Source organism: Galendromus occidentalis, unplaced genomic scaffold, assembly GCF_000255335.2.
Source record: "Galendromus occidentalis unplaced genomic scaffold, Mocc_1.1 scf7180000077508, whole genome shotgun sequence".
Taxonomy (NCBI): Eukaryota; Metazoa; Arthropoda; class Arachnida; order Mesostigmata; family Phytoseiidae; genus Galendromus; species Galendromus occidentalis.
Genome location: NW_003805496.1, coordinates 343,696 through 404,643, shown reverse-complemented (window position 1 = coordinate 404,643; position 60,948 = coordinate 343,696). Strand labels below are relative to the sequence as shown.

Genomic DNA, 60,948 nt, shown 5'->3' with positions numbered 1-60,948 from the left:
GTGTCTCAATAATTTCGGACATTGTTTGCCGGATGATTGACGATCAGCGACACATAGCGGAGGCTTTGCATGGAGCGTACGTGGACGTCCCCGACGTGATTGCGAAGAAATGGGATCTGCGGAAACGAATAAGGGCCACGAACTTTGTTTTCGCCCATGTTCTGTCATTGATCTATGTCCTGATTCTTTTCATGATTCTTTATATTCCCACCAAACTACACACAGAAGGAAAGTATCCGCTGCGGAGTCATCTCCCCATGGTGGGTTTCATACTGCAGGTCGCTCAGCTCTTCGTCTTGGCTGGGCGATGCACGGCTTTCAGGAATTTGTGCGTGGAAACCGACCGATTGATTCTGTTGAAAAACGGATACTTTTCCAGAGAATCTCATTCCGATGTGCCCGCCGTGCTCCGATTCAATGACGGATGGGACGCCCTGAAAATCGGCTACTTCACTCACTGTGTTGAGAATTTCGTCAAGTTTCTAGCCTCGTGCCTAACGTACGCTGCTGTCGCTCTTCAGTTCGATTACAGGATCCTCCGCACGTTATCAGCCTTGAGCAGAGTCGAAACGCTCTCACCGTGATTCTATCGGTTCAAGGAGTCCTCTGAGGGGATCTGAGCTGAGCCTGACGGTGGACGCTGTGCTTCATATTCAATACCGAGTATCCATCGGGTACGGAGCGCGCTCACTCAAAAAGCTCATGAATCGAAAACAACTCACTCAGGCGCCCGTGTGCTAACGGTTCCCTGGCCGGTTTTCTGTGCGGAGCTCCGAACCCCCGAAATACAACGCCAACAAAACGAGTCAATGAAGGATGAGTAGGACCCCGCGGCGGAAGACCCGCCCGTGCGAGAAGATGAAACTCGTTCAGGAGCTTCCGGCGAATATGAGTCATAATCGGTCGAAATCAAAGAATTTCGTGGGACGGAACGAATTTCCCGCGAAACTTGGAGAGAATTACTACTGTTCCGAAATGACGGTTTCGAGCTGACCAATGAGAACTCGCGGAGTTTCGACTTCAATATTATATTTATTGGATTTTATCAATGATTTCACGGTGATTTGCCTTCGTACAAAAAAGGAAAATGAGATGACGCGCTCGTGGCACGATGGAGATCAAACTTTGACCACTCAATTCGCCTTAAATATTCAATCATTCAGGGGTGCCCACTCGTCAGCACCTGAACATACGTCCAGCGACTCGCGATACTGATCCATTCATTCATGCGTGTTCACGATCTATTGATTTTGATTGGCACGGGAGTTTTGGCCTTGTTCTCCAGGGGTTTCGGCTTCAATAGCGGAGCTGACAGCATCACCTTCCCGTTCGGGCCCATTTCGGCGTGGAGTTTCTCGATTTCAGCAGTTTCGGGAACCGGAACAACTCGACGGACTTCCCTGATCGTGTAGCTGTGGCCATCCTCAGACTTTTCCTCTCGTCGGGCCTTGAATTCTAGGTTGCGATCTTTCAAGTTGAGCTCGATGTCTTCTGGTCTGAAGAAGTTCCCGCAACCGGTACTCAGCTGACATTCGACCTGGTTCTTGTTGGGGTTTTCGTGGAACTTCATTTCTGTGTCGATGGCGTCGTTGGAGAACAGCGCATCGAACAGACGCGATCTCCTTCGAGGACCGAAGTCGATGCGACCCACCTCAGGGCAATCGAAGAATCTGTTCTGGATTAGATCTCCTTGCATGCGGGACAGCTGATCGTCGAACCAACTCATGAGTGTCAGTGAGGGCTGCAGCTCACTGCTCGAAGGCGCCCACATGGCAAGCGGATGATCACGCTGACAGCACGACATGTTTGCTACTAGAGTACACGAAGTTTGAAGCTTGAAACGCTGAGACGAACACGACTCGCATTCGGCGCAAGCTAAGTCTCGAATGTGACGGTCCGGCTCGCGCGCCTCGTTTAAATACCCTCTCCCATTGAGTGTCTGGATCATTCTAGACAGTCCCTGCATCGCTGGGAAGCTTCCTGAATGAACTGGCCTTTTCCGCAACAAAGATTATCGGAATCCATTTTTACCGGCATTGATTAGCTTGTGCTTTGGTCCGAGATAATTTTCCAGAGAAGCTCGAGGTCAGAGTTGAGCGAATCGAGACTCGAGATCCGACTTGCTAGCCTGGCAAGGGAGTCGATCATCGGATGGATCGGGGTGTCCGAATATGGTCGCTACCTGCTCGTTCGTGAGTAAGATTGCGACACGGGCCGGAACGACGTTGAGTTTCTCACCTGGATTGAGGATGCTCTCACAGGACGGAGGCCGACGAAATTCAATCTATTGCTGATTCTCCAACCCACTTGAATGTCCGATTGGGCTTGAGTTCCGATCCCCAACGGGGCTGAGGTCTAAGGTAGTGCGATAAGGGGTCAAGTTTCCACATCCAGTGCATGCTCCGTGCTTGCCGACTGCCGAACTGACTACAGCATGCGGACGTCAATCGTCAGCCGGAAGGGTATTGCGATAAGCCATGCTAAACAGGGAGGTGAATTTTCGCGGCGATCACGATTTTTCCGGGAACCGCAATTTCTGACAACATCTAGCAGTGCCCGCTAGCTTGATCTTGGATTGACTTCAATTCCATCGGAGTTTATTTGAACAACCCAGGAGAAAGTCCCGCCTGGTCAAGAAATCAGGCTCTGAGGATCGACCGTGATTCGAGCCGCGAAAGGGCTCAGCGGAACCCCGGTATTGCTCGAGTTAGGCCTCGAGCTCGAAAGTCCGATCGGACCTGGATTCCCCGAGAGACACAAATTCGTGCAGCGGAGTTCTTGGCATTCGCTCTTGCCGCGAATTCGGGTCGATTCTTAGGAGATTTCGAGGTTTTCCGCGAGATTCCAGATTCCAGACCGCGACACGCCGCGTTATCGGCGATGTTTTGCTGCGAAAAATTCACATCCCTGATGATGAGCGCAGGCTGTCGATTTTTTGAGGGATCGCGTGCGCTTCCTGAAATTGAGGAAATGCTCCCCTATCCGATGACTGGAGTAACGCAGGAATGCGAAGTAACATAGAGCGATTGGCCATCGTAGCCGGTATGATAGTCCTGCGATCAAGGACTATTTCTTCGCGGACCCAGTCATTCAGCGACTTCCACTTCTGCGTCCATGTCGACTCGACGACTTCCGCGATGGAATTGGTCGTTTGATACTCAACACCTTTCTTGGGCAATCGCCGTCTTGTTTTTGATCTCGGAGCGCTCCACCCCTCTGACAGGTTCTGACCCCTGTCCCGAGATTCTGTGCTGTGATCGAGCTTCAGTCAAGAAATGAAAACACGAGGACTCAGGGATGGATGAATTATTCAGTTTTATTAATGTATGACAAAATATTCAATCCCGTTTATTTGTACAGTGATATGCAGAGCTCTTTGTTTACAGGCGAGATCATCGAGTCGCACTTGGGACTCATCCAAGAGGAAGGGATTCTCGAGGAACATTCAGGATCACGAATCACATTCGTTCATTCATACAAGCTACGTCCTATTGATCTTGATCGGCACAGATCCTTTCACTTTGGGCTCGATTGGTTTAGGCTTCAATAGCGGAGCAGAGAGCATCACCTTACCATTCGGACCCATTTCCGCATGAAGTTTGTCGATTTCAGCGTTCTCGGGGAGAGTCATGATGCGACGAACTTCTCTAACGGTGTAGTTGTTCCCATCCTCGGATTTTTGTTCGCGGCGGGCTTTGAACTCGATGTTACGGTCTTTGACATTTAGCTCGATGTCCTCGGGCCTGAAGAAGTCTCCGCAGCCGGTGCTAAGTTGACACTCGATCTGATTCTTGTTGGGGTTTTCGTGGAACTTCATCTCGGTCTGCAACGCGTCGTCAGAGAAGAGTGCGTCGAATAGCCGTGACCTCCTCCAGGGATCGAAGTCAATACGGCCCACCTCGGGTATATCAGACATTCCGTGTTGCATCAATTCGTCTTCCATCCGAGTCATTTGATCGCCAAACCAGTTAACTAGGGACAGCGCGGGCTCCGGTTCGCGCTCTGCTGGCGCCCAAATGATGAGCGGGTGCCTTCTGCGCGGACCGCTGGACAAATGGTTGAAAGCCATGTCGGGTCTCGCTACTGAGGAAGTAGTGTGGAATAAGTTGCTGTTGTACGCTCAACAGTGCTGAGTTGACGCTTCGACGAGCGTTTAGCGGTTCTGCGAGTCGTCCAGCGTAGACTATGACCGCGACTCAAGCTGACATCGCTTATATACCCTCTCCATCGGAGGTCGCAGCCCTCTCGACTTTTCTACAGTACCCTGGTAGCGTCGGTGGGAGGCTCGAGAATTTTCGCGAAAGATCCAGAGCGGAAGTTGCATGCTCCAGTCGAGCTAACAGCTCCCAGCTACAATGACGGATACTCTGACTCTCATCTCTCATACCTCGGAGGGAGAGGACTCCGAGGTCGGGAGAGCTTTCGGGATGCCGGTGCCTAACCCCCTAGCCGAAGACGAACCTCTCTGCTTCTCCACCTCGAGTTTTTCGTTATCCTTGAAGTTCGGAGGGGGGAACAGGTTTTCTTACCTGAAGTTCGGGCCGGTGACTTATCACTTTCCCCGCTCTTCTGGAGATCTCGGGTGATCATCACGATGATAACGACTGATGACATCGCATGTCGAAGCTACCTGTCGGTAATCCCCTGTGGGAGTCGCTGAAAAAAACCAAACGAAACAAGATACCCATGGAGCCTCGTCGGAACTTTTCCGTAGAGAGTCTTCTATGTCCCCAGCTCACGCTCGAGTTTCAATCGATCAAATTCCAAGCATAGATATCTCAGGAGGGAGCTAGCGATGTTTGCTCGACCGGTCGGAGATGTTGTGATGCCCAGACTTCTTGATCCTCGATGGCGTAAGGATTTCCTAGAACTCGAGAAGTTCGGGGGCGGGGTTTGCAAGGATCAAGCCACGGTGGGCCGGGAATGGGTACTCTCGAACAACTCCACCCTCTACCGAAGTACTGACGGCAGACGACGGCTGAACCTCCGCTCTCGAATATCGTTAAGATCGGATCCCCAAAACCTGCTCCAGATTCAGGGACGTGCTCGAGATTGATTCCCATTATCGTTGCATTGGGAAGAGAAAATCACAGGTTTGTTTTCGATAATTTTCGAGAGTCTCGGCTCGATTATTGGATCCGACACGACAACCTGAAAGCTTGGGATTAGCGGTTTTAAGCTCGGATAAGTCTCTCAGACGAGAGATGCATCGCCGAGAAGCGTCAGCTCCGTTTCGCAGAACTTTTCATTTGAGCGCTGTTTGTGCGTCCGTGTCCATCTATTGGAAGCTTGAGACAAAAAGACGTTGCTGCTCCTTGATAGGGATTATCTCTCGGAACGGGATTGCTCTCTCTGCTCTTTCACGTGTCAATTATCATCTTGCATGAGTAACCTTCCAACTGTCTGGGAGAAGCGAATCTCGTCGTCGAGACACCAAGTATCATCCGTACAGTCGAGCAAGTTGACGGCGGATAGCTACCGGAGTGGACTCCAGTGGATCATGTGAGTTTCGTCCAAAGCCGCGGAACAGCCAACGATTGCACAACCTTGACGGATGTCTGACTGAGATTTTTGCTGCTCCCTCGAGTCCGTCCGGATAGACCCTTAATCGAGCTCATCGACTGATGAATATCTCGGAGAAGACGTCTTGAATGCTTCGACAATCCTGCTGAACAGAATCAGCTTTCAAAGGACCTACTAATGTTTCCTCATCTAGTTTTGGCCAACCACTCCTGAAACGCGTGCCTTGGGATCGAGATGGCCGAGCGAATGCAGACGGATAGTATCGAGCAAATCCTGAGAGATAATCTGTCCCCGGAACAACACGATGAGGTGCGCAGAATACTCTTCGGCAGCGGGTTCCGGTGAGTGGGTGGGTGTGGCTTCTCACGCTCGGCTCCGTCTCGCTTCCATCGATTCGAACGAGGGAATGGAAGAATCTCTGACTGGATGACCAACTGGGGGCATGGCCTTAGACTCGGTGCATTGATCCTAGTTTTCGGTTCAGAGGTAAATCGTCCAAATATGACTGAAGCGTCGACGGAGGCGAAATATTCCAGAAAACTGGAACTTCCGGAAGTGATCAGTGATTTGGCGGAAGAAGGAGATTTCGAGCTCGCTGCTTATAGCATCGATGCCAAAGCGGAAAATTCTCGGGCACCAAACAAAGTTCGGATCGCGGTCGTACAAAACAAAATTCAGGCTCCGACGACGGATCCTGTGGGTCAACAGAGGGACGCTATCCTGGAGCGAATCGGAAAACTCACTCATGCGGCAGCGCAATGCGGATCGAACGTGATCTGCTACCAGGAGGCATTCTGTAAGATTCTGCGGATGTCATCAGTTCGAAATTTTTAAGTCCCCACCGACACCCCAAAACAAAAATCTGCCCCGGATGGTAATCTATCAAATTGTTTTCCAGCGATGCCATTTGCCTTTTGTACTCGGGAGAAGCAGCCCTGGTGTGAGTTCGCAGAATCGGCCGAGGATGGCCCGAGCATCAAATTTTGCCAGAATTTGGCGAAAAAGTGAGTCAGTTGAAACTTTCTCCGGGCGCATTCTATCATTATCTACTCTCATCCAGCTATCATGTAATCTGGACCTCATCTCCGCACAGTCATCGTTGACCAGTTCTGGGAGCCCCACTTATCTGGATGCTGTCCGTTTTCCAGGTACAATATAGTGATTCTCGCGCCCATACTCGAGAGAGACGAGCACGACGTCATCTGGAACACTTGTGTGGTCGTATCGAATTCAGGAGTTGTCTTGGGCAAGACTCGTAAAAACCACATCCCAAGAGTCGGTGATTTCAATGAGGTATCCTAAGTCTATCGAGAAGAGCTCAGAAGGGTCAGGATCGACTCCAATCGATCAATCGGATCGATCTCCCCTTAGCCCAGAGGTGGAAAGAATGACCGTTTTGATTGAATCCCTTGACTCCAGTCCACCTACTACATGGAATCGAATCTCGGTCACCCCGTATTCCATACTCAGTTTGGTCGAATCGCCATCAACATTTGTTATGGGCGTCATCACCCTCTGAACTGGTTGGCTTTTGCTCTAAATGGAGCCGATATCGTGTTCAATCCCTCGGCAACGGTGGATGGACTCAGTGAGCCCATTTGGCCGATCGAGGCCCGCTGTGCCGCTGTCGCGAACTCTTATTTCACTGCAGCGATCAACAGGGTTGGCACGGTGAGTGGGCTAAGATTGCTCTCGTCGAAAATCTCGGCGGTTTCCAACAGAGCTCAATGATGGCTCATTTTCTCCTTTCCAGGAAACTTTCCCGAACGAGTTCACGTCTGGTGATGGAAGAGCTGCGCACAGAAGTTTCGGTCATTTCTACGGGTCCAGTTACGTAGCCGCGCCGGACGGCTCACGCACAGAGGTGAGCATGCCAGTCCCGAGCGCGGTTTCCCTCGGAATATCCGCAAAACTTCTCTCTCACGGGGAAACATCTTCGATAATGAATGCAAAAAAATTCCAGGGCTTGAGCAGAACTCGGGACGGTGTTCTTGTAGCGGAGATTGACCTAAACTTAAACCGACAAGTGCGCGATCTGTGGGGTTTCCGCGTAAGTAACATTTTTCAATATAACTCGCACGCGAATCGGCGTGAATGATCCCAGAGCTCATGTGACGAGCAGTAACGAACGAATGATGCCAGAGCTCATGTGACGGGTTACAACGAACAAATGATCTTCGCAGATGACGGCACGGCTGGACATGTATGCCGACATACTGCAGCGAGTGTCACAAGAAAGTGGTCGACGAGTTATCGTCGACAAAACACTCGAAGGGAAATTCCAATGAACTCGGCTCAATGGGGTTGGAAGTAAAACCCGAGGGCCAGACTCGTGACATGTCCAGGCGTCTCGATCCTGTGGAAAGCAGCGACAGTAAACCGAAGAGGGCTCCGTCGACAGCCTCTCATCCATGAGAGATTCATATCTGGATTTGGTAATTTCTCAATAAAGATCATACGAACATAAGGTTTCCGTCTTCCGATTTTCCTCTCTCGAATATATTCCTGAACTCCGTATAATTCGTCTTTGCTCAGGCCGTTGAGACCACGCTTGGAAGCCCGCGATCGTCAATAGCAAGAAGACCCTTGAGCGGAGGTGTAGAATCTTTGCAGAACGTGATTCTCCCGCCCATTTCTCCGGAGACTCCTGGCAAATCTCCTCCGAGGCTCACCGAATGTCCTGAAATGCCGAGAATCCCGCCGTGGATTACCGCAGAAAATTTCGAGCCCTCCCCGCTAGGGGAAAAGATTCGAGACCATTGTTGCGCTGCTCAAAGGGATGCTGAGGAATACGATTCGAGATCATTGTTTAGCTCTGCTATGGTATTTCGAACTCTCCTGTATGATGTAGGAGCACCCTTCCGGGCGCCGTGTACTCCAGGAGCGCAACCGATGCGATTCCTGATATTCCTCCTCGGATCTGAGGCAAAGCTCTCGTCGGTAAGGATAGAAATATCCACCGAGAAGTCTCCGATCCCGGAGGCATTACACGGGTCGCGGTCGAGATTTGCCTTCACGATCCTTTTGATGGAGGCACACTCAATGAGAACGATCCTCATCGAAGTACTCAGTCTGTTTAGATGCAAAAAGATCCGATTGCTCCCTCCAACGCTCTCTAACAACGTTCTATGTACGAAAGATTGTCTTCCTGCCGCCTCTGGTATCGGACCGCATTTCCCCGGAGAGACAAGGTGTGACGACACAATGATTATTGTATGATATGATGGGCTCGGGATCAGTTCATGGTTTCAACGCTCGAGTTGTCGATTATGACTGTTGTGCAAAGCCACTCCGCAAGCTCAAGCGTAAGCCAGTCGAAGCGAGGAGACAGATGCCAAGCGGGTATGTATGAGGATTGAGAGCCATGTCAACCAGCGGGATTAGAGGACATTCGGAGCCTAGACCCTGACACTTCCCCTCCTGCCGGAATGTTAGAACGTATGCTCAGTCTCCGTATGCTCATTTTTATTCGTTCGTGAAGCGGTTAGGGAATGACACGTTGATCGACCAGCGTACGGACAACTTCATGTTCCGCATGAAGCCAGGAAGGCTCAAACATGGAAGCGTGAGGTCGCACCAACGCCGATTCGTTGCTCGAATGACTTGGAAGAAATCACTCGGGCGGAGCACGACATCGACAAAATATTGTCATAGCTCGGGCCGGATGTTCAGTTTGCGGTGTTCAGTTCATTGGATTGATTCAATTATTATCATTGGATTCGATCTCGATTCTCGTCATTCGCTCGAGGGACTCGAGAACGAAATGCTCTCGACGAACCCTGACGAGAGTGGGATCGGGTACCTTATACTCTGTAGCCCGGGTGATTTCACTATCGATCTTGCTTTGGATTCCCGAGAATAAATGAATAAGTTCAGCGACTGCATCCGCAGCATGAGAATGCTCAGTGGGCGAACAGCGAGCCATGTACCGGTTGGGAAGGTACGAGTCAGCTCTTGGATCATCGCGAATTTTCGAGAACATTCTTCAAGATCACAGCTCAATCGGGAAAAGCGAGAGCATCGATTCGACTTCGAAGTTAGTAGTACGAGCTCGTCGTATTGCCAACCGTTTCGGCACTTCCGGGAGACTCAGAGAGAATCGCGTCGCCGCCATCAAGCCAATTGGAGCTTCGAAACAGAAGCTGATAGTAAAGAAGAGTGTCCTTGTTGGATGGCAATTCACTCTGTAGGCGCAACGCATTGCAAGTGGAGGCATCATAAGGGATTCACCTCTAGCGAGAGAATTACCGAATAAAGAGGGAGGAGCTGTTTGGCGCCTCGGTGTGGAACCTTCGCGATCTTTCCGAGGGTAGCGGACAGAAGTCCGCCCGCCGAGTATCAAGGAGAGCAATTACTGTCGTGGAATTCTCTACGAGCGAGAGCTCCCGCTCCGAATCGCATTTCAATGTGCGGAAATCCACCTAGGCGCTCGGGGGAAAATCAGACTCCCCCGTCGGGAAACCCATCGCTATGCCACCGCCGCGGTGGCAGCTCCCGTGAAGAGCATTGGAAACTTGGGGAACAATCTCGTAAGTCGATAAGTAAACCCGACCCGATTCTGAATCTAAAGAAGGAGAGCTATCTGAGGAGCTTCACTGGCTTCACTTTATTACTTAAGTAAAATGTTTAACGAGATCTTACATCGGAGAGAATCCGCGGAATGATCCCACAACTCAGTTGCGATTGATCTTAATTGGTACTGGCTTGTCGGATTTCTTTTCGATGGGTTTCGGGTTCAACAGAGGTGCCGTCAGCATGACCTTGCCGTTCGGACGCATTTCGGCGTGGAGTTTCTCGATGTCCGCATTCTTGGGGACGTGGAACACGCGCCGAACTTCGCGTACCGAATAGTTGTGGCCGTCGTCGGATTTCTGCTCCCGGCGCGCAGTGAACTCCACACGGCGATCCTTCACGTTCACTTGGATGTCTTCCGGCCTGAAGAAGTCTCCACACCCGGTGCTGAGTTGGCATTCGACTTGATTCTTGTTGGGGTTCTCGTGGAAAGTCAGTTCCATGTTCGCCGGCTCATCGTCCGAGAAGAGAGCGTCGAAGAGGCGCGATCTCCTATGCGGGTCGAAGGCGATGCGTCCAATATGAGGGACGTCAAAGAAGCGATTCACAGCGAGATCGTCTTGAATCCGTGCCATCTGGTTGTCGAACCAGTCCATCAGCGGCAGGGAACTCCCCATTTCGCCTCCAGCTCCAGTCCATGGGGAGACTTGGTGAGCGCGTTGACAGCAGTGCGAGTTATTCTGAGATGACATGGCGTTTCCGTTAGTCGCAACCACACGAAGCCTAACGAACGAGGTTCACAGTTAGCGCTTGCTTCGATGTAAGCACACAGACAACTTGTGTTACACAAGTACACGATCAGCCAGCCTTTTAAAGCTCCTCACTTGAGGTTCTCGAACGTTCGCGCAGGAGAGTGAAACTCGGGATCAGAAGCGCCACCACTGTGACGAACCCGAGGAAACACCGAGAAACTTCCGGATTCACACTGTCAGACTCATCCCGTGAACTGACGCGTTTTTTGTTAACATGGGAAATTAATCCTATATCCATTTATTCGCCATCCAGTTCCGAAAGTGGAGCGAACATTTCGGGAAGCTCGCGGGGATCCATCTTGCTCGCCGAGATCACGGCCGAGCTCGGTGGGTCCGTCGGGCGGTGGCTGAAGCAAAACCAAGCTGGAGATGAAGTTCCCGGAGATGTTCCCCGAGGGAACGGAATGATTAGCGAAAGATTTAGTTTCCTCATCGTGGATTTCCCATCGAAGGATCGTCCCTCTTTCCAAGAGGTCTTCCAGTGAGATGACTGTCCTCGGGAGAACAGCAGCGGAGCTTCGGGGGAAAGTCGTGCCCCAAACGACTCAGATACTCCCGAGTTTCCGCGATGGCGGGAAAATCAGCCTTCACTCTTATCGCGTAATTGTCAATCGTGAGTCATGTAGCGCGTCCCAACAACTCGCCCTCAGAGAAAAACAGCTGACCGGCCACTCTCGACTGTTCGCTCCTTCCCTGAACGAGGAAGAGGTCACTCATTGATGTCCCCGATCCTCGCTAATCGTGGCGTATCGACGTCCACCAAATAGATGAACTCAAGCGAAGCCACTCCTTGTTCCGGAAATATGTCTTCTCGGGGTGGGCGCTCCGCCTCGCCGTCGGCCGCCGGTCGTTTGTTCCCGATTCGAAAATTACCGCCCTGACGCGACCGAGTTTCGAAACCCCTACAGTCATATGTTTCATTCGAGAGCGCGCACTCGAATCGCTTCGCACATGGATGGCAGGTCACTTATGGGAGTTTTTCTCAGGTTACCGGCGCTTGAAGCAGGACCAAGAGTGTCTAATCCGACCCCTGGGTGAGTTGAGAAGGTATTAGCGTGAGGTCCGTGAGGTGTTCTTCTGTTTGTCCCGTAAACACCGTGACGTTCGCTGATGCAGAAGATCAACTGGCTGAAGCGGCGAATGAAACGCTGGTGACTAGAGAGAGTTTCCCGCGCCATTCAGGCTCAATGCGGAATTCGCGAGTCGCGGATGCTTGTTCCGGAGGAGGAGGGGGTCAAGGGACCCCCGGAACAGGGGGTCAGTTGCTATGGAGATCTCGGAGCATCGGGGAGTCTCTTGCCAAACCGAATTCGAACTCTCCGAGACTCGAGAGCCTCGGTCGATTTTCGCGGTTGTCCGTGCTTGCGCTCCCGAAAGGGGCCGAAAGCGTAGGCGGACGACTCACCAGTCACGCCAGTGCCAACAACAGCGATGTGACAAGCAGAATGGGGAACAAGAACTCATCGGAGGCCGCCGTGGGAACTCCGCGGGCAGCCCGCGGCTCCGTAGTGAAGGGCGTGACGGCTGTGCCTTCGACTCCTCAGACTCCGTCACGTCAGACGAAGTTCAAGTTCGGCAGCAAAGGCAAACCGAAGACCACACCAACCCAATCCCGTAAGGTGAACGCAACTGTGACGGACCTCGGTGAGTGCTCCTACAGTGACAGACCGACTGACTGATTGAGAGAGAACGCTCTTCTGGTCGCTTTCTGTTACTGCTGTCATTGCCGTCCACAACAATAACGATGAAGCTTTGCGGCTCGTGCAACAGAATAACATGAGCTCGACCGCCGTGAAGTCGTTTGCTCATTGAATCAGACCCAGCGACCGGGCGAGCGACCGACCGACCGACAAGCGATCCGATTCAGCAAAGCAAGCAGCGACCGTCGAACGCCAGTCACTCATCTTTTTACCTCTGGCGAAACTTCATTCCGTCCCGTGTTCTTCTTCTGTGTTATGGAACTCAACATCACGTCCTGTTTGTGTGCTTTGTTCGAATCAGACAAGTTGCTATTTTTCCCTGGAAACAGTGTCCGCATGCATGAAAAACCCCTGAACGATTAGTGCGCTCAATTCGCGCGAAGTGAATATCGAGTCAATACCCACACCCATTCCGTGTTCTCAGACTCCAAACCCCAAGAAGCTCGTAGCAAGCGACGTTCTTTCGACGGAATTTTCGGACGAGAAGATTATTTAGCACTCGTTCTGCGGCAGGGAAATTCCCTCGGGAGCTCGGGAAATCCCATCTTCCATCTTGCCTGTCCGCACGTAGCTTTTTTCATTGTTTCGATCTTGTGCTTGCAGGCAGAAAAGCCTCCTGCTCTCCACCGAAGTGTGACTTGCCGAGTCCGTCGCCGTCGGATCCAACGTCAGAATACCATGAGGCTTTGTCGCACATAACAAAAACCCCCGACGAGGTTCCTGCCATCGAAAATGCATCGGATCGCCGTACTCCCCGTGGCACCCCGAGTCCGTCGGCAAGTCCGAAGAGACGGCCCTCGACGCTCAGCATATCGGGCTCGTCGCCATTCAGCATCGCGGCCCATAAACCTACCGTTCTGCCAAAAGTCTCCACCGATACCGAGGACACGCCACGTTTGGACAAAACACCGACGACTGTAAGTTATATTCCTATTGAACGCGAACGACTCCCAGTTTCTGTGAAATATGGCTGCTCCATTCATTATGAACGACCAGGCTGTATCACTGCCGGCTAGCAATCTCATTCAGAAGGTTGGTTACCGCAGGCCAGAAATGTGTCCAAATACGCAGTCCCGTCGAAGTTTCGCTCACTGACTAGAAGTCCTGTTACAGGGTAATGTGTTACGCAAAGTCGCCTCAATCACTCTGGACCGGAGTTCAGTCGACAGTTTGAGAACGCCGCCAAAAACGCCTCGGACCCCGGACGCGAGTCCGCTCTCGCTCGGCGAAAAATTCGAGGGTCATATGCTCGTCAATTGGCTTCTGGTCGGCTGCGGAGAGAGCCAAAAAGCTGAATTGAGGGCATTGATCATGAAGTTCTGCAGCAAACTGATCGATGCCGGTGTGATGATATGCTGCGATGGGGAATCCGAAGCTTTCAGGCTGAGCCAAATCTACGAGTTCAGTAAGAGCACCGCACCTGTACAGAACAAGAGAGCTTCTGTAGAAAGCATAGTCTTACCGAAAATCAGCGAGGACGTATCGCATGCCAAAGAACGAGTCGATGCCGAAGTACAGTGCGTGGGCTCAGAGTCCGTTGGGGATCGAGTGCGCTCATACGAGAAAGTTTCTCAAGCTTGCCAAACAGAGGTCTGTCCTCTCGAGTCACGGGAGCAGATCACAGCGGTTGAGCAATCGTGCCAACATGTGCCTCATGTCACGTGTACTTCGACGCAAACTGACGCTCCTCTCACTCCTTCGGAAAATTCGTCCGATGCGGTTCTTGCAGAGCCGCCCCCACCTCCTGCATCTGATCATCCGGTGGGGAATCCGATCCCCCCTCCACCGCCCCCTCCTCCTCCGCCTCCCATGCCGGGTGATGCTCTCTCGAGCTCAGTGCCACCGCCCCCTCCTCCTCCGCCTCCAATGCCGGGGAGTGATCCCATCTGCCCTCCTCCTCCACCCCCGCCGCCCCCGATGCCAGGAGCCAACTGCATTCCTCCTCCTCCCCCTCCACCGCCGATGCCTGGGGGAATCCCCGCACCTCCTCCGCCTCCGATGCCCGGTGCACCTCCACCTCCGCCACCGATGCCGGGGATGCTGTCCTCGACATCACCGGTTCCCGGATCCGTTCCACCACCACCGCCACCGATGCTCCCTTGCCCCCCGCCGGGGGTTGGAGTCAGGCATACCAGAACGTCAGGAAACAGCTGAAACAACCGAAAGCGCCGATGAAACCTCTATTTTGGAAGCGCATTCAGGTTTGTCAACCACCTGTTGCATCACCAATCCCGGCGAACGAAGACGGGGGGGATACCCCCACCGAGGAAAAAGCCTGTCTGTGGGAGAAACTCGACGAGGACGAACCGCAATCTTGGGATGAGTTCACAGAGCTCTTCGGCAGACAAGCACCGGTGAAGAAATTAGAAAGATCTGGACAACAGAAAGAGAAGTCGGAGAAGAAAAGTAAACAGCTAGTGAGTCTGCTTGACGGCAAACGCTCTCAAAATGTGGGAATTCTCATCTCGTCGAAGAAGACCGAGGTGTCAGACGTCGAGCAAGCGCTGTACGACGTGGACACTTCGATAGTGCCCCTGGACGTTCTGACCTCAATCTTCGAACTTAGAGGAACCCCCGAGGAACTAGATCTGATCTCGCGTCACCTCGAATCGAAGCCGACTTGTCCACTCGGGAGAAGTGAAATGTTCCTTTGGGGGATTTCCAAAATCCCATTTTTTGCGGAGCGTGTCGCCTGCATTACGTTTGAGAGCAATTTCCCCGAAAATCTGGCTTCTGTCGAGAACCGCTTGAACAATTTGAAAATCATCTGCCAGACTCTGCTGACTTCACAGCACGTAACTAACGTATTTGCGATCATCTTGGCGCTCGGCAACTACATGAATGGAGGCAATCGCGACCGAGGACAAGCTGACGGTTTCGGAATAGAGATCCTGGCCAAGCTCAAAGATGTGCGCAGCAAGGACAGCTCGATGACCTTGTTGCACTATATCGTGCGAGTGTACGTCGATAAACACCAATCGGAAGACATCGCCTCGGCCAAGTTCCCTCTACCGGAGCCAGCAGACTTCATCCGAGCTTCAGAGATAAATTTCGACACGCTCAAGGAGGATCTAGCTTCTCTGCATCGAGAAATCATTAATATCGAGCGGAAAGTCAACAAAGTTCTGGAGAGCTCGTCTGAGAACGTCGAACCGTTCAAGGGGAGAATGGAATCGTTCCTGACGAAAGCTTTCGCTGAGCACAGTGAACAAAGCGACAACTACGACGAATGTCGCAAAGTTTTCGGAAAAGTCATGAAGTACTACTGTTTTGAGGCAAAAAGTAATAAAGAGAGTGATTGGACGATGGAGTTCTTCGGTCCTTGGACGCCCTTCAGCACTGACTTCAAGAACATATGGCAGAAAGAAGTGCAGCGCAGAGTCAAGGTCAAACTAGAAGCCGCATCCAGCAAGGTAAGCGCTCTTTCGGGGTGATGGGCAAGGTGTCATTCCATTCGGAGAGATCGACCGACGAACGAGATATCGACATGCAATCGTAAATTTATTTACTCGAGCTCGAGAAGCTCATTCAATTTTCTCCGCAGGTGCAAGAACTAAAAAAAGCCAAGCGTAAGGACATTGTGAAGACCAAGGGTGGACTTAAGGAGAAGCTTCGCAAAAAAGGTCTTCTCGGAGGAGACTGATTAGAACGAGATCTGGTCCGTTCGAATCGGAAGTGAGAATCCGTGAGAAGCAAGTGAAAACGCTACGCACCAAAGCACTGTGTATATAATATATTCGGTATTCGATTCTTGCCTCTGTAGCGTGCAATTTTATGACAATACGCTCGAACGGCTTCCGGATTTCGATATCCACAAAACTGTGATATATCTTATGAGGAGAAAAAAATGAACGTTGTTGATATCATCCAAGCTCGTATTGAACTTCCCTCTCGGGTCTGACTGAAGTCATCGATAGCATTGGAAGATCGCGGATGGTCACGTGGGACGGCGAGTGCGAACTGGCGGTCTGGTGAACTCGAGCGCCTGATTCGTGAACCTTTAATTCGCCCGTGAGAATTAATAATAATCATAAGAAGAATCAGGAGCTGCCAGTGTCAACCTTACGATTAGCAGATACAGGCATCCAGCTCACTGGAGCTTGGAAGATACAATATCAATATAGCATGGTTTCTTGTTGATAGCAATCGTCTCAGTTACAGGTTTTATCACAATATGTCATCGGGCTGTTTCGAGCTTGCAGTAGTAGTTGTGGTGTCCGTTTCCACGGCTCCGGCCACGTCTTCTTCTTCATCGTCCAAATAACGCTCATCCGCCACGAACCCGATTGGACATTCGGGATACGCCTAAGAAAGTATTACACACTATAATTAGTCAAGGGAAGTTGTTCTATCACTAACCGACCGGATGTATCCAAGAACTTTGAAGCGAAACACCGTGTCCTCGTCTTATTCACCTTTTCACACTTCTGCTTGCTGAGCCCGGTCTGGTAGGCAGCGAGGAAGAGGAACGCAGGGGAGTTGCTATGAATCGTTTTGATTGATTCGAAGTCTCGCACGATGTGTGCGATCACCGGATCCTCGAACGAGGACTCGTTTTTAGCGAGTATGCACGTCAGTTTCTGGAGACATCTGTTCTGATCGATCTGGACGAGATTTGCGTACTTCCGCTCGAACATCTTCATGAAGTTCGGGTCACTCTGTTGAAGAACATGTCCCTCGTTAGCTCGCAATATTCGACCTTGAGCATCCATCCACCGATTCCGACAGAAACGATGGAACACACAATATGTGGTAATTCACGACGGGCGAGTTCTCCATCCCGAAGGGGTGACGAAAAACGTCGTCACGATTAGACTGATTCATCCCTTTGAGGCCGGGTTTCACTCCCTCGGGACCTGAGTGAATCTTGATCGGAAAGCTAGTAGTAGCATGCGTGATGACCACGTTCGTTAGGCATTTCCGGGTCACGTCGTTCCGGTTACATATTTCGGACACAAGCTGCATGGTCTCACGCAGTTGCAACGCGGGTCGAAGCGACAGCGTATCTGCGTGTCAATCAGAGCGTTTGCAAGTATCCTGCAGCATCTCGGACAGAATTCTCATCACTGTCCGGCGACTCTCTAGGGCCAGACGATCTGACGTCACAGGGTCTGCGCTCTCTGACTCGAGGATTTCCTCGCGAGCTCTTGATTATGTCCCGATTTCTGTGGGCTCGTGAGTTTTAGACTCAAGGGCTGATATCCGACTTAATTTCTCCCCGCTCGCAAATATTCGTTTGCGAGGGACGGTTAATTCCCCGCTCGTCTTTGCTTCGTTTGCCCCTCGTTTTTCCGTGCGTGGGAACGGTCCCTTGATACGGACCCGATTCCTCTCCCGCTGTATGTATTCTCCATTGCGAAACTTGTATACTCGTTCAGTTTACATATGGTCCCTGAGACTTGACGCTCGCCGTGATTGAAAGGTTCGAGAGAAATTCGAGGACCCGTTGATATCTTGAGTGATTATGCAACGAAGGGAAAGCCGTGGAACAAAGAGATTGCCTAGCTGGAGCATCTCCGTATGGAGCAGAGTCTCGCTGCTGATGGGACGATTCAAGGCAGCAGTTATTACGAAAAATGAAGGACTCCTGCTCGGGAGAAGATTAGTTTCGAATGTGATCGCACTCCGCGTAGACTACAGTGCGACCCCGAAATATGTTGATTGAGCTACGTGTTATTTTCCGAGCGAGCGAAATCGAGCTGACAACACCGAAGGACAGACGTCAACACTATGTAGAACAGCCAAGTGGAAACAAACAGCTTCGCGGAGGAAACTAACCGATGTTGTCGTCAACTCGATAGATATCAGCTCGAGCCAGAGAGAACTCGAGGCCGACTCTCTTTTCAATGAGCTCACGCTCCGCGCTGAAGGGAATTTTCCACTAGCTCCACCAATTCTACAACTCCAGACTGTCCGATAGTTCGAAACAGCGAGAGGCAAACCCGACGGCCGAAGATCCTTCCGAGCCGGTGCACAAAAGTGATCTCTTTCTTGGACGAGAGAACTGATCTCCGCGAGGATCTTCCGAACCAGTCCGAAAAGCGGAATATGAGACTTTCTGGAAAAAATCGAAATCGGCACCCACCTCCGAGGGATAGAGTGGATCCTCTGAGGAGAAGTGAATTCCCCACAAACAAACAAAGACAAGTTTTAGCCACATGACGAGCCCGGAACTCGATCACGAGGTTTCCGATAGAGCCGCGACAGGAACGGCGACGACGACCGCGGGGAAGCTCTGCCCAGTCGAGAAGAACACGCGCTCGCCCGAAGTGCTCTGGTAGTTGTACTCTAGATTGATTGACTGACTGACTTGACGACCGGCCGGCCGGCTGCTCTCTTGCTGTGAAGCAGCAGAGGAGGGCGCGCTCTCGGTCGTCGTGGTCACACAGTTGTCGTGGGCAGCAGCAGCAACTGCGACTGCCGCAGCTAGGTCTGCGCGAACGAATGAGAGGGAGCAGAGATCGTGAGAGACTACGATGACTGAAAGAAGAACATTACCGAAATCTCAACCCGGAGGAATCCCTCGTCGCGATCCTGTGACCCAAGCAATGCGCACTTCGAGATTCCAGCGGCTCATTATCTCCGGCGGCGCGGCAACGAGAGCGATGGAAACGGACACCGACGAATAGCACTAGCACAGTACGTTCCGTAATCTGGTTCGCTACGTTTGATTTCTCCATAGCGTTTCTCCGAGGAATTCTCTGAATTGAGACATGGGGAAACGAAGAGGGCTCCGATCTGAACACCACGGGGTATTGATTCCAGAAGGGTTCTGAAGCGAACGCGACTATGGGGGCTAGCATCGGAAAAAGAATCACCGGCTGTGCGTAGGTTCTCAAATGCGGAGAAACATCCGCTCCCGTCCTCCTCGACGGGGAACCTGATCGTGAAGAAGGAATGGGGAACGGCGATTCTAAGGCTTTTGCTTCCCACATCTATTCCGAGAGAGGTTCCTAGCTACACCAAAGTCATATTGCTTTTCCCTGGCGATCATTTTCCGCCGTACTCTCAGAAATCCTCCGTCTTGGTGTCCGGAACCGGTCTCGGAGATCCCGAAAATTATCAGAGATACGAAGTACATCCTCTGGCCAGACCATCGAGACCATCTTCGATTTTCACGAGCAAACTCCCTCACGTGCTTACCCCCCTGTATCAGACAATTTGGAAACCAGTTTCACTCAATCCCGACTCCCGACCCTACAATCAGATTCGACCATCGAACGAAGCCTCTCAACATAATTGAGTCATGATCCGGAAAATTCGGCGCCAGCATTTCGTCACCATCCGCGGCTATGCAGCGGATCCTGTCACCGCGAAAACTCGTGGGAGCATTTCCTCATTCACCCACCGCTTCAGGCTGATATATCGGGAGACAGCGACGCGGCGACGTCGTCCGGGAAATTTTCGTTCCGGAAAACTCCGAGAAAGCTTCGCTGTGGAGCCGTGAAAACGAAGGTCACGAATACCTCGAATAGAATGACGTGGAGAGCGGCATCTGCGGAAGACTCATTGCGATCGAGAGGGACCGACTCGACATTCTCATCGCTTATCCGTTTCATGCAGAGGTCCATGCGCTGGCAGAGCAGCACACCGCGATCACAAAGGAAACGGTCCGATCCGATTTCCCGCCCGTCGAGCGCTTCGAAATCCCTCAGAGATGGCGGGAACATCCTCCGAGACTTGATCACGACGGACGAAGAGTGCAAACCGAGGAAGTTGGAAGCTTCTTTCCTCTTCCCCCTGGCTGAGGCTGGGATCACGATTCCGGAACATCTGTTGCGAGCGCCAAAAGTCACCGAAGTGGTCCGCGCAGCGGGGTCTTCTGGCGAATCGGTGTGCGAACCAATGAGTGCTGCTGTCGAGATCAGGCCTCAGAACAGAGCTCCCCCTTGCAAGGTACCCTCAGGTCCTCCGGTGTCCGCACCCCCGCCCCCACCGCCGCCGCCGAGCATTCAACCCGCTCCGAGAATGACGCGGACCTCGAGCTGCTTTGAGCTGCTTCCCAAGCCCATGTCTCGACTCCGAACCGTCAATTGGAGCAAGATCCCCGAGAACGTAGTCTGGACAAGCGGTACGCCTCTGGAGCTTCACCTGCGCTTCGTCTTCCCTCGCTCCGTCCCTGCCTGTCGAAACTTGAATAGATTCTCATCTCGCAATCAGGACTGAGACGATTTCCCTTTGGTTTATTGCTTCCCGAATCCAGGTGACTCGAACATTTGGAAGGAAATCCTCGACAATCCAAATCTTCAAGACGAATTCGCTCACTTGGACCTGCAGGGGCTCGAACAGCTGTTCGCCCCGCGGAAAATCCTCCGCAAGCAGGAGCTCGTGGATGCTCGCAAGGACCAAAGTCCAAAGGTGCGTCGTCCCACGCTCTGTATCGGACTTCCGTTCATTCGGTCCGATGTTCATGGCGTTTTCAAATGTTCAGTCGAGGCTCCCCTTATCTCTTGAAGGTCTCGCTATTGGATAAATCGAGAGCGATGCAGATCGGTGTCGGCCTCCGGAGTTTGAAAATAAATTCCACAGTTCTACTGGAGCATTTGAGGGAGTTCAAGGTCCCGAGGAAATTAGTCGAGGGCTCGAAAGTATGTGGGACCGCAAGAGCTTCTATCGCTCAGGGAGCGGGAATCGGCAATATGATTAGCTGACGTGGGGATCCTAATCACGTAGGTTCGGTTATCGATCTGAGCGCGGCATGTCCGATTCCAGGGAAAAGTGGCGAGGAAGTTCGATGAGTTGGACCTTAGAACTTTGGAGGATATTATGCCCACAGATGAAGAGGTACGCTTTCGTAAATCTTGAGAGTAGTTTCTCTCCCGCCCGTTGCATGAATTTTGGATTATAGAGAGACGTATGTATCCGATCATGACTCCAGGTCCAAAGATTGAAAGGTTTTACGGGCGCTGAGGAAGCTCTTTCGCCCGAAGAACGATTCTGTTTGGATATCTCGCGCTTCCAGGATTCCAGAATCCACTTGGAAGCTCTAACCCTACACGAATCATTCGACCCCTTCACCGAAAGCCTGCGAAAGAAATTGGATTCTTTCACAATGAGTGCGAAGTGGTTGATGGAGTCCTCCTACCTGGCAGACTTCATGAAGCGATGTCTAGTCGCAGGGAATTTCCTGAACAGCGTTCGTGATGAAAACTCTCGTCCGAGAAATGTCGAAAATCGTAATTTGTAGCATGACTCGAGTCCTCGCCATCGAGCCTCAGTATCGACTGATGATCTCTTCCTAGGGCAGTTACGCGGGGAACGCACCGGGATTCCGGATGAAGGACCTCTCGACGATTGCCGAATGCAAGTCCAATCAAGCGGATTTCACTCTATTGGACTTTGTTGTGCGGGGTCTTGCGGAGCATGACCGAGCGGGTTTATTGCTCTTCCATCGGGAATTATCTCAGATCGATGCTGCGAGACGGGTTTCTCTCGACGACGTGAGGGAGGACATCGCGAGCTTCAGAGCGAGACTTCGTCGAGTGAAAAACGCGTTTGAAAAAAACGCTCCTGGTCTCCGGATTCACATGTCGGATTTCGTAGAGGTATCTGACAAGCGATTGTTCGATCTTGCGCGTCGAATGGTGCTGCCAGCCCTCCTGCTCCGTAAATTGAGGAGTATTTGCTAGGCTTCGGCTTGGTATCCCACATATCAGAGAGGTTGTGGGACAATAAGTTTCTTTGTCTCCCGATAGAGCGCCGAGAGGAAACTGGAAACTTTCAGCGAGAGTCTGACTGCCGCGCAAGATCTCACCGCGAAACTCGCGGCCTGGTTCTGTGAGGACCCGAAGACTTTTGATGTGGAGGAATGTTTCTCAGTTTTTCATGCTTTGTGCCAAAAGCTCTCAGCCAGCATCCAGGTCAGTTGAGCTGTCTGTTTTGAGCTTGGCTACGGTGGGGTGCTTCCACCCTTTTGATGAGGGGGCTTTTGCAACCAATAATTCAGGTAGGTACTTCCGCGACCGAAATTCTCATTCGAAAACCGATTCTTCCAGAAGAATCATCGATGACTACTTTGAGAGCCTGCTCTATAGACATCCGAGAGCTCCTCGATTCCGGGCAGAGCCCAGAAATCAGCTCTACGAAGGCGCTCCGATAAGGGCATGCTCCGGAAGAAGGAGAGATCCTGTGAAATAAATGTTTTGGAACTTCAAGAGGATCAGATTACTGAGAAATAAATTTTTTGGAACTTGGAGTCGACTTCCGCAGCTCGAAACGAAGAGTTCTGGCTGACTGCTGTCCGCATCTCCTTACCTGAGATTCTTGCTCCCGGAATCTCTAGGAGCCTCTATAGGAGCCTCAAGCCTCTGGGTGTACCTAGTACCTGTGCCTTGAACGCAGAGCACTCCGACTAATTTTCCCACCGGGGAGCACAGATGAGCCAATTGAAGCTCCCAGAGAAGGAATATACTCCCCGTTCCCGACACTACCCCCTCGATTCTATGACAGGGGAATCGGGGTCGCTGGACCACAAGTTCCGGCTCGTCGCCTTCCCACCCTTCCCCATCGTCAACTATATGGGAGGATTAAAACTGATATCGAATCGGCTAAGGGAGGAATGCGTCACGATTGCGAACCTCTGCGACTTGGAGCGAAGCACGAAAATACTGGAGAATGGCCGCTGATAACGCGGGGACAGAGGTCTCCGACGAGGAAGTGGAATGCTGCTCAGAAATACCAAGGACGCTGCTCGAATATCTACCAGACTCGATAGAGGCGGAGGTACAGCGATCGATAACTTCGATTAAGATAGTGCTACTCAGGGGTGATACCTCCTTCAATGCTAATATAAGAGGCCGCGACGATGATGAGAGCGTCGCCTCGAAGTTGAACTTCGTTCGAGACCACGAGACCACTTAAGCAATGGAGACCGTTCGCGATTCCGATAGGCCCGTCAGACGGAGCGCGAGGAGTTCTACAAGACCTGGGAGATACCTGGACTTGGACGAAGATGAGCAAAAGAAGTCGTGCGGTGGGCTTGAGAGACTTCCGACAAGAGCCGTGGAGCCGAGAGGCTTTCGTGAGGAGAACAATGTCGCAGAACAAAATTTCTCGAGGGCTCACGAGGGATATCGGAATACAGACCCCGCGCCTGGGTCGCTTCAGGAGATTCCCGAACTACGCGTCGGCGGCATCAGGAACAACGCATGCGATATCGACTCTGCCCGGGCAAACGGAGCGGAACTGAAATTCGCAACTATGGCGGGTCCGGAAGAGCTCTCCTGCAGGCGGTATCATCCGGAGGATAAAGGATCGTATAGAGTTCTAATTCCTGGAGATACCTGGTTATTCAATTGGAAATGTGAAGCTTGTAGATCGACTCTGATTGATGAGCGTGAGATTGTCAGGGAGCAAGAAGAGCACCGGAGCCGACTCGACACCGCCGACCGCCGGGATTGGTTTTGAATAATTTTCGAACATGAAGAAGGAGTCGGCGTGCTGGAAGTCCTCAAGGAAATCAACTGTTCATCATGATAAAGGAATAAAATAGTGAAAATCCGCCGATTGATCATTGAATCCCAATCTATGGATATCCCTGGATACATCATTTCATTCATTGATTTATGACGATCACAGGCATGAACAAGCATTGAGCAATTAGATTCGGGAAAGAAACATTCGATAACATATTCATTAGGATGAGCGATGGAGAAAGTATTTCTTGAGCCTTGGCGCCGTAAGGTGTTTCGGAGGATGGCGCAGATCGGTCAAGCCCAAGCAGTGTAGGTCTCGAGTTTCGCGTTCAGATATCCCGATCACCCTCGGAATGAGAATCATCCCCCCGTTTCCGTAGCTTGTCGAACGGAGACCGGTGATTCAAGCCGCTCCCCCGGTATAACATCGTACTCGCGCGCCTCTAACGATATTCGGAGGACACCTGCCCAATGGTATCATCTGTTATTTAGGTCTATGCTTTTGTGCAGGGTCGAGACCGCAATATGCTTCGAATGGTATTCGGGTCCCTAAATCGATAAAACTCGTTGGACGCCCCGCTTCCAACCCGTCATTCCCGTGTCTCGTCTCACCTTGACAGCGGAGGATACCGAATTTCGAGCGGGTCTCCCCGAGCCTGAGACGATTATATTTCCTTCGTTCCCCCGTCCACGTATGATTTCGGGGAACGGATCCGAGAGTTCGTATCAGCTGAGACCGAATTACTGTAACGATAAAGAACTGCTCACTCATTATATTAACCGTAAATCACTGAAGATGCAGAGAAACTTCCCAAACAAGATTTCTCCGGATATCCACCGTACGATGAACGATTATAGCAGCTGGTGATGCTGATACAGAGCTAGTACCGGAGATATCAAACAGATTTTAAGGATAGCGAGATCAAAGACCGTCCATGGCTTCGAACTATCATTCCTCGGATTCGATTCTGTCATCGTTCCCGTACACTCCCTCTGCCACATCTATCATCGTATTGGAATCGGCCAACTTAATATCGCCGATAACATAATATCCGTCAAATCTGATCCTGAATTTGACGTCCACCACAAAAAGCTGAGATGCCTTCAGGAATGATGGAGCAAATCATCGGGCCTAAGTCTCTCCAAAGATTGGTGCGTCTCTATTACTGATGGTACAACGCTCAATACTCATCCATGAAGACTCAGGTGAGGGGCCGAGAAAATCAAGAGATATAGAGTTACCTGTCCACTGTTCGGGCAGTAATTCTACCGACGAGATCGCAAGTAGCGGAAAGCCAATGGATCGGCCCACCTTGTGTCAAACGTAGCGTCGATGACGAGACCTGCCCTCACACCATGGCGGAACGCAACCCTATACATACATATGTATATGTACTACGACATTGAAGGGGTCGCCAGCAGGCTGAGCGTCACCGAACGAAACGACGAGAATCTCATGAGAGAATCGAGAAGACTGCTGGAATAATAATGGCGTGCAGTGGACAGAAACCTGAGGGATCTTTTGAGGAATCGCCGCTGGAGTAGCGTCCATATTCATATATAGTGCATGGGAAGATCAATAAATACCATTACCAGAGCGAATGGAAGAGACTCGGCGGCCTCTATCGTGGAGAGCCTCCAGAATCCATCTCTTCTGAATGTTAGCGCAACTCCCGAGCTCGCGCTGGAAGATCGGTTCATTCTTGGCTCATACGAAACACGTCAAATGAGTTCACGGGACGGTTGCCTTGATCGGGAACAGTCCACGACAGGCCTTGCTCCATCCGTGCTTCGATCGGTAGCAGTAAACAATGTCGGCATTGGAGGTTTGATCAGGTCTCCACCGAGTCTAGATTCTCGGAGAGAAATCGTCTTGAACGAGAAAATGCTCCGAGGAGAGTAAAACTTAACCACAGGAAGCGCTCGAGGTTTCAGTCAATCGAAACACAAGTGCTACGAACTTCCCTGACCTTGCTCACAGCTAACGCAATTGATCATTCCAGGATGTTGATGATTCCAACGCGGAAATGAGTCCATTCTGATACAAACTCGAAATCCCTATCACTCATGTAACGAAAATAAAGTAATGACGGTGACACAAGTAATATTCATCCGGAAGGTAGCAAGGCCATCTGACGAACTTTGAAATTTGGGAGGGACGAGGTCCTCCCAATTGCGACGATTCCCTCTTGTTGCTGAGGTCTGAAATGAGGGAGAGATTTCACCCGGAGAAGATCGTGGTGAGCATATTCCGCCCCAATCGGAGATTCCCTCGGGGGACCGATGGGAAGTACCTGCCCCGATCCGAAAAATGGGAATCATACGATTCCGGGGCATCGGTGATTTCTGTCACCTCCGGAGCCGAGTGAGAATCGACCGATCACGTCTCATGAAGCTGGATTCTCATACATTTGCCTCATGATCTGACATTGAAATGTTTCTAGTGATTAAACGATTGATCGTTCGACTTATAATGATTTCATGTCGGTGTCCAAGGCGGTGAAGACTGTCGTCTCGAATATTACCCGGGAATCGTTCCCCTCCGGAGGAATGTTTCCTGTCTCGATCGGTACCGACGCTTATCCTCAGCTCGTCTTCACGTCTCATCTTCCACATGGATTTCACTTCCGTGGGATACGGGTTCCAGGCTGGGGACGAACCCCTCAACCGAAATTCCGCCGAAGTGGAAAGGAGGCGACAGCATCATCCGTATGGTATTACGGCTCTGGGTCCCTCATTCGCTACACAGACACTGAGAATCCTCGGGCTTTCAAGGGGGGAAAGCCAAAGCTCCTGCACAAACAGCGGCTCCTGAGTTAGGCAGACGGAAGATCGAGGAGCTCCATCGGGAGAGAAAAATTGTTGTATCGCGCGAATATGGGACAAGGATAAGAGAGGAAGAGGGGAACAAATGAATGGAGACCTCCCGCGTTTTTTATTCGCCTCATGATGTATTCACCCTTCACTCAGTCGGTTACAAGGATTGCGGCGACAGAGGAAGGTCTGGATGCACCCCGAGTGACTTTGATTGCCTGCTGAGAGCGCTATGCGGCTCTCCTTGGGCCGGATTTCAGCCGCATCATAGACGGGACGCGTGCAGCAGTCTCCACATAAATCGAGCTTGTCGAACAAAGATGACATCCCGTGTAAATCTCCTTTGGCTCCTCCAATCGCGGCATTTAGCTAGATTGTCTCGGTTTCCTCCCTGACCTTGAATCCTGACGTCATTCGCTACAATCGGCGGCCAAGTTTGACCTTCATTCGCAGCAAGGCTGAAACTGCGTAGAGATACTGCAGCATTCGCGATGATTCCTAATTTCAGAGGAAGTTCGGATGGCTCGATCTCGTTATTTTCAAAATTTCTAGGATATCCAGTAGGAACATATGGGACCGCGCATTCAAATTAGGGCATGACATAAGCGAGAAACGTCGTTCCCGGCAGGAAGCATCACACAAACCGCCCTATTCTCGAGGTCGACCAATCTGAACGCTCTTTCCCCACGGATCAGCTCTTGAATAAAAGCAAGGTCCCTCACCTAGTTCGTCCATATCAAGCTCTGACCACTAGAATGAAACTCGTCCTATTATTGTTCGCCATTTCCGCCAGAGCTGGCGGAGATACTTTTTTTCCCGACCTCGAGGAAGAGAAGGCTGTCGTCAAAGACAAAGACTTCGTGAGTATGGAGCACGATCCGCTCCGAATCTTTCGGATGATCAGCCCCTTTCGGCGACCTCTCATATATTCGTCGGGATTTCCATCGGAGTCTGATTCCGAACTCGCCCGTCTAGACTGCTTATGCCAAGCTTCATGGCATGAACTTGAGCATACATGACGTCGTCACGCCCGACGGGTGGATCCTGGAAGTTTGGAGGGTTCGGAACATGGAGATTTTCGACCCAGAAGTCTCGACACCAGTGATCCTCGGTCACGGATTCCTCGGAACTGCTTTCGATTTCCTCTGGAACCTGCGAAACGAGAGCGCTGCGTTCATCCTAGCGGACAACGGCTACGATGTATGGCTGCCTAATTGGCGAGGGACCCACTTCAGCGATCGTATATTGGATGAAGGAAGACGGAGGAAGCCCACGGCTGAAGAGTACTATCGCGGCGGGTGAGTGGGTCTCCTTCAGTTCTATGCAGCTATGCGAGAAGCGGGATACCTTCGGGGAATTTAGAAGTTGAAGGTTTTAACAAGGGCAGCGCGGGATGCTCAATGCCACATTTTCCTTCACAGTTGGCAGTACATGGCCGAATTCGATTTCCCCTCTGTAATCGAAGAAGTTCTCAGCACCACTGAGCAGTCCAAAATTTACGTTGCTGGCCATTCCATGGGCGGAACGCTCATGTCTGCTTTCCTCTGCACCAATCATACCTATGACAGCCAGGTTAGTCTAGGGACCGATTCCTTGGATCACCGATATGGATGACCACGAATTTCCAGGGAATTCCTTACCTATCGCGGGAGAAGACAGACGCGCTCTCGCGCGGCCGAGTTTCCGACCCCAGACGTTCACCGCTAATGCGATTCTCTCGCAGATTTCTCACTTCGCGGCTTTGGCGCCAGTTATGAGGTTCGGCTTCGACACTCCACCCCTTGTGCTCGCGGCCACCCTGATTGTTCCTGTCATCGGTCCCTTATTGCCAACGGTGAGCCGACTGAAGAGATGAAGTGCGACAGGACAGAACAATCTTCCCCTGAGAACAGTCGTGGTCCGGCAAGCCCGCCTCACTCACACCGATTTCCTTTCATGTGTTAGTTCCTCTTCAAATTGATCTTAGGCAGACAGCTCTTTGCCTATCCTGACGAGGACCTCATAGCTCGCGCGAGATCGGTGGTGTGCACGGTAGTTCCAGTCATCTGTCACGCAATCGTTTTCATCGCAACAAGACGGGACGTGCAAACGCTGCGTTTCATTGACCCTCATATGAACACGGTGGGTTCTGATCTGTTGAATCCGTAAATCCTCAATCAATCGAAAAAATCTTCGAAAGAACGCCTTCGCTAAGGGACGTCCACCCGCAGACCCGGATAGACATCTACGAGGCTGAAGAGCTGGGCGGGATCGGTTTGATTTCGGGTGTCGACTTCGTTCAGCAAAAAAGGGACGTCATCTGGAGCGCATTGGATTGGTCCTCAACCTACCGCCAACCCGGATTCACCAATCAGGAAGAATACGGAAGCGTAAGTTCCAGCTCACAGTGGCCATCTGCGAGGTGAACGTACTCCGAGTAGGAATCGGAGACCAAGGTTTAATTTCGCTGCCCCTCTTCCAGGAAACGCCGACGCAATACGATTTCGCAGATATTGACGTTCCCGTCTCGATGTTCTACGTGTACAATGATCCTTTCAACGGCCCTTCGTCCGCCCAAGGCGTAATCGATACGGTGCAGCCGACATTCTCCAAATTCATCGACGGGAATCGTCTGAGCCATAATGACATTGTCTTGGCATTCGACAGCCGCTGTTACATCCTCGACGACGTGCTGGTTACGTTCGGCAATCTGGAAAACGAGATGGACGAAGCGCACAGGTCCTATCGTTCCAGAGTCGAAAATCATTTGAGAGGGCTACCCTATGAGAACGGCTGTGTTGGTAAAAGCAGCTGATCGTCTTGTGAATGTTCGCTTGAGCTGAACACAATCGACAGCTCCCCATAGCTTCATCTAGAGTATTTCCAAACGACTCATCGAGGCATCGATTGTACCTATTTTCATTCTATCCATTGGGCATAGGAAGCGTCGGATAGGTTTCTGGTGTGATACACACGAACGTGTCATCGAATGTGCTCTAGAGAATAGCCTCTCGAACCCGGGACTCGCACAGCTCATCCTGAGGATGCTCCTGACGATTCTGATACTATGACATGTATATTTGTAGAGTGAGCTGCTCCTGTCAACTCTGCCAATGATCTCCAATAAATCGAAGCGTTCCTTGTCAAAACGAACTGGAATATATTCTCATCGGTCGAATTCTGTTGGTCGATTCCCCGAATGATCCTCCTACGATATACGTACATTGATTCCCCGCCAGATCCCCGTATATCGCGAATCGCAGCCTCCTGAGGACGAGTCCTGATCGCTGATAACAGTTATCAGTCACAAGAGCCGCACGTTGCTGCGGGCATTGGATATCGAATCCCGTATTCGTCGCAATACAAATCATCATCGTGAGAGAAATTTTCTCGGCATCGTCGAACGAATCCAATATTTCAATGCTGCAATGAGATAGAATACCGTCCATCACTCAGAGATTGCGGGATTCATGTGGTCAGTCCTGACACAGTTGGCTGGAGATGATGGGCGGAATGTCGACGATCCGTGACAGAAGCGAACGATGCAGTTCAGCGACTCTTGGGTAATCAGCACACGCTGCGCATTCCCTTCCCTTCTTACCTGTATGGCTTGGAAGCCTGGCAGACTACATTGGACATACAGCAGGAGCGGGTGATTCCGATCACGCGCGTTTCCCAGTCTGGGGAGCATGCTCATCGAGCTCCAATCAGTGTGCAATCCTTGTATATCTGCTTTCATGGCTCCGGACGCCCGGCGTACGAACGCGAAGAATGGACATTGGAGGAACATCGCTGGGTATCCGCGCAATGTTTCCGTCGCTGAGGATCGGCTTATGAGTGAATTGGAGTTCCTTGTCGGCGAACTCGAACTTTTCTCGGTACAAAAATCGCCATTCCTTTCTCACTCCCTAGACCTCGGCGGAGATGACATCCGCGGTTTCTTTGACTTAGCGAAAGTCCAGCAGCCGAACCTGACCTAAGGAATTGGACTTCGTATTTCCCCCTTCGAAGCCAGAGTCGGAGCGCTCGCTTCTTGCGAGAGACTTCTTTCACTCGCTTATGGCCCGATGAGCCGTCGCCGTCGTCGCAGCTCCACCTGGACCTTTTTTCCCGTGCTCGCGGAAGTCATGAAGATCAGCGAGAAGTGACCGCGCTACGTCGGGCGATGAAAAATCTGTAAAATAATTCGCCGATAATATTCAAAGCTCTCCAAAATTTGCTCGAGAGACTTCTGCGATTTCACAAACTCGAGTGCTCGAGTGAACTCTTCAAGCATCATAGCTCCACTCGGCTATCGAGGGCAAACCTGTTTGCTTCTCGAAAACAGCTGGGGAGCTGTGGGAGCTCGGAGCACTCCCAGATCGGACAAGCGAATCATGGAAAACATGGCTGCAACCTTCGCAAAGTCATGCATCTGTGCAGAATAAACTATAGGTGTATGGTTTGGGATCGGAAGCGCCATCGCCTCCGACTCCCATCCTTGTGGGAATACCTAATACCCTAAAGACCGAAACGGGGTGACCCAGATAGCATTTTGAAGATCTTAAGCTCACAATGAATGATCAGAGGGGCTGACGTGGGATGGTTCTTCGAGGGCTGCAGCAGGGGTTTGAAGGGAGTGTCCTCGGCCACGGTTCGCTTAGCGCGACGATGCACATAGGTCTCACTGATGGTGGCCAAACATCGAGATCTATCTCGGTCTCCTGGACTCATGACCTGATTCCGCGAAAGCGAGGAGGTGCCTTGTTGCAGAACGGGCGACATCCCTGGATCGGGCCCGATGATTCATTCTGTCGAGTGAAAACAATGGGAATTTTTCTTTCTGACCGGGCCATACGAAACACTCGCCAGAGTCCTCGACGACACGTTGGATTGGCCGACGCCTGAAAGCTTCTGAAGGTGCATAGAGCGCATTGATCGAGGGATCCTGATACATGGCACCATCTGTGATCGACTCGGCAATTATGAATGAGTCCGGAATCCCTTAATAATGATGGGATCATGATGCCTACTCTGCAGCATGGCAACGCACAGCTGCACGTATCCGGTGTGACTCTCGAACATCAGTTCGACGCGGCTTGTAATGTGTGTCATGCTTTTTCTTTTTCCCCGGATCCGAGGACCCTCGCAGCAGCGATATCACAGGGCTCATCTGGCTTGTTCCTTCCCGAGAGTATCTACGGATGATATCAGACCATGACCAGACAGGAAATTTTTCAGATGATGTGAAACATGGGGAATTCCGAATGCAGGAGACAAACTCATCTAGCGACAGCGTCGGATTTCCCCGAGCTTTATCCGATTTCGAGACACAAGAATCTCACCGCGCCGTCCGCCAATGATCGTTTATTCGAGTTCAGCGAGATCGCAACGCGGCAGTCCCTTCATGGAGATAACGCGCCCGCCTGGCAGATATATCTCTTCGTGACAACAATCCTGTTCACGCCAGTATCCCCCGCCGAAATTCGAAATAACCCCATCGTTCAGCCAATCGGCCCATTCGGCAGCTCATCGACCGCATCGTCCACATGCCTCAACCTAAATACTTATTACGATCAGAGCAAATCGATTCAAACAAGGTGGATACCGACTGTCTCTTTCAGTCTTGGTGGTATCAATTCTGCTCGAGGAATGCAAGTCACCGAGATCTCATTCCGAGAGAATTAGGAATATAAGCGTCGATTATCAGGGTCAGGACTTGCGTAGTATGAGGCTGTCTGTGAGCAGTAGTCCTCTAGAAACTCCGTCCTTCATGAAAGGGCCTTATGAGAAAAGCATATTACCAATATGTACGAAGGTATGTGACGGGGACGATTCTCGTATGCTCTGGAGAATTCAATGCGAACCCATCACTAAAGTGTCTCTACTATACCAGAAGCCTAAAGGGACCACCTGAGCTATCGGAGCGCATTTCCACGGCACCGTGCGTGGTCTGATCAGACAGGTTTCACTGTCATTCGTAGCCTGGAGGAAATGGACTGATTAGGGTGGCGGTCTTTACCTCAGGTTCCGTTGTATGTATTAATGCTAGTTTTCTACTTCAAATATACACTGATATATTCTGATGCATGTACAATATGAGTAGATTTTATTCGTCACTAGCGTTCACTGGCAGCGGCTCATCACGATGCCCCTCCGGGGAGGATGCGGAGATATGGGACCTCACTCCTACCTAGGAATTTTTTACTTCCGAAGAATTTCCCCGAATTCGGAGCAACAGTTACCCTGGCAAAGTTTCCTCGTGCCCCACAAAAGCTCGAAATAAAGAAAACCTCGCGAGATTATCCGACAGTTGTTGAGATACGAGGAAGTCTTGCTATGCTCTGTTCTGGCGGAGAAATGATTAGCCGCAGGAGAAGTATTCGCACTCTCGTTTAATCGGACGAGTGCACGGAGGGAAGGTTCTGAGAGCGACTGGGACAGGCATCTCAGGCGAGGTGCTTCGATGCTCAGCGCCACTGGTAATCATCAGGTCATGCGACTGAGGAGGCGCGACGATTTCGGATCCGAGTGACGGCGATGCGAATATTGATCACATGGTTGATTCCATGGAATCAGGCGCCCAGACAGAATCGAATGTTTCTATGACCCCAAGTCCCACCGAGGATACAGTGTGGACCCTCTGTGCGACACGCGCTCCTCTTCGAGGAACACGCGCTGTTCTGTATCCGACCCCTGATTCGACAGGGAAGCATTCGGTCGGGAGAATAGTATAATGTCTGAGGGAATCATCCTCTCGCGAATCAATAGCGATTTGTAATCTTCAGGTCAATTACTCATTCCGAAACTTGACGATGAATAATTGTGCCCTCGGTCCCTGAGGGCGGTGTGGGAACGGATTCGATGGTCTGAGAGAGAGCAACGTGTAGCTATCCGGATAAAAAGCGAGGAATCGTCCAATCTCCTGAAGTCAAATGGTGCTCCTGTTGAGATCATGAGATTTCGCGGTGAGAGAAACCACCGCATCCTCGCTACGGAATTCCGCGTTGAGAAATGTAGGGTTCGAATGACTTCGGTCGTCGCACGTCAATCCACCACAATCGTGAGGAGAACTACGCTTGATTCTCAGGATGAGCGAAGGATAAGCCATGAAAGTCGCACAGAAAGCCCGAATGAAAATCTGACTGGGAAGACCCTCCGGCATGAGATTCACCAACGGCCTCTACAGTCGTTGCTTATGACTCTTGCTCGAACGAGCGAAGCTCCGTCTCTGAAGTGGAAGCCTCACACTCGAGGAGCAGGTTCGCGATAAAATATGCGCGATATGATACACGGCCCCCACGACCACCGCTAGGGTAAGCGCGAACCTGCATTGTCGGAGACGTCTTCCAGCCTACGAGATCTGAGAAAGATGGACCGCTTTGTGGTCAGTGGTTTTTCGTCTCTCGGTCTTTCCGTGTTCCAAACTTCCTCTCTGCTGTTCAGAATCCACTGATCTTTATGCAGTTTCACCCTTCACGCTGGATCCACCTACGAGCGACGATGCTCTGTCGCACTCGTTGACTCGTTCACAACCATGCAGTCGAACCCGCTCATAGGAGGATCAGCGCGAACTTGGAACAACTCTCTCACATCCGGTCTTCTCCAATATCCGAGTTGTGTGCTCCACACCTCATTCCAGCGACAATCCTGTTTATTCAGTAACTGAAGCAAGGTATAAACTGTTTTAATTCTCCTAGTATATGTAGATTTACGCGAGCATGATCGAGGGATCCCATGAAAGCGGAGATCCGGAAGATGTCTCTTACATCCGGCCTGATTTCGTCTCTGGTTCTCCTGTGAATGAGCGATTTGTCCCACATGAGACTCTATGGAAAAAGAGCTCCAGCATCTCGCACTGAATGGAGGGCAATGCGGGCAAGATGCGCTCATTCTGGGAGGATATCTCACGTGAGAAGCAGCTCAAAGATTCTACGGGATCTTCTGGATATTTTCGGGACTCCCCAACTATGTGACCAGCGCCATAGCCATGTCCGAGGGTGCAAACTTCACCTCTACCTAGTGATTGTGATCCAGTCAGTCGGGGTCTCAGAACGATAATGTATATCTTGATATGAAGTGTCGGTAGTTCTGGTCCTTGAGCGGCGCAGTGCGTAGGTCGCGCTATAAGTACGTACTCACCTGCATGAATATTTGATCGCTGATATACCCCAATTCTCTAAGATATGTTTCACTCGGTCATAAATTAGGAATGGATGTGAGATCGTATGTACATGAGTAGCATGTACGAATCCATTTTTTTGGCTGAAATGGATCGATTCACTCTGGTGTCGAGAGAGAGTGTAGAAGAGGTGAAGCTCAGTCTGTTGACAGCAACGCCCCAGATCACTTCCATCAATAGACGGGCGCTTGATGAAAATCCGACAAGCGTCCGGGGGAAGAGGGCATTCCGAAGCTGGTTTCAGAATGAGCTGATGCCCAGGCCCGCCAGCGCCGTGAGAGGTTGACTGAACGATCCGCGGCAGCCATTCCCAAGTTTGATGCAGGAAGGCGTCGGCGACGCCCCGTATTTATGATGCATGATTTCGATCTTCTCGTCCTGGTCCTCCAAATCGTGCAGGCTCCCTCCCTGACCCTGAATTCCTGAATCAATAATTCCCGTGACCGGGATAGACTTCGATTCACACAGAGGCCAACGCGATTGCATTCGCTGCGAAAGTTTTGTGATACCCTATCTTAGAGGAACTTTGAGCGAAAGGGTCTGGTCTGGTCTAATGAGTCCCACGGCCTCTCATGAAATTCTCCGACTCTCGGGATCGGATAAGCAGATTAAGGCATGACATAAGCGAGAAGGCGGTAGACGAAGTCACACAAATTGCCATTGTTCAGAGCTTTCGAATCCGTATGCTCTTTCCCTCTGGACGTTTTCTGCTTGAATAAAAGTCGGATCCCTTACCTGCTCAGTTCACACCTAGCTGCTTGTCTAAGTGCTAGAATGAATCTCGGATTATTGTTTTTCGCCATCTTCGCCAAGGTTGGCGAAAGTGCTTATTTTCCTGACCTCGAGCAAGAGAAGGCCGTTCTTCAGAACAAAGACTTCGTGAGTACGAAGTCGATTCCGCGACGGTTCCTCAAGATCCCCCGCCTCAGCCTCGAAGCGACTTGTCACCCACTTTAATTAAATTCGAATCTCGGTTTCATCACTGTCCCTACAGGTTGCCTATGCCGGGCTTCATGGCATGAACTTGAGCATACATGACGTCGTCACGCCCGACGGGTGGATCCTCGAGGTTTGGAGGGTGCGGAACATGGAGATTTTCGACGCGGAGGTCTCGTCGCCTGTGATCCTCGGTCACGGATTCGTAGGAACCGCTTTCGATTTTATCTGGAACCTGCGAAACGAGAGCGCTGCGTTCATCCTAGCGGACAGCGGCTACGATGTTTGGCTCCCTAATTGGCGAGGGAACCACTTCAGCGATCGTATATTGGACGAAGGAAGACGGAGGAAGCCCACGGCTGAAGAGTACTATCGTAGCGGGTGAGTGGGTCTCCTCCACTTCTATGCAGCTATGCGAGAAGCGGGATACCTGTGAGAAATTTCAAAGTTCAAGGTTTTAGAAAGGGGAGCGCGCGATGCTCAATGCCACATTTTCCTTCACAGTTGGCAGTACATGGCAGAATTCGACTTCCCCTCTGTAATCGAAGAAGTTCTCAGCACCACTGAGCAGTCCAAAATTTACGTTGCTGGCCATTCCATGGGCGGAACGCTCATGTCTGCTTTCCTCTCCACCAACCATACTTTTGACGGCCAGGTGAGTCGAGGGTTTGCATTCCTCTAATCACTGAGATCAGCGCCCGCGGATGTCCGAAGAAGTCCCGACTAGACGCGAGGAAAAAAGGTCCTCTTCGAGGGTCGACTCTCCAACTTTGTTCTCCCATCGACCATTCCTCTCCCTTTCAGATTTCTCACTTCGCGGCTCTGACACCTGTTCTCAGGTTCGGCTTGGATACCCCGAAGACTTTCCTCGCGGCTGTGCTGATCGGCCCCACCGTTGTTCACTACTTGCCAACGGTGAGGCGACTCGAGGGATAAAATGCGATCTAAGCGAAGAATCTTCCTTTGGAGACTCTCTCGGCCCACGTAGCTCGTGTTGCTTACATCGATTTTACTTCCATGTGCTAGTTCCTCTTCAGAGCGATCTTCGGCAGACAGCTCCTCGCCTATCCTGACGAGGACACCATCGCTTACATCAGATCGCTGGTGTGCAACGCAGTTCCCCTTGTCTGCCACCTGATCGTTGCCGCCGCTGTCGGACGGGATATGCAAACGCTTCGCTTCACTGACTCTCACATTAACAAGGTGCAGTCCGAGCCGCTCAACCCGCTGATGTGACAATCAATCGAGAAATATTCATTCCACTTACGCCAATCTTGCCGCAGACCCGCGTAGAAGTCTATGAGACCGAACAGGTGGGCGGAACCGGTCCCATGGCGGCTCTGAACTTCGCCGATCAGAGGCTGGCGATCATCTGGAGCGCATTAGATTTCTCGTCGTCCTATCCCCAAACCGGTTTCACCAATACGGGGCAGTACGGGAGCGTAAGTCAAGTCTTGAACCCGTCGGGTCCTCTTAGGTGGAAAAAATCGAGACCTAACCGAATCCCCTCATCCAGGAAACGCCGACGCAATACGATTTCGCGGCTATCGAAGTCCCGATTTCGATATTCTACGTATACAATGATCCTTTCAACGGCCCCGAGTCAGCGCAAGGCGTCATTGACACGCTCCAGCCGACATTCTCCAAATTCATCGAAGGAGATAGTCTGAGCCACAATGACGTCGTATTGGCGACTGACAGCCGTTGTTATATCTACAATGACGTAGTGGCTACTTTCGACAATCTAGAGAACGAGAGGGACGAAGCACACAGGACTTACCGTTCTCGAGTGGAGGCTCATCTGAGAGAGCTCCCGTATGAAGACGGCTGTGTCGGTAAGAGCAGCTGATTGGAAGCGCCGACGACGAGAAGGACTGCTCTGCTGAGATTCGCCATATACAGAGACAGAGTTAGCGCAAGGGCGTGAGGGAATCGACTCAAGCCATCGATCTCACCGCGGACTCGGAGCGAGATTCGGTAGCTCATCTGACTCGGATCGTTCCTCTCGCGAAAATTCCCCTGCTCCTCTGCGATCGGTCAGACCAACAGCAGACTTCATAATATCTACCAGCTACTACGTTTACGGAAGAACACCGTATATGAGTAAGTTACTCTATTACCCTGAACGCCTCGCACTCAGGGAGGCCCGGAGACTTCATGAGCTCCGACGTCGGGGGCGGCTGAGCGAGCTGTATTGACGCTGAATATCGGTTAGGTTAGTTGGGTATATCACGAGTTTCGACCTCGACGCAGCGGGTGCTACCGGGTGAATATCATTCATCTGTTCCTAATTTATTTTTAGAGTTCCAGCTTGTAATAAACAACAGCAGATGTTCGCTCAGCGAGATTGGGAGCGTTTTCATTCTCCCTTTGCGTCTGCTTCGAGCTGTTTTCTCGATTCTTGACGTCACGAGTCATACTAATGATTTGGGGAGCGAGCCCGACACGGAAGAGGTAGGCAGCTAGCTCTAAGGGCTCGGATCTCTTCCGACCGATTCAGGCGTGTGTATCGAGTTCAGCCCAAACCTTCAAATAAGGCCTCGGTTCGACCTCGGATCCGGCCGCCGAGCCTTGAGGCTTCCCATCCTCGAGAACTGAGACGCGTTTCTCGCCGTTCCTCTCGAGAGGAAGGATCAGAAAATGAACTCGCCGGGAGAAGCAGCAACGCAAGCGGAAAGTCAGCTTCCGTTCTGGTCGTATTGTTAAAGGCTGCTCTCATCCAGTCAGTCCCATCTGTGGCACTGACTTAATCACTCTCTATGGGACTCATGTGAGATACCATATGCTCCCATAGATCGTGAGGACTCGGGAGCACAGGACCTGAGATGAAAGCATGCGAAGCTTATAATTCAGCTGACTGAGGCAGGATGACTGACGATGACCGCATGGGCTGGCATCCAAGAATATTCAGGATGCGCCTCGAGGGTCAGCAACCCACGACCGAGGGTCAGCAAGCAGATACCCCTCTCGCGGTATTGAGCATCCGGCTCTCGACCACATTCGAAGTCGCATCTGAAAGAACCGTCGGAGGAACCGCTCGATGAGCTCGGATGAAGCTCTCCTCGCGTCTGATTTCGGAACGGAAACATAGACTTAAGCGTCTTGGTCTCATTTGGGAATTTCGGATCAATTAAAGCGAGGCAGGCGACCAATGAGAGGTGGTTTCTCGGACCGAGAATGGGAGAGCTCCTCGATGATAATAATCAATCGATGAGAGCTGCTGGAATCTGTCCGAGCAGGAGTTCGTCGCGGAGCGGCGCCTGATCATAGTTTTGTTCCTATGTATCCATGTCCTAAGAGGGCATACCGATCTAACTACGCTCGGGAGCTCCCCATGCGTCTGATGAGGGTCGCAGAAGAAAGAAGATTCACTACCCTCCCGCACCCTCTACACTCTACACCGAGCTTCGATGCGGAAACTTCCCACATCCTTGGGATTCGAGTTCGGATGCGAACATTATCGTAGAAACTGTATCGTGCTGAATTTCGGATGACTTGAGTATTTTGATAGCGACGATGCCTTTCTCCGAGATCTTGTTCCCTCAAAGAGTTGAATACACGCAATTCTACCCTGGCAGCTAATATTTCTACTATTTTAGCTCGGCCCTGCTCGAAAAATCTGACATGCTCTGCTTCCTGCGAGACCTGGGAGCTGTGCCGACCGCGACAGTCCAACATTCGACTAAGGTAATTTATTCTTCAATGAGGAACGAGAATCATCCCGTACTGAGAAGCAATCGTCAGAGAGTCCGGAAAACATATGCGGGTACAATGGGAAATGTGGTTCTCTATGTGCTGGACCTGCACGGCGCGCCCGAGTTTCATCCTCATCGGGAGCTTTATTCCCCCAGGATTCGTCATGCGCAAAAACGATGGCGATGACACCATACTCATGGGATGATGAGGCATACGGATGCTCCCGCCGCCGGAACATAATCTTGGAATCATTGCGATTAGGTGAAGCAGTGATGGAGGTGGGAACAATACTTGCAGATGAAGTGAGCAGTAATACCTGTTCGGAATGAATCTCGACGACGGAAAATCCTTCTTGCCGGATATTGGCATGTGCGAGGATGTCAATGACATCAAAACTGATGAGTTTTCCTCTTCCTTGCACTCATCTCGAGATTCGATCGAGAAATCAAACAATTTCCTTCATTCGAACCGTTTGCGAAGTATATCAGTTTGGGATCTCAACCGATTTGCCGAAGAAACATTTGATCTGACAGGTGCATGGAAAGACCGTATGACCATAGAAGCTGTGTTGTACAAATGCTGGACGGCCGGTAGGGTTGAGCAGGACCTAAAGCAAGGCTTTCTATTGTCGGGCATCAGGCAGTCGGGTATAAGGGAAACGGGGATCCAGGAGTCGGGTATAAGGAAGACGGGCATTAAGGAGTCGGGCCTCCGGAACCTAATTCACGGAGCACCGTTTATCCATTTGGTCACCAAGTCTGATTGGGATAGATTCTCAATCCGAGAGATTTATTCGAATCTACGGTGAAGAGTCGTCCCATACTCGATGACATCGTTTTATTGGCTCGAACTCCCCATGAGGAGCCAGGTTCGACCAGAAACTGTGATCCGATGCTTACCAGATCGACCGATTCTCCATCGATACTCGAGTTCCTCTCCCGTGTCGCGACCGCCTGATTTCACAGCTTGAATCAAACAAAAGCTCTGAACAAAAGCTCCCTTCTGAGCTTTGACACTGAGTCCGGGCCCGCGCTTTCGCCTCTGAAACGTTCAGTGGAAGCAATGGAAAATATTTATACGAGGAAGGGAAGATGGATTGGTTAATACTGAGAGAAAGGTTACAAAGATGAGAGTCTTTCAGCATTCTCCTTGCGCCTCCAGATGAAGATACTCCGTAGGTTCTGGATGAAGTCATCGTATACCACGTACCATGGGGCAGACCTTATGATGACGTCATACGCGAATGGGGAAAAGTTTCATCAAGAAAGAGCTTCGCTAGACATCTTGGAACCGCTCCAAGGGAGAATCTCCGCTCACAAAAGCGGACAGGCGCTATCACGTGTCGGTGATTTCAAGAAGTTCTCCGGAAACTTCCCTCGCACTTCGATCACGCACCCACGGAACCTTATACTTCTGGGAGACCCGATGCCGTCCGAGCAGTTGGAGTGCAATCGTTCCGGTGAAAGGTGTCGCTGTGGATGTGAAGAACTGAAGAAGATTCGCGACCGTGTAGAGGACCAAGAACGTCACCCGTGAGCTGAACTTCGTTTCATCTGATTGTGTACGGTGAATTTGGAGACGCACTGAAGAACTTAATTTCATCCATCGATTCGGATCCAGCGGAGCCGCGCAGAGCGAAACGGAATTTAGATTGCGGCGTCAATCTTTCTGAAGTGACAGCTTTCGCATTTTGTTGTTTTGTGACGGAAATCTCGAGAATTGCGTGAGACGAGCCCGATCGAGTCACGCGAATCAGAGCATCCTATAAAGCTCCAAGTTTCTGAGTAGGAAGCACGGGACTTGATTATCCGTCCAGATTCCGCGGAGGTTCCAGCAATGAAGCTCCTACTGTTCCTCGGTTTCTTCTCGTTGATTTTCGCCTTTGTCGCGGCCCAAGGAGGAGGCTCGCGAGGGGGCAGGAGAGGTGGTCGAGGAGGAAACAGGAGAAGGGGTATGCCTATGGGTGGGGGAATGTCCATGGGTGGGGGAATGCCCATGGGAGGGGGAATGCCCATGGGCGGGGGGATGCCCATGGGCGGGGGGATGCCCATGGGAGCCGGATAATGGGGGCGCTGGGGTAAAGTCCCTTTTCGACCCGGACTCGACGTTCCACGGGTATCGTTCTGCACAGAACATCAGCCTGAGGATCCACGTTCCATCTTATCGCAACAATCATACGAAGGGAAACCGCGATTCTCCACTGGAAATGTCCGTGGCGCTGCAGCGCTTCTGCGGGATTCGACGAATTTCAGTCTCGTTCAAGGAATAAATCAGATTCGCATTGGAGGAAGTTGTAAAAACTTATTATTTTCCCTCTGTGGGTGTCGAACTCGTCACTGTGACGACAGATTGTGAATGTCCATCCGGAAGGTCAAATAATTGCCGTTTGTCCCACGCGATCAACGGATCACCAGTCGCCGATTCTCGCACGGAATGGAAAAGGAACAGTCAGAGAACACAGATCGAGATGGCCTTTTCAGCACGCATGGAGCACTCATGGAGAATGACAGTTGGGCCTCTTCCGTAGGGCGACGAGATTCTTCCTCGGGAATCGCCGATTCGCATAGGAGAAGATTATTTACCTACCTCTCTTCAGGGCCTCTGCTATTGATGGACTACAGAATGCATTTGCCACTCCGAGAACTTTTCCGCACGCGAGGAGTCTATTATCGCTCGTGCTGGGATCGATACTTCTCATGAGCCTGGTCCCGTCCGTTCTCGAGTTCGTTGAACTTCGCCAAAACGAGATCGAAGATATAACAACGTGTGTCGAGAGCTAAAACAACGTCCAAGCGACTAAAATCATTTCCGGCGGCGAAGTTCACGTCTGGCACATCCAACATTTCGATAGCATCTCGTGTCACGTTCGGAGTATTGAAATGATCATTTGGCACGGAACACAGCGAGAAGAGAACGCTCATTGCGGCAAAATCATATTCTGAAAGCGTCTCCCGGAAAACATACTTCTCTTAGGCTCGATATGAGACTCCTCTGAGCCCTGGATAAGTAATGTGTAATACTTAATTGGGGCTCGTTTCTCTCAATACATGGATAATAATTCGAGAGGAGTTCGAGGAGGTTCAGCGGCTCACGGCATTGTGTTCTTCAAGCCTGTCTGACGATGGAAAGAAGTGTAATCGATCTTAGTCCACGGGTCCTTCCCCGACTGCAAGATGAAATTAAGCGAGGTCATAAGCTCGACCCCGGGTACTTCTTCCGGTCTGTAGATCGCGTAGCGGGTCTATGAGATAATTTCTTGAGTCAGAATCCGCACGGAATGAAAGCCCCGTTTGATCAATCCTATAATTCGAATTATTCTAGACAAAGTCGAAGTTATATAAGCCTGGACGTTCTCCTCAGGATAGGCACGCAGCTGTTGTCTCCCGTAGAATTCTTCGAATAGGGTCTGTTGCGGGGAGTCAGGGGGAAAGATGTTTAATGATGTATATTGAGTATGATGAGGGACCTTGAATCGAGACTACGGATACTCCTTAAACGCTTGGACTTATCCGCACGGCTGGTAAGCTGAGAGCTCTGGCCAAATCCGAGTCCAACAGAGACGAAGCGTCGTAATCGAACTTGAGAACTGGCGTGAGCGCGGCGAAGTGAGCGATCTGAAAAGCGGACAAAGGACTTCCACACATGTCTCGCTGGTCCGGGACTTGTGATAGGATACATCGACGGAAGATTCCTCCTCTAATGCATAGGGACATCCATGACCGGAGCTATAGCGGTCGGGAATACGGTTACACGACACCCCGCTGGGAAACTAATCGCTTATCATAAACAGGAGCATGATTCCCGAGGAGATCGAGACGATTCATCTCGATACGTATTATCAGATCAAGGATCCGGGCGTGGCGTCGGAGACATTCATGACTGCAATCGATCGTCGCAGGGCGCTATGCTCCGATAAACTGAGATTCAATAGGAAACACTTTCCAATGGAACCTCGGGTTAGCAGGCTCATCTTGACCTGGGTCAGAATTCACGACAAACTGCGCGGAGATTCTAGGCTGTACCTTGATGAAAAGCTCATTAGAAATCAGTCGGCGGCTTGCAGGAATAGGGGAGAAGTAGCTTAGGGCAGGGGCGTGCTAAAAACGTCGGGTGACCCCGAGGCATCGTAATCACAAATGAATGAGCGCTTGACTGGTGAGCGGCGTTCGAGAGAGCTCTTCGAGATGCTCTCGGGGGAGCCACCGGACTCTTGAGATCGACAGAGCCAATAACTTATTTTCAAACATAGGAGACAGCATTGGGGAAGGGCTTGGACCAGACGAATGATCCCAGATTCCAGTGCATTCAATCGTCAGCACATAGGCATCTCTATATCCGACAAAAGTGTCGACCGGATAGACTCAAAGGAGCGACTGGGAAGATCCCACATGATGAGGAAGACATATGTATTGTAGCATTGCTGAGTGAGCACCTTCGATCAGATGATCGAAAGGAGGATCTCAGGCGAACTCTCCAAGAGTATCGAAAAGAACAAAGTACTAATCATGATAATAATGAACTACTCTCTGATAATCAATTCGAATTCAGAGTGGGGAAGAGGGGGGCTCGGAGCGCCTTAGGCAGCTGTTCATCTCCTTCAGAAGCTTCCGCTAGAAATGGATTCGGGCCGTGAGCTAGCGGCTAGCGGCCACTATTTCAGACTGTATGTACATCTTGCGTCCTCAGCTTGCTTGTAGAGGCTCATAAACAAGTTGAGATGGACTGTAGTCGATGGGCATGCGTTGAGGGTCCTCGAGTCACATCTGCTGGAGAGGACACAAACTCTGAGAAGCGGGGGTTCAGTCACGTCGATCGCAGCAGTGGTTAGAAGAAGTGTTCAGAGGGGAGGTTCTCTGTCGCCGATTCCTTTTACTATCCTCAGAAAAAATCCCCTGTTCTCCAGTGATCCGAGCGTGTCCTACGTTGAATCCGCGGATTATACGCGTCTTCTCATCAGCTCCCGTGGACGGACAGACTGGAAACTGGATGGCTCGTCGATCCGGGTGGGGGACTGGTCTTCTCGTAAAGGTTTGTGGCTCACTCAATGCAAAATCGCAATCGCGGGGTGGTGAGCACCGTCTCCTCAATACTATATTTCAGTTTGATTCGATTATTTATGAACGGGAGGCTTGACTGGAAGTCTCACAGTCGGTCCCTCCTCGGCCGCCCGAAAGCCGGAGCGGCAACGGCAACGGTCTCCAAACCTCCCGCGCGGTCTCGCTCAGAACCACAGAGATCATATTCAGAGCTCTGTCCGAGTCTCATCTGCGATACTATCTACCCGCTCATGGATCGGCCTTCCAGAACCCTCTCTCCCCCTTGGAATGACCATACCATAGGATCATGAGATGCGGCAAATGTGCCGGGTAATAGGGGAGACCGATCTGGACCGTTATTCCGAAAACCCGACATCCTAGCGATCGAAGGGTTCAGCCCGCAGGGTCTCCTCGCGGAGCGTCTCCTCAAAGATCAGACCGGCCTAACACTCGCTCGTTCTGACGGCGACGGCTCAGATTAGAACTCCTGCCACTAGATTAGTCAGACACGACATATTTCACCTGAATCGTCATTGGAAGAGCTTGAGAGTTTTAGAGAACTGTTTGTCGTTAGACCAAGTCGCAGTATGCTCTCTGATCAAAAAGATGACGTCATCATTGTTGTGTATCAGTGACGATAACGAAGTCTCTGTTCTATTTCATATATGTATAAGAGATGACGAAGTTCGAATAAAACAGTCTGTGGTCCCTTCCATCTTCCATCCCGAGTGCTTGTGCCTCCCGTTAGTGACGACATTTGCATCACATGTACATGTACACACATCGACCACTACCTTCACATCCTGTCGACTGCGCCAATAAAATGTCGTCACTAACGGGAGGCACAAGCACTCGGGATGGAAGGGACCACAGACACTGTTTTATTCGAACTTCATCACCTCTTATAAATGGAATAGTACAGAGACTTCGTTATCGTCAATCGTCAGTGATACACAACAATCATCGTTGAAAAGGTTCCGAGATCCGTCACTGGCTTCGCCCGATTGAAGATTGAGACACATTTCTAATCCCTTATCGGAGCTTATGTCACCGTACCCCTGACCGCACCTCAGAGCGCAAATATTCCAGCACCGCCCTATGATGATTGATACTATCGTAATGCTCTCCGTCGATTCCGAGAATTCGTACTGCAGTACTGCCTTCAGCTGACCCCTCGTTCGCTCAGCTGTTTCTCCAATGTGCTTGGGTGGTGTGAGCAAAGCTTTTGCTGGCAGCATATATGTTCATGGTCTACCACAGACAGAGCTCTGCCCTGGCGGATTTTTTCCCCACAACAACAACGTTACTCAAGCTGATGTACGGAGTCCTCTGTCGAGTGATATACATATATTCGGTCCGTAGCTCACCCGATCATCGTAAGACTTATTTCCGGAGTACGGAGAGGAACGCGAAGAGGAACGTTGCTCACATTGGGTGACCAGCGAGATAGGCTTTCGTCTGATTTGTTACGCTGAATACTTTGTCCAGGACCGATGGAAAGTCCCTTTCCGCCATATGCTGCAAACTGGTCGATATAGGGTGCGAGCAAGTATTACGGAACGGGATGGGTAGAGGTGGAGGGGTGCTACCTACCCAGCGTGATAGTACTCCACAGCTAAGGGTTTCCTGGGATTCCCGTCTTGCAAAACACGATCGCTGAAGTGAGTTCCTCGATAGTTCATCACCCAGACATCGCACGATCGTACCCATTATCGGCGAAAATGAAAGCCGAACTTTCATTCCGGGGATTCCATAGGAAGTCAAAACCCGATGCCGCGGATCCGGGCGACAAAAGGACTGGCGCTGATAATTCCGAATCGAAGACTTCCATGTTGCGCACTCTCCTTTCCAGATTTCCAGCACCCAACCATCAGGCGCCGCGACGTCGTGGATGCTCATGTTCATGCCGTGCAGAGCTGCCTAGGCCACCTGCGGGGTCGAATGCCTCGGATCCAGCTATATCCAGGTAGCGACGAGATAATTCCTGTCCGGCAAGCGAAAGGAGCTCGGGGAGCTCACTCACGAAATTCCGGTTCTCCACCGAATTTCTCGCTCGAAACTCGGGAAGTACGGGCTCCAAATCACTCCGGTAGAAAGGATGCACAACAGGGAAGTGAAACTAATCATTTAGCCCGCGGTTTTGTGGAAGTAGAAGAACACACGGCTGACAGTCACATCGACGATTAAGTTGCATAAAATGCATACATTGCAAGCAGAATCTATGTGTGAAGTGCTTTTTCGTGGACTACCACGTATGCTGAATTCGTCAGAATAAATTGCTCCATTCCGTTTATGTAGAAATTTGGCTCTAATTATTTGGCTGTCTCGAAGGAATTGGGAGTCGATACCACTCATGAAGATGCGCCAAATTTGAGTCCGGCGATCCAAAAACATATTATGTCTTCGGATATCTCGGGCAGATCCAATATTCGTCCATTGTTCATAGTATTTTCCATTATTCCCATAGAGTCAATGCTTAAGGGCGGATTTTCGAATTTTTTTAAACACCCTTAAAGTGGCCATACGCAGATAATATCCTAGGGTTAAACTTCTCTCGGGGTGGGGATTCTATGACCAAAGTTTCAGCCCGATCGGCGCGTTACATGTTCGGCACTCCCCTTGTAAGGGAAATGTTGTGCTGCCGCAGAATCACTCGAGGCACGACTCGGAGTAGATCCTTAGCAGATTTTCCGAGAAAAAATGGTATCATTTTACTCAGTCCATTCCTAGGTGACCTCTCCGTTCGAACTCTCTCGTTCTTAATTGCGAAGCGGCGTAATGGCTCTTTTTTCATCCAGGAATTCGATCCTTGCGTAGACAGTCTGTCTGTTTGCTCAAATTCGAGAGTCTCAGATTTCAACGTCGGCTTTCGGATTTTCGAAGTGCAAATTAGACACCCGTCAGCAGGAGGGCGACGCCAAATACACCATTGCTCCTGCAGCCGTGGATGTCCGCAATATCGAACGGAATAGAATCCGAGGGGTCGCGCCCTCACTGTAGGGTTGATCTTCTCCTGTACCGCGAAAGCATCCGCATTCAATGATCTTCTGATTCCGGAATTACTCGGCGTCCGAGTTTGTTCTGACAAGTTGGACCTGCCAGCCGTGTTTCCACTGACGCCATGAATACGTGATTCGGGGTGACAGGCAGAATGTTCAAGACCTCTCAGTCATAAGAACTATTCTAATAAGATCCTGATCTATTTTCGAGGACTAGCTGGTCTCACCAACACATCCATCTTCATACGGGAGCTCCTTCGAGTGCTCCTCTATCCTTGGACGATGCTCCTCATTAGCTTCTCCTCTTCCAGTCTCCGCTCTGTCGAATTTTATCGTTGTGGACATTAAAGCGGGTGTCGGGAGCAAACACGATATCCACATGATGCACAACTACTAAGGTTATCGCCGTGGATGAATTCGACATCAGCTCCATTCAATATTCTCATGACTTCTCTCGAGTATAAAGGGCCATTGAATCGCTCGTTCATCAAATGAGACATTGAAAGACGGAAGTTGATAGCCGCGAAGTAAAGTCCAGGTGGTGTTTGCTGGATGCCCGGCCAGCTCGGGGAACTACCACAGGGCTCGTGAAAAGATGGTAGGAGCGGCTCTCGCAGCACGGCATGGCAGTGATCGACGACCGAGGGTACTGTCTGACATCCGAAGACTTCCATAAAGCGCAGTCTCCAAGTTTGCAATATGCAAGCGACCTTTCTCGCGACATCCTTCGAACTCAGTTTCATCCTATGCAAAACCGCATAACTCTACCACGTGTGAACCACAAGAAAACGCAGGAGTTCGAAGCCCACGCCTTGGATGCAATTATGGGGTCCTTCGTTTGTCGATGATAGAATGAAGTGACATGACGCTCGACTGGGTGCTCAAAGGAAACGTATTCAATCAGCAGAACAGATTGGCGGAGGTGGAACTCAAGTGCACCGCAAAGTTTCCCCGGTGAGATCTGGGAAATATGGGTCCCCGCCAACTTGGACCAAGATAGAGAGCCATACAAGCTTTAGCCTCCCTCAGATCTTTTTCCCGTCTGGATAGAGTCGCACAGACCTTCACCAACCCCAGATCAAGGGGGCAAGATCCCGAGGAATCTCTCCCGTCGTGTTGCTCGAAAAGCTTGTATGGGTCACGGGGAGCATCATCGTATGACATGATATAGTTTTGCATCAGTAGCCTCTTCTTCGCGATCCCATCAGCCCCCGGAATGACGTCCGGTCACGCCGCTGTCTCAGATCGTTTTCCGTACGTATCGTGAATGATGAATGGTGCTGAATGCAGGAGCACGGAGGAAGTATGCCAAAGATCAGAGACTCGGCCTGACCTAAGACATACCGTGGAATAGACCGCCTTTGCTTCTAACAACGAGAACTCATCTCTATAGCCCCACCTGGGCTCTCAGTCTGGATATGATTCCGCCCTCCCGAAAAATTTGGATTCTCGAACAAGCGAGACAATGATTGAGCATCAGCGAGGACTGGCGCCGCCATTCTCAATTTATTCCCGACGTCGGAGAGATGTCTTTCGCGCGGTGCTCCCTGGGTATTCGCGAGCGGTTTGCCATAGGTAAATGCGGATCACCTCAGAGCTGGTGCGGGCGACACTGTGTGAGACGGCCTGATCTTCCGCAGATTCTTTCAATTGCTGGGTGGATATCCTTGCGGTTTCTCCAGACCTGTTCGGGTCTTCGATCCCACAGCCGATCGCGCGATTGCTTCAGCCCATCCAACACGATAAGCTCCCGAAAAGTCAGACTCGGGTGACGTCGAATCGGAATCGTTATCTGCCGTGAGCAGCGATCAACTCGCTTGGCCTGATGAGGAATCATTCTGATAATCGTGACATCCACGAATTCACCACGTAGGTATTTACAATGGCCCGGAGCTGCGAATGAATAATGAATCCACGGCGACCAGCGATTCACATTGCTTTTTCAATGTCTTGTTCGGGTATACTCAAGGCATGAACGGCGCACTGAAGTCGCGCGATTCAGGCATGCTCTGTCAGGCGCCTGCTTGAAGGACAAAACACCGCGCAGAAAAGGAATTTCACGCCTGGATTGAAGATGAATTCCAAATGAAAATCTCTTCTATTCAAAGCTTTCCACAAGGAAAACGCAATCTGTCCCAGTATGACCCACGCTAAATGGTGTCCCGTTAGCACATTATTTACGTCTGCCCTGCTGATCTGGGCGCATATCCGACATGCGGAGGACTTGTTCACTGCTCCATTTTTGGCTGCGGATTTTGCGAATACCACACATTTCGACCAGAGCGAGTTCCGAGATACATTGAAGAAATGATTCGTTTCCCCCAAAAATACGACTTTGTGCAAGGCTTGAATACCGAGACTACCAAGTTTTCCCCTGATTGGGGGAAGTGCAATCATCGCAGTAGATGTCGGAAAGCGGTACCACAGTCTCTAAAGGGTATCGATTCTACACTTCATACATGCTCCGACTTAAACAGGGGCCAGGTAGGAGCGAAGTTGATCATTCTCGCGATGACTGGGGACGTGTATAGCCTGACATTAGAATCAAGGCGCCCGACCATGAAGCACCTGATGATTGGTACCACCGTCGTTCGGTTTGAACGGACGACGCTATGTATAGTTCATCGAATTTCAAGTCAGGGGACTCAACGACGCCTAGTTCCCTTATGGACCCAACGATGGAGAACGTTCCGTATCCGATTTCCGAGCGGATGGGTGTCACATCGCGAATCGCGTGGCCCTTGGACCATGATAAGGCATACCGATGACGCCGCCGTCATTTCACGATAGAGGCACCCGATCGATGAATATAACCTCTATTTTATCTCATCGTTAGGATGCCACTTTTTTTTCTGTCGCTCAGACGTCGATTCTTGGCGCTGAGTACGCATGGAATGTCGAAGCTTATGGATTGCGGAGGAACTCTTCCAGAAACGCATTCGTTCCATTCTGCATCCAGGGAGTCATAAATCTCGATCCTCCCGCCCACCAGGAAACCCCGCAACCCAGAGGCAAAGATCTCTGCTTGAGTTCGGTCTTCCGGTTCCGGAGTCGGTTCGAGATTCCAGATTCCCTCAGTCTGGGACGACGAGATGGCCTCGTGTGGAAAGTGAAGGGAACGGAAGAGTTGCATTTCTCCCTCGCCGGATAAAGTGATGTTCCTGACAGTCTCCAGGTTGATTGAACACAATTGAGCGAGATATATCCATCGATTCTGGGAAGCGGAGGCATTTAAGCCGGAGGGCGCAGCTCTGTTCGTGCCATTCGCCATTATCTAGGGCTCGCGCGTCGAGTGTGATGCTCCCGAAGATGTAGCTGCTGGAACGGAAGCCTGATGGCGACACTCAGATTCACTGGATGGGAGGAAAACCGAGAGTCGTTCCATGTATAATCTTCCATATTTCGATTTGAGCTACGTCACACGCTGCAAATGTGATCCTGAGTTTTTGACGGCCGAGTGACGCTTCTCGTAGAACGGGGCTCAGAATATTCTGAGTGGAAATGTGGGTGTTTGAATGAGCTATAGACGCGAACGCCGGAGTCGCGGCATGATTAAATGGAAAATGTTTAAATACGACGAATAATAGCAGACAGTAGCACGGAAAGAGCGAATGCACAGAAGACACCGCTCTGTGACGAATCAATCGCTGGAGCCCACTGATATATTCGGAAGAGAAGCGTTCCTGCTCTGTCTAGTCTGAACAGATGACCAGAATCGTTCCCGCTTTGTGTCTCCGGGCCGGAGACTTCTCCGTAATCGCTCGCAGAGCGGACTGACATACGATTTTTTACATCGCCTTGTCACCCCCGCGGCCAGCGGCGCCCCCGTTTCTACTCTCATTATTGATGTCTCTATTTTTTCTTGACAGGTCGGACACGGAGGCCCTCTCGACCTGATCGCAACGTGGGCGCAAAAGAACTCATCGTGGGAGTCCTCCCTACACGGTTTTTTTTGTAGCCACGTATAACTCCAATCTGAGAGGAGGGCGCGACTTCCAATTTTTCACGCGAGATTTCTGATGCGAGGGCGGCGGAAATCGAGACTCCGCGCATGCTGCCTCATCGAGCTGTTTGACTTCATTATCCTCGATCCTCCTAAAGAACTTTCAAAAAGGCCGATGCTCTCATCGCCGAATCTGGACTGTTCCGATGGATTATATTATCGAAAATCATCAGTGATTGATAGATCAAATCCGATTTATTCTGGGAGACTTAGCCTGATGGACGAGGAAATTTCAATAGGTAATTAGCCATCCAAGAGCGCGAGCTCGCTGGGGGCGATACTCGGAGGAAGACAACCCGATAACATCGTAGCATTGCCGCGTTGGACCTCAACAGAGATACGCTGCCTTAAAAAAGACATCGCTCGGCTATCCCTGGCGACTCTGCGCTTGCGCTTGCGCTGAGCGCTCTGAGGGATTCTTGGGAGAACTCGTAGGTGTTGCTTGAGGGTTTGGAGACCAGGTGCTAGCCGCTCTGGTGTCAGCGGGAAGGAGCCGGCGGGAGGGTCGTCCCGAGATGGAGCGGAGGAGAGTCCGGGTGAGAACTGTGAGGAGGGGGATCAGCTGCCGAGCTGGTACCATGTTTGGCACGCATGTGGTATTTGAGGCCCGTCGAGTTGGCGACGACGTACATAATTGCAAATGATACAGGCGGACGCGTGACCCTGAAGGCCTGATGCGCAATATTAACCTCTGGTCTGATTTCTCCTCCGGAGCGAATCCTGAGCCGGCTCAACGGCTCCAGTATTCCCGTATTCTCAGGGGTTGAGAGAGACTCCGAGGCCGAATACATATCTCGTACGACCCCCATGACGTCCTGCTGTCGAACGACTGTGAGCGAATCGTTTCCGGAGAAGGCTGGGTGTACTCCCGACACACGCGCCCATAGAGTAGCTGCAGAGGGTAGTTTGAGTTTCACTGGGACATCGGCGATCGCCTTCAGGGTTTTAAGAAGCTCGATATGGGACGATGTGTCGTGGTACGCGAACAGAGATACCATCTCGTGCGTTAAGACGTGGTTGCGCCTCTCTGACTACCTCGCGAATGTCGTGGAAAACTCTGAGGAGGTTTTCAGCGGAGAATCGAATGCTCTCATCGAGAGGGGCGAAGTCAACCTCGAGCCCCGCGGAAGCGGGACCGCTGGATCTGTAGAGGCGACGCACAGCCCGCTCGGCTTTCCGCGTGGCCTAGAATTGAGCCTTGACCGCATGGGAGGGAACTGTTTCCCACGGCGCCTCGTTTTCGCGGCCGGAATCAGCCTCCGCATCCGTTTCCGCAGCCCGAGAATCAAGTTGGTCGTCAGTCTCCATATGACCGGATTCGGTCCCCGAATCAATCCTGGACGTATTCTCCTTCAACTTCTTGGGGTCTCCCTGCACCCCCCCAGAGGAGCTGTCCGTAAGCAGTTGCCTTCTCCTCATGAGGAGCGATGTACGCGCAGCAGCGGCAGCGAGAGCGGCTGCCGTCGCAGCAGCCCTCCGCTCCGCATCGGCGGCGACTCCATCTGTGACGTCCACCTGTTCGGCGTCAGCTGGCATCGAGGTGGGATGTTTGGGTGATAATCGAAGAGACGGGGTTGCTCACGGGTGTAGTGAAGTGAAACAGCGGGTCTTCCTTCGAGATGAGGGAGACACTCGGAAGGTGAACAGGCGCGACACGAGCGAAAATTTGTACGGATTTATCGAGAAATACGACGAAGTAGGCGGAACCACGAAAAACACGTCCGGTCCGCTCGGTGACTCGGCGCCAAAAAAGATAGATAGATGAAAAGAATACTCTCCGAAAGCCCATTTGGTCAGGTTTCCGTAGCTACACTGGTGAGTGAGCCACATTCCACCTGAATTTCCGTGGAACGAGCGACATTTTCGGTCCCCAACGAATTTCATAGGAGGAATTTCCTTTGTATCATATCGCCGGGAGCTTCCCCCCCGTTTTCCGATTTCCGCACGGGGAGCGGGAACGGTCGGGGTCTCCTTCAGCCAGTCGATGAAGGATTTCGCATCACCCGAAGGTGTAAAAACCGAGAGCGCGCCCGGTTGGCGTTCACAGGGAACAAACCGCTGCTGAGGCGCCATCGTTTAAATGCGTGAGACGAACAGGCGCTCGCACAAATCGAATCACGCGATGTAGTGTTCGGCGATATAGCACTGATTTCCTCGAACGGACATCATTCAGTTCTTCCGCCCGACGGTATACGTCTTACTCGAAGATGAGGTTCCTCCTAATCGTCGGTTTGCTCTCATTGACGCTGGCGCTCACCACCGCCGAGGAAAACGGTAGCGACGCTTGCGCTACGCCGGCGCCGTCGCTGATGGGAGCGGTGGACGCCTCCATGGGCGCAGGCACTCGGGATTGGGTGGCAGGGATGGGAACCATCGACAGAGGGGAGCGATAACGGATGAGGAGAAATTTCCGGGATTTCGATAGAGACCGTTATCTCGTCTCGTTCGATTTCTACGAGCTGCTGGAATCGGTGGATATTTCTCGCCCCACCCTGTACTATTGCTTCATACCTCTGTAGCTCATCCATCTCCGGGCGTGAGAGTTTCTCAGCTTCCCCTCCTCTGTTTTGATTCCAGTCGCTCGTTCATTCACCCTTCTTCATTTCATTGGTCGGCGAGGGCTCAAAGTCTCGTTCGATTGGAATCTCAGCGGGAACGAGTGCTCCATGTAATTTCCATCGCCAATCCATGCGCGAGTCTGAAACTGAAAACGAGAATTTGTTTCCGATGCCGAAGGTTCACACCTTCGACGAGATAACGGTCTCGTACGATTTCTACAAGCTCCTGGAGTCGGTGGATATTTCTCGCCCCACCCTGTATGATGCCTGCCTCCTACGAGTCAGAATTCTGCCCGATGCTTCAACTTCCCTCTTCCTTGAGCTGACGGATTCCAGGAGATTGTTCCGGGCAATGCCGGACTATTGCCTCACAATCTCGTGACTCATTTGTTACGAGCCGTGAGAGCCTTTCGGCTCACCCTCTATGGTTTGTTCCCACTCGACTCCTTCCAGGGAAGTCGATTCCTTCGACGGAAGGTAACAAGCCGCAATCGACAACGTTTTCCGCTCCATAGCTCTTCGAGCTCTAGTCACGCATGATTTTCATGTCGATCCAATGTCGCGTCTGCCTCATCCACTGATCTAAAACAGAATAGTCCTCAGCGGTTTCTCATCCCTGCGGACCCTCTCAGCAGAGAGGTTCGAAGAAACTCGTGATCGAACCCCTACAATCCCACGATCTTTGTCCGAGGTCAGAATGGGACCGCATCGACTCACAGGGCTCAAACCGTAGGAAGGGAATGTTTCCACAACGATATCTTTCCACGGATATCTTGGCCAGAGCTCAGGAGAGTTCGGGAAACCGGGTGTCGTTGGGGAGATCTCACGTGAACGGGGAAGATTTCTCTTCCTCAACCACTGAAGCCAATCTATCGGTGGGCTAAAAACTATCATTCGGAAAAAACAGTCAGAAGGTTCGAACAGAATTAAACCAGCACGGGAAAAGTGTCTGCATTCAAGAAATTATTCTGTTCAAATGGCTCTCTGGTAACTTTTTCTTGGCGTTGCTGATAATTTCAGGCACCAATTTTCGGCAGTCCGTATGGCGCGGTCCATCTTTCAACAGGGAATCAGCAGAGACGGAGTGAACGAATTCTTCGTTTTACCACCCTCCCAATCCCAGTCGAGTGCTGGCTGATGATCGTCCGATCGATCTTGAAGTCGGTGACATCACTGCCGGTGTCGATGAGTACGACAAAGAAGTCGAGCCTCGACATGATCGGGGAGGACAGCGTAATTTTCCGCTGCTGTAGAGTTGCCCCGATCGTAGCGACCGTTTATCGGGCCTTCACCGAGATTTCCCAATCTGGATACGTCTTGATGCTGTCGTTGTCGTCTTGATCGAGAACGAACCGACTTGACTTCGCGAGCGTTCAATTTGTTGACGTCAAACGGACGATGATTACTCCTTGTAGACGGCGAATGAGAGCAGTTCCGAAGAGCGATGGCGTGCGGTATCGGTTTCGCGCCATGAAGGCACCACCATGACCCGGAGCCATCATTGCTCCTCCAAGAGCCGAGCAGTCAAATGACACTAGTCACCCTCCTCAGCAGTTTCAGCCCTGTCAACGACCTCAAACGAAAGGGACCCTCTATTCTTCGTTACATATCAGTCCGTTTCGCGAAGTTCTTCCACGTTGGGAAGCAGTGTAAATCGAGAGGTTGAATATGAGATGGATTTGATATTGATTGTACTTCGTCACCTCACCCCCTACGATGGGGCCAAACTGGCCCCTCGGCTCTTGCAAGTTCACCAGTAAGGGATTTGTCTCTATCACTGTCTTTCTTTCCTTCCTCGATCGACAGAGGAGTGAGAGCCAGCCATTCCCTCTCCGAGATGCTCTACTGTCAAGACTCACGGTGGATTACCAAGGAAGCAATCGACTTTCTGCAACAGACCTGTGTCGGAGCAGTCCTCATTCCGATTTCGTGCAGCTTCGCGCCTCAAGAGCTGGCCGCTTGATCCGCCCGCGGCTCGCTGATATTCATGAGAGTCCCTAGAACATCCGCAAGGACTCGGCCGTCCTAGGTTCGGAAACACTCAATTGCCGAATTATACCTTACCTGGATATCCCAATGGAGGATCCGAGCTCGATTTCGCGACTAAGGGTATATTGTGAGAGCGCAAAAGTTTCAATCCGTTACACTTGTCTGCGTCGACTCAGAGTTTTGGAAAGCATGCCGGCTGACATTCAAACGATCCGCGCGCATTGTCGACAATGTGAGGGCACACCAGAGAGAGAAGTTTCCGAAATCCCTTGGTGGAGATCGCGACGTGTTACACCCAACTTTCAATGTTCGTAGAGCGGCCGGTCGCATCCGAGCGTTACCCGGCCACACAATATTAGAGCGAAGTGAAAGGAGATATCGCTAGCAGATTCAGTCCTACAATATATCTAAGCGCAGCGAAATTCAACATCCTCGGCATCGATATAGCACCTCAACCGTCAATTCGTAACTCTGACTGCCCGACTTGTTTTCTTTTTTCATTACTCCTGCTCTCGGTAGGAAGACAAGATCTAGATCTAGGATCTATCCACAACAGGAAAAACGCTCGTTGGTCACACTCGGATCAAGTCGGGTCATTGTTGGGGATCGGGGATGACAGGTTATAAGTTAGACCCCGCTCGTGAGAGGATTGGTAGACGACAGAGAGGAGAATCACTTAAATCGAGGTCCTAGAGCAGTGGTACTCAGACTTTCCTGGGCCGCGGACCTTCTATGGATTCGTAGCATTAGTTCCGAGAAGTCTGTAAAGCCCCCACAATGGGATTCTGTGGAGAGCCGGGAATCGTCATGGAGCCCCAGCGGTCCCTGCGGGTCGCTTCGAGAACCACTGTCCTAGAGGTATCATAAGAGTGGAGGTCCTGGCGATGAATCATACAGATTAGGCATACAGATTGGTGGGCGAGGGCACCCAATGCGCATCGCCCGGATTTCCAAACTGATGTCGGGGGTATGAGGGAGTTGTCGGGATCTTTTTGTGTGCAATTAGGATAGAGGGGATGAATATGAGGGAGTAAATAAGGTAGCGAATTATTCAGTAGTCGGACTTCTCTGGGGGATAATCTCCATTTCGTTAAAGAGCTCATGATCCTTGGGAAGCTTAGAGAAAAAAGTGTTGGCGACGCGACGTTTCTCACGGCCCCTCACCCGTTCTTGGCTTAGACCATTGAGAGCTCGATCTGCAGCAACTTCTTCGAGGAGAGTATTTAGTTTTCCGTTTCTAGAGCTCGCTGGTGGTCGGGCGAAAAGAACACGGAGCATTGTCCGCACCAACCTTAGAGTTGGCGGAAATGGGGATCCAGGTTGTTCAAGCTCGATGGTCGTAATCAATTACGGACTCGGGGAATCGTCGAGGATATAAGGTCTTTTTGATCGAATCGGGGACAGGGAGTCCTCCCGAAGGTAAGATGACCATTTTCGTTCGCACTCGCCAAACATATCCGACAGCACATTAGAAACTAGCACAGCTAACTGGCGATAGCTTCGATGACGGCAAAGATTGAGACGCCTCGAGAAATCGGGCCCGCTTCCGCGTCTTCGGTCAAGTCTGCCATTCGCTGGGAGGGCTCTATCCCAGCGATGCTGAACCGCCTCGATGTGCTCAGGTGTTAATCATGGACGTTGAAGTGGCGGCCCATGACTTCGCGGGTCGACGAATCAACTTGAACTGCCATGTGGCAATCTTTCGTCTTCTTCATGATTTCTTGAGAAACACGAATCCTTATGTTCAACAATTCGGGCTAAAGGCCGATATTGTTCATATGGAAACGCAGGGAGCAGAGCTCAAGGGTCGTCATACGAGAGCAGTTGAAAAGCCGTTCGAACACAGAACGGTTGACGATCAACGCCGCTACAATGCTGCTACAGCCAACAGAGTCACCGTCGGCGTCGGCTACGTGGGAGATGAACATATGATAATATCCCAGGTGAACGTCACTTGGTCGCGTATAGAAAGACCGGTAGTGTTCGTCGTATTTCTCATCTCGATGAGCGTTGTGGCCCTCCCGCGCATCCGTTGACGATTCTTTCTGGAGAAGACGGATTGCATCTCGGAATGCAGTCGGAAACACCGAGTTCGGACCCACCCAAAAAGCTTCTACTTATTACTTCTGTGCAGCCGGGACTCTGTCTTCGATCCGTCGCGTCCAGCTGACAAACTTCCGCAGCAATGCATCGTTGACAGCTGTATTGAGATCGAGATCAACAGTCTGAACGATATCCGCGGTAGCCACAATCAACGTCAACTTAAGGTCGACACGGTTCGCAACCTCTCATGTGGTCAAATGAACTCGGACCGACCTGATTTGATCGCGCGTGTTTCCCAGTGAAAGCATGTTGCAATGAGGTCGTCACGAACCGAGTATTAGGTGAGGTTGCTGCATACATAAATGTCTTCGAGTTTCAGGAGCGTCGTTTACCCTTTACCCCACACACACATGTTATTTATCCTCAAGGATATCCTCTGAATTTCCGCACTCCGATTCCGAATCGGAGACCTTCATTCCTTTTCGAGACCTGGAAAATAATCTTCACGAGAGTGAACCACTGCCTACACCCCTCATCCACGACAATGACAGACTCAGAGGAATGAGATGTCAATTGCTTGCACCCGCTTATCCATGGACAACAGAAAACGGCGCATGATATTCTTGAAACCGTTTGAGCGCGAAACGCTGACGTATATATTCTCCTACAGAATAAAATCGCAATGTCTGTCATCGGACAGATCATTGCCCGGGCAGATTTCGAACTCTGTGCCATCGATGCCCAATCACCTCAGTGAGATCGAGATATACCGTGTCGCACGGCCCTCTAAAATCGTGACCTCACGAGCTAAACGGGTCAATCAAGATCCACAATGAAACTCATATTATCTATCTTCGGAGATCATAACATGTTCGAACGACCGCCAGCTCACGGAGATGCAATTCTGGAGCGCTCCGATCATCCGTCTCCCGGGCTAAGAAGCTCGCTCAACAGAGCGGTAAGTTATCTGTTATCTGAGTTGGCTCAGGTGTCAAAAACTAAATCGAACACTTTTTCTGTATGATATTTGGGGGCGAGCAAGCGGGAAACATGGGGAATAAACGCTTAGGAATATGGGCTCGGGCATGAGACAGAGCCGAGGATTTTGCCTTTTTTTTTTCTCAGGGCTTCGACCGCAAACGAGTCCGGTGACCCCTGGGAAGGATTCTCAAAGACGAGCATTAGAACACCTCTAGGTTCCACGGAGCTATTTGCGCGCCAGTCGCACAATTAATTCATGTTTCGCCACCCTTCGATGAAAATGTCAGCTGATGTCGTCATCACGACGGAGTTTCCTCGACACTCCGACTTCTCGCTTGTTCCCTGTTTGGATACAAGGTCGGTCGGACGACTCGTCGCATCACGCGAAATGAGGTCGACAGCTGACGTTAGCAGAGATCCCTGTGAATGCTCCGCAGCTGATTCACACGAGGACCCTGTGACCCCTGATGATGATGGTATGGCCGCTGCAGCCGTGAACAGAGAGTGACTCGTTTATCGGGCCGCCTCGAAGGATTTGATCGCATGCCGCGGGAGCACGCCATGATGCGTCGGGTGCGAGAGTGACACAGTCGCGACGCGGAATAAAAGGCCCGCGCCCTACCGATTCGTCAAAGCTGTCGTTGTACGCAAAGGATCCCAACGATGAACTTCTTGCTCTTCCTCGGTCTTCTGATGATGATATCGGCCATCGCCGTGGCCACTCCCGGAGGAGCAGGCAGTGGGGCTGGTGGAGGTGCTGGCGCAGGATTCAGCGTCGGAGGAGGAGCTGGCAGTGGATTCGGAGGTGGAGGTAGACGCCGAAAGTAGAAAGAGCATTCGAAGTTTGAAAGCTGTCCCGTGACCCGATGCTAAATAGACACCGTCGTTCTGAGCATCAACGAAGATTGTCCTGTTTTTTTTAGATGTTCAGTTTACACGGGACCTGAAACGCGGTCCCGCGACAAACGAACTTGAATTTTGCATTCGGGAGTTCCTGATAGATACGGATCGACCAGAGTACTGTCCGATGTCCACCCGTTGCTACAGAATGTCTATCCATGGATAGACCGATCCTCCAACGAAGCTCATTGTTCCAACGTGAGCAACTCCGGTCAAGGCCTGCTAGCCATGAGGAAGGTTAGAGATTCCCGGAATTCGAGATGAGCCGGGAAAGAGAGAATCCATTTAGACATTTCTCCCGCTCACAAGGGATCCGCGAAAAGTCGACCTGCTCTCTCAGAGTTTCCATCCGAGTACTGAGAACGATGCATTCAACGTGCTATCAGGGTCCCGATAATAGTATCCTCCCTTCGAGGACTGCGTTTCCGAAGTTCTGTCGAAATGCTTGAGGCGATCATTATCGAGGAATCGGTATCGAAATTCTCGCCACACCTACGCGAATTGCCTGGATGACCGCCTTGAGTGTGTAACGATTTCGTCACACATCGGGTAGACACTTGGTAGGCCTTGAATATGAAAATACTGTGTCGATGGGAAACCACCGTATCGTTCGTGGCTTCGCGAACTAGGATGGAATCATGAGATTTCAAAGGAGCTCGCGATGGCGGCATTTACAGTCCGCAGGATCGCCCTCTTCGAAGGGAAGATCGGTACCGGGCGATTCCCTCATGATTCAGCCTCGGAAAATAGAATACAGAGGCAGGACACCGGTGGTCTGCTGTCGGAGGAGCTCACTCGGAACGGAATTCACTCTCATCTCATCAGATGTGACCTCTCGCTTAGGCTCATGATAGTTCCTTTCTCGAGAGACGCCGCAAATCAGCTCGAGAGA

The 60,948-nt window shown here is 51.1% G+C and overlaps 7 protein-coding genes across 7 annotated transcripts; 3 read left to right on the top strand and 4 right to left on the bottom strand.

The window, feature by feature from the left end:
- Positions 1 to 1,017: 1,017 nt before the first annotated feature.
- LOC100903141 (uncharacterized) lies at positions 1,018 to 1,887 on the bottom strand. The gene has a single exon (XM_003746884.2). The coding sequence runs from the start codon at positions 1,802 to 1,804 to the stop codon at positions 1,235 to 1,237; it is 570 nt and encodes a 189-aa protein (XP_003746932.1). The 5' UTR covers positions 1,805 to 1,887; the 3' UTR covers positions 1,018 to 1,234.
- Positions 1,888 to 3,390: 1,503 nt separating this feature from the next.
- LOC108864707 (uncharacterized) lies at positions 3,391 to 4,069 on the bottom strand. The gene has a single exon (XM_018640858.1). The coding sequence runs from the start codon at positions 4,067 to 4,069 to the stop codon at positions 3,482 to 3,484; it is 588 nt and encodes a 195-aa protein (XP_018496374.1). The 3' UTR covers positions 3,391 to 3,481.
- Positions 4,070 to 5,248: 1,179 nt separating this feature from the next.
- Positions 5,249 to 7,997, top strand: pyd3 (beta-ureidopropionase pyd3). Its single transcript, XM_003746883.2, has 9 exons — positions 5,249 to 5,502; positions 5,717 to 5,864; positions 6,060 to 6,319; positions 6,422 to 6,527; positions 6,672 to 6,816; positions 6,943 to 7,194; positions 7,277 to 7,387; positions 7,487 to 7,573; positions 7,707 to 7,997. Exons 2-9 carry the CDS (start codon positions 5,758 to 5,760, stop codon positions 7,809 to 7,811), a joined length of 1,173 nt encoding a protein of 390 aa, XP_003746931.1. The 5' UTR covers positions 5,249 to 5,502; positions 5,717 to 5,757; the 3' UTR covers positions 7,812 to 7,997.
- Positions 7,998 to 10,106: 2,109 nt separating this feature from the next.
- On the bottom strand, positions 10,107 to 10,932 carry LOC100902708 (uncharacterized). Its single transcript, XM_003746881.2, has one exon. The coding sequence runs from the start codon at positions 10,785 to 10,787 to the stop codon at positions 10,197 to 10,199; it is 591 nt and encodes a 196-aa protein (XP_003746929.1). The 5' UTR covers positions 10,788 to 10,932; the 3' UTR covers positions 10,107 to 10,196.
- Positions 10,933 to 12,034: 1,102 nt separating this feature from the next.
- Positions 12,035 to 16,384, top strand: LOC100906605 (formin protein cappuccino). Its single transcript, XM_018640857.2, is given in 5 exon segments — positions 12,035 to 12,491; positions 13,151 to 13,464; positions 13,661 to 14,654; positions 14,657 to 15,960; positions 16,092 to 16,384. Coding segments are annotated over 5 exon segments (3,168 nt in total). The 3' UTR covers positions 16,191 to 16,384.
- Positions 16,262 to 18,956, bottom strand: LOC100902564 (uncharacterized). The gene is made up of 3 exons (XM_003746880.2): positions 18,633 to 18,956; positions 16,963 to 17,205; positions 16,262 to 16,852 (listed from the first exon to the last, which is right to left on the bottom strand). Exons 1-3 carry the CDS (start codon positions 18,705 to 18,707, stop codon positions 16,715 to 16,717), a joined length of 456 nt encoding a protein of 151 aa, XP_003746928.1. The 5' UTR covers positions 18,708 to 18,956; the 3' UTR covers positions 16,262 to 16,714.
- A 16,733-nt stretch (positions 18,957 to 35,689) lies between these two features.
- On the top strand, positions 35,690 to 37,700 carry LOC100906318 (gastric triacylglycerol lipase-like). The gene is made up of 7 exons (XM_003746905.2): positions 35,690 to 35,794; positions 35,910 to 36,232; positions 36,356 to 36,506; positions 36,656 to 36,766; positions 36,878 to 37,054; positions 37,135 to 37,293; positions 37,368 to 37,700. Exons 1-7 carry the CDS (start codon positions 35,690 to 35,692, stop codon positions 37,698 to 37,700), a joined length of 1,359 nt encoding a protein of 452 aa, XP_003746953.1.
- The last annotated feature ends 23,248 nt before the right edge of the window (positions 37,701 to 60,948 follow it).

Excerpts from the sequence above, each read along its gene's own strand:
- LOC100903141 (XM_003746884.2), bottom strand. The coding sequence starts at position 1,804 with ATGTCGTGCTGTCAGCGTGATCATCCGCTTGCCATGTGGGCGCCTTCG.
- LOC108864707 (XM_018640858.1), bottom strand. The coding sequence starts at position 4,069 with ATGGCTTTCAACCATTTGTCCAGCGGTCCGCGCAGAAGGCACCCGCTC.
- pyd3 (XM_003746883.2), top strand. The coding sequence starts at position 5,758 with ATGGCCGAGCGAATGCAGACGGATAGTATCGAGCAAATCCTGAGAGAT. Across the intron at positions 6,320-6,421 it reads CTGCTACCAGGAGGCATTCT|CGATGCCATTTGCCTTTTGT; the intron begins GTAAGATTCTGC and ends ATTGTTTTCCAG. Across the intron at positions 6,817-6,942 it reads GAGTCGGTGATTTCAATGAG|TCCACCTACTACATGGAATC; the intron begins GTATCCTAAGTC and ends CCTTGACTCCAG.
- LOC100902708 (XM_003746881.2), bottom strand. The coding sequence starts at position 10,787 with ATGTCATCTCAGAATAACTCGCACTGCTGTCAACGCGCTCACCAAGTC.
- LOC100902564 (XM_003746880.2), bottom strand. The coding sequence starts at position 18,707 with ATGTGGCTAAAACTTGTCTTTGTTTGTTTGTGGGGAATTCACTTCTCC. Across the intron at positions 17,206-18,632 it reads ATCCACTCTATCCCTCGGAG|AGTGACCCGAACTTCATGAA; the intron begins GTGGGTGCCGAT and ends GTTCTTCAACAG. Across the intron at positions 16,853-16,962 it reads GCAAGCAGAAGTGTGAAAAG|GCGTATCCCGAATGTCCAAT; the intron begins GTGAATAAGACG and ends ATACTTTCTTAG.
- LOC100906318 (XM_003746905.2), top strand. The coding sequence starts at position 35,690 with ATGAATCTCGGATTATTGTTTTTCGCCATCTTCGCCAAGGTTGGCGAA. Across the intron at positions 36,767-36,877 it reads TTGTTCACTACTTGCCAACG|TTCCTCTTCAGAGCGATCTT; the intron begins GTGAGGCGACTC and ends TCCATGTGCTAG. Across the intron at positions 37,055-37,134 it reads CTGACTCTCACATTAACAAG|ACCCGCGTAGAAGTCTATGA; the intron begins GTGCAGTCCGAG and ends ATCTTGCCGCAG.